This window comes from Electrophorus electricus, chromosome 12 (genome assembly GCF_041902795.1).
Source record: "Electrophorus electricus isolate QZ-2024a chromosome 12, ASM4190279v1, whole genome shotgun sequence".
Taxonomy (NCBI): Eukaryota; Metazoa; Chordata; class Actinopteri; order Gymnotiformes; family Gymnotidae; genus Electrophorus; species Electrophorus electricus.
In genome coordinates this window covers 27,420,001-27,477,500 of record NC_137508.1, presented here as the reverse complement: position 1 = coordinate 27,477,500, position 57,500 = coordinate 27,420,001, and the positions used below count along the sequence as shown (strand labels likewise).

The 57,500-nt window shown below is 47.9% G+C and overlaps 2 long non-coding RNA genes across 2 annotated transcripts; both read right to left on the bottom strand.

The window, feature by feature from the left end:
- Nucleotides 1-5,235: 5,235 nt before the first annotated feature.
- On the bottom strand, nt 5,236-10,473 carry LOC113580375 (uncharacterized). The gene is made up of 4 exons (XR_003410961.3): nt 10,337-10,473; nt 10,087-10,216; nt 5,863-5,976; nt 5,236-5,637 (listed from the first exon to the last, which is right to left on the bottom strand). It is a non-coding gene; the product is annotated as an uncharacterized LOC113580375 (long non-coding RNA).
- Nucleotides 10,474-21,487: 11,014 nt separating this feature from the next.
- LOC113580374 (uncharacterized) lies at nt 21,488-27,989 on the bottom strand. The gene is made up of 3 exons (XR_003410960.3): nt 27,627-27,989; nt 27,114-27,367; nt 21,488-22,259 (listed from the first exon to the last, which is right to left on the bottom strand). It is a non-coding gene; the product is annotated as an uncharacterized LOC113580374 (long non-coding RNA).
- Between the last annotated feature and the right edge of the window lie 29,511 nt (nt 27,990-57,500).

The window sequence follows — 57,500 nt, the reverse complement described above, 5'->3', positions numbered from 1 at the left end:
GACACTTCCCCGTGCACGCTACTCTCGTGTTCACACTCTTGTGAGTGCCATCCTGAGAGCCTGTCATGTTCCAGAGGCTCAGAGCTCGAGGAGCCTGTGCTCTAGAGAGGATCATGGGATACCTGGGAAACATGGCAGGAGTCCAGACAGCTTGCGGCCCACCGACACTTCACCAAGTCAGGGAGCCCAGGGGGGACCAGTCCAGCCCAGTCACACTCCAGCGGGGCGGATTCCACTAGCCTTCACTGGTATGCTGCTACTGCCACAGATTCAGAAAGCAAAGACTCGGGTTTGGGATTTGTTTGGGGTTTGTCTTCTGAGCATGACAAAAGGAATTGTCAAATGCAGAGAACAGGGGAACATGAATTACAACCTACTATCCCCACACTGAAGTTGCCCTGGGTAGTCACCTCCCACCTCCTGTGCCCCCAGAGAAGTTACCCATGCTCATCCCAGTATAACAGCACACTACAATGAACATCAATATACCGTTAACCGACAGCTTAATATGATTTGAAACACTGCCAGAAACATAACGTGCATGCAAACATACTGGACTGGTTTTCCAGACAGATTAAGGTTAGTCTTGGATTAAATTATATCCTTCAAAAGTGGACTAGGGCCAGACCTAATCTAGTTTGGTAAGATGGGTCATTAACAAATTTGGCACTGATGTGGAACAAAATACTGGGGCACGACGCATGTAAGCGTTAAAGGCCATAAGTCCTAATATGCACCTCGTCAGAGAACACGGTATCAAGCTCAGGTGCGGCAGGGTCTGGCAACCAATCTCTTTGTGACTCCTCTATTAAATATTTCATTTTATATGTATAGTAGAAAAAATTCCAAATCAGCCTCCAACAAAACAGCTCTAAAGTGCCTTCCAGGATCTCTCGAGAGTAGATCTGCAGTACCATCACGTCCAATTCCACAGCGGAGTCAGATAAAAAGAAGAGGCTACTCAGGCAAACTCGACAAAAACACAGATATCAAAACAGAAAACATGCGTTGGATGGCGATTTGGGTAGCCTGCAGGGCACTGGGGCGAGGCCCAGCACTGCCCTAAAGGGCCATTTTAATGAAAGCACATGAAGACAGACTTCATCCCTGACATTTAAGGTTAGTGTTCACCATCACAGAGAAGGTGTGGGGCAATCCAAACACTTAGTCCGGTGATACGGCAGACGGGCTCAACCCAAAGAGGCACTCTGCACACTCAGCACCTCTCTCAAGGACCTGCCAGGGGCTTGGATCCACACACACACACACACACACACACACACGCACCTACTCACATATGCACACACCCGCACTCCCACATACCCAACCTCTCCCAAGGGTCCCCCCCCCAAAGACCTAGTTCCACTGTGGGGAAACGCACACACACACACACACACACACACACACACACACACACACACACACACACACACACACACACACACACACAAACACACACACACATACACACAGATGTGTATGGTGACCGAAAGGCAGCATTGAATATTTCACTCTAATGCTTCACTAGCCTGCAGACACAGCAGATGCATTTGGGCTTCTCAGACAGCAGTGTGTGTCTGCATTATCTGGTCTTAGTGTGTGTGCGCCCAATGGGGAAGGAGTCAAAGCGTAGATCATGCGCAACGTAGCAGCCATATCTGATTCAAGACCAAACCACCTAAAATGTGTGTGTGTGTGTGTGTGTGTGTGATTTTAAAATACTAGCAACATTCTGCTTGGCAGTTAATAATTATCATTGGCATGCTCTGACAAATTACATCTAAATACAGCGGTTGTGACTCAGACATACCTAGCAGCAGCACAGTTTACCGACAGGGGCAAATGCACCACTTCACACACTTCAGACCCCCTAACTCTGTGATCCACCCGCCCTGGTGAACATCATCCTTGCATACGGCATGCCAGCCATGACAATAACTCGCTGAGTCGTTTGAGTATTTTCTTACATGTTCTGCAGCTGAATAAAAGTAAGTGTGTGTGTGTGTGTGTGTGGGGCCCAGGGGCAGGGGGCAGGATCGGGGGTCGTGTCATGTGAGGACCCTGTGCCCTGGACACAGCCTCTGCTTAGTGTCAAAATCAGAGCTCATTGAAAACATGATTAAATAAGTGTGACTGACCCCTGTGTGGGTCCCGCATGGGTCCCGCGTGGTGTCTGCCGTCACCTGTCAGGGGAGACGGGCCCAGGCTGGCCCGCGCTTGCAGCTGCATTTTATTAAAATATTTACCATCAGTCCTGCCTGTCGCACGCAGAAAATGAGAAACAGTTCAATCAATAAACAGCAAAGTCCAATTACGCCAAAGTGCAAATTATAGATTCAGCGAGATGCTGAGGACAGGGCTGATTCCAGCACTCCCTCTCTCCCTCTCTCCCTCCCTCGTTCGCCAGCGCTCTATCGTTCTTGCACTCTTCCTCCTTCCTTTCCCACCTCAAAAATATGAAATTCTAATGTTTTGAGCCACGAGCCATTTCAAATGTAGTGACTGTGTGTGTGTGTGTGTGTGTGTGTGTGTGTGTGAGAGAGAGAGAGAGAGAGAGAGAGAGGTGCCATTTGAATTTGCACATTTTTGGATATATTTTTTTTTGCGGGGGTTCATGAAAAATGTATCTATTATTTCATTATTTTAATCGAACCGGAATTACAAAATGTGCCCACGAGTACAGCAGGAGATCCCACCAGGAGATCCTTGGGTTCAATCTCCATAAATGAACTGAGGTCAGGTGCTTGAGTAACGGTCCTCCATGTACAAGCCCAATGTTAATACGTACAAATGCCACCATATGTCGGTAACCGTCATGTCACTACGCACCAGTTCATTACAACAACACCCAGTGTTTGTTCAGGGCTTGTTCATGTTCCTTTTATCAAACCACAGAGCTCCAATTTGCTTTGGAGCTACGCAGGCTACCATTCCAAGACTTTCCTTACTTGGGTCTTGGAAGGGCGAAGATTCCCACTCTAACCATATCTAATAAACAAAAGGGTGTTGAAGGAGTGCTGAAGGATTTGCCCTGGTGGGTGTTGCATAAAAATGTTAAATTAGAAACAAGCGCTGGCTGACAGACCCAGAAACACAAGGAATCGACAAGAAAAACCCACACTGGATGTCAGATGGTCACAGGATGAATTCATCAGGGCGAGGCATCACACATCCAACTAGCCCACAGGCTTGTGGAAGTCAGCTGATCAGGGACTGGGGTGAGGTGGTCCTCCCTTGGGAGAGCTAAGGGGGTGTTCAGAGAGGCTGCGCTCCACACACGGGACAACGAGGGTCCTGCAAGCTGTTTCCGTTTGCTACAGGCAACAATTCACTGGAGCAGGAGCTCACAGGCCTGGGGCCAGGCCGTGACACCCCCCCCACACACACACAAACACAGACACCCACACCATGGCAAAACATCACACAATATAACCCCTCCGCCATGGACGTCACTGCCAAAAGGCCTGGGATGAAGTGCGTTCAAATCCAGCGCGTAAACTTTGCCACTCCAACCCCGGACCGCTGTGTGCAAACAGCCGCTAGCCGTGGTGTGTGTGTGCACCTCGCTGGTGGGAGGAGTTCACAGCAGGAGGAGACGCAGCCGCCTGGGCCACCGACACCGGCAGACAAAGAACACACGTCCTGAACAGCCTTTAGCCTCACCTCAGATGAAAACACACACGCACGCATGGACACACACACACACACACACACACACACACACACACACACACACACACACACACACACACACACCCCATTTCTGCACAGTCCTCCAGGTCATGAGCAGAATATGCTTAGGAACACTGATGTAATCACTCACACACACACACACACACACACACACACACACACACACACACACAACTGTACACAGGGGAGACTCATCAGCTCTGATTTAAGCATGTGTCAATATGTTGCTGAAACTGAAGCTTCAGTGCTTAAGCTGACAAAAGTTAGGCCAAAGTGTGTGTGTGTGTGTGTGTGTGTTTCTACAATCCTTTCAAATGGTTAAAATCAACAGATCAAGCGTATTAGGTTGCCAGTTACGTGATTGAAATGTGCATATGCAGGAAACTTGAAATCTTCAAAAAAGAAATGTTCTAAACGCAGATATCTGAAGATTTTATGGAGTAACAGTAACATGATGTGGAGGTGGTGAAGTATAAAAGGTTTCCAGGGAAACCTTCACAGCTGATGAAGAACGTGTGTGTGTGTGTGTGTGCATTATGTTTTCATTATTTTCTTGCGTTGATCACAGTCCTCACAGTGCCCCCATATCTCTTACAGAAACGACTGCCTGGCTGATTGGGTCTTGGTGTCCAGTGTGTGTACAGGAGTGACACCTTTACCAGTAACTGAATGCAATGCTTTGTGTATGTGTGAGTCTGCAGCCATGATTGTGTGTGTGTGTGTGTGTGTGTGTGTGTGTGTGTGTGTGTCAGGGATGGGGGGGAATCGGTTCCCAGCTGCATTAGCCCAGCAGTGAGCCCAGGACACATCAACATCTTAATCAATACAGCAGAGTCAATTACAGAGGAAGCACACGCTTAAGCAGGACCTGATTATCGGCTCCACGTTCAGTCCAGCACATGGACCGATCAATGAGGGACCACGTGTGCCGTACATCTAACACACACACGAGAACAGAGACGCAAGGATGATGAAGGGGACAATCTCACACACACACACAAAAGCAAATGAAGGCTTGTGAAATACTGGCATGTCATAATTCACAAAAGTAAAGCCACAGTAAAATCTACTTTATGCAGTTTACAGTTGTCGGTATTTAACTGCAGTGGCTCGGTTTCTCCAGGCTCATGGTGAACTCCTGCCGTTTTCCTCCAGCGCAGTCAGCATGCAAGTCTGTAAAAATGAGACGCGAAAGGTAGCGGCAGCACAGAGGCACGAGATGGTCCAGTGTAGATGCAGGTTCTGAGACAGCATCTTACACTCACTATGATATTTCCTCCCATTCTGCTTGGTCTGTCAGTTAAGCTGCGGTGTCTGCAAGTGTGTGTGTGTGTGTGTGTATGTATGCACAGGATGCTCTGCCTTCTCCTGTGGATCTCTGTTACAGCCTGAGCTTCTTTCACTCAGATAATCTCATTTATTTCCTATTCTGACAAATTAAATCCAAGAAAGGAAGACAGACACAAGAAGAGAATAGTCAAGAAATTGTTTTAAGCAAGGGTTGTTTTGTTTTTTATTTTTAATCTCAAACTGCCAAACCACCAGTGAAAGCTTGCACAGGGCAGTGCCAGCCGGTGGGTGAATCGGAGAAATATTGATTTGATTATGTAAAGGCTCTGAGACAGACGAGGAACTCTTGTCTCACCTAAGTCTCATGGGCACTGAATGCTGGAGAAGGACGCGTAGGAGAAGAATAAAGATCTTTATACTATCCCACATAAAAGCGTCATTACTTTCTTCAAAGTCCAAATCATCTTTCCCTCTTCACGCCACACAGTTGCCTTTTCTTCTCGTCTCCTTTTCTTTCTCTGTCTCGCTTTCGTCTCACACCCCTCCCCCACCACCGCCTCTGGATTAACTGGGACGTAATTAGTGCCCGTGCGCTTTGGTGTTGAGGTTTAAACCCCTCGGGGAGAGGTCTGGTGGGGATATGGTGCACGCTACCTGTTAGCGGGTTAACCAGAGAGAGAGAGAGAGAGAGAGAGAGAGAGAGAGAGAGAGAGAGAGAGAGAGAGAGAGAGAGAGAACACTTGCATTCTGATCTGTGGCACCCTCTTCTGGACCCTGTTTCCAACTGTGCACCTCATCAAAGGACCAGTGGAGAGGATCTCTGTGGTTGCACGCGCACACACACACACACACACACACACAGGAATAACTCGCGCTCACCACTGTTCCCGTGAAGCGTCCGACCACAGGCCGAGACTTTACCACACCATCAAAGCAGAGCTTCCAGAGCTTGAAGAACGTATCTGCAGGCTGCTCGTCCTACTGTTTACACTGCTGATGGAAAACACAGCGAAATGCACATTTCAGAGACACATCAGGGGATATGGTCTGAAAAGCTGGGAAAGGTCACAGAAACACACACACACACAGACTAGTAGAGGACTGAGTGCAGAACGGCGGCCAAGCAGATGTAAATGGTGTAAACTGAAACCTTAAAAATGGTGAAAGGGAAGGGTTTGCACGGCATTCTGGGTAAGGCTGATCTCTGCAGAGGTGGCAGAGTGTTCCCCCTGGTGGGCTGAGGTCTAATTGGGCCACCTTTTTAAGAGCATTTACATCTGATATGCAGGAGACCAATTTACCATCTCATAATTACGATTCCACCTCTAGGAGCTCATCCAGGCAGCAATCATTATTGGTGGGCATGGCATCTTATGTAAAATTAAAGAAAACCTCCCCGATCATACAAAAATGCAGACAGCTGGATAGAATACGCCTTATTTCAACGCGTGATTAGGTGTAGAAAAACTGAGTTGGAATAACACAAGTCGTTAGGGCCTCTCCATCTCCACACCCCCACCCCCACCCACACCATGCATATTTGAGTCTGCCGAACCTCCCATGAATTTAAAGTGGCCTAAATGTTTGTTCATCCTGCAATGCAAAACAGATTTGAGTGAAGTGATAGTCGCACTATGTATCACAGAGCTGGAGGGAGAAAAAACACATCCCATCTCGCCAGTATGGGGTTTTAAAAATTATGATAGTAAGACAACCTCTAAAATATCTAGAAAATTTTATATGACTTAAAAATATGTCATCTTTAACAAATTACTTGGGCTATAGAATGGTGCTTTGTAAATAAAATGTTTTATTTTTATAAGTAATTAAAAAAAATAAAATTATTAAATTATTATTATTATTATTATTATTGTTATTATTATTGTTATTATAATTTAATTATTAGTATTAACACCCTACATTTCCATATTTATAAAGTCATTTACATTTTTATCCCTCGTTATAATTTTGCTTTAATCCAAACAAACAGTAAATGTGTTGGGAATTTATTTTTATGTAATTTAAATAAGAAACTCCACTGATGTAAAATTCCAAAAATGTAATTATTTGTTCTTTTAAACGACAAATGCAGCAACAACACATTTTTATTTCTATGTCAAAGATGACATACTAAATTGAAATTTAAGAAATTATTTATGTTGGAAAATTATATTGTTGTGTATTGAAAGACTAAACTGTACTAAATTGTACAATAACTTTAACTAAATCAACATTTTACAAACATTTAAAAAGCACACAGGAATGATATTAGTGTTGCCCAACGGATTAACATGGATTTAATCAGAGGGTTAAAATGAAGCAAAAATCAACAACTGAGCACATGTGGTGTATTTACACATAAAGGTGAAATGTGTAGCCGTTGACTGACAGAGGGGGACACACGCTGTCCTTACCGGAGACCAAGACCTCCTCTCTCCAAGATGAAGGAGAGCTGAAGCTCTTAATTAGCAGGTGTTTGCATTTCAAATCAGGCGTCTGTCTTGAATGAAGATAATACCACTTCATCTAAAACAGCCACGTTATTAGCATCACCCACAGTAATGGCACTTTTCAAAATCAATTTGCCATAGATTTTCTGACCTTTATTAATTTTAATAATGTGAACATAATAATTAGTAATTTTATTTCAATCTGCTCATTATAGAAATGCAAATAATGTAATTATGGCCTAAAATTGCCTTTCTAACCTGTAATTCTGGGTATCATTTTTTAATCATATTAATTGTGGTGTACAGTTATTTAAAACAGTGTGCGTCCCAAATTCAAAATACAAATTAGAGCCATTTTTCATTTCTGAGCTAAGCATTTCCAGGAATATAAACTAGTTCTTGACCAATTACAGTTAAACGTTCCTAATCTCTATTTTTGGAAGTGCTTTTGGGTTCCCCAACAAGGGCCACACTGACCTCCAACACATGTTTGCCAGAGTTTCCATGCAGATCTGAAGATATTTAATGACTGTGCAGTGCGTTTGATTAACTGTGAAAAGGGAATTTTCGGACAACTGTGGAAGGAGTTGTGGTAGTATGACTGTGGTTCTAGAACACTGAGGTACGTATGGCGTATAGTGTTAATGTTCTAGAATATGGAGGTACATATGGTGTATAGTACTAATGTTCTAGAACACTGAGGTACGTATGGCGTATAGTGTTAATGTTCTAGAATATGGAGGTACATATGGTGTATAGTACTAATGTTCTAGAACACTGAGGTACGTATGGCGTATAGTGTTAATGTTCTAGAATATGGAGGTACATATGGTGTATAGTACTAATGTTCTAGAACACTGAGGTACGTATGACGTATAGTGTTAATGTTCTAGAATATGGAGGTACATATGGTGTATAGTACTAATGTTCTAGAACACTGAGGTACGCATGGCGTATAGTGTTAATGCTGCAGAACACTGAGGTACGCATGGCGTATAGTGTTAATGCTGCAGAACACTGAGGTACGCATGGCGTATAGTGTTAATGTTCTAGAACACTGAGGTACGCATGGCGTATAGTGTTAATGTTCTAGAACACTGAGGTACATATGGCGTATAGTATTAATGTTCTAGAACACTGAGCTAAGTATTGTGTTGCAAACCCAGGACCTCTCAGACTTTGCCGCTTAAAGGGAAACTTTAACCACTAGACCAAAGGACAGAAATGTTGCACAAATGAATCATTCACCTTTCATCAGCAGAAGAAGGAATAGTGTTGGGGGCTTTTGCAAATGTCAACCTGTTGTTCATTCTTCATACAGCCCTAATCAAGAAGCCTTTGAAGTATCTGGGGTTTTTATAATTATTATTTACTTAGTTTGGGTGGGCAACAATAATAGAAAAAAAGAAAAACCCAAAACAGGATCCAAGTATGACCAATCGTTGTCTGACAAACACCAAAACAGGATCCAAGTATGACCGATCGTTGTCTGACAAACACCAAAACAGGATCCAAGTATGACCGATCGTTGTCTGACAAACACCAAAACAGGATCCAAGTATGACCGATCGTTGTCTGACAAACACCAAAACAGGATGCAAGTATGACCGATTGTTGTCTGACAAACACCAAAACCAGCACCATAATCATCAAATTGTTGCTGGGTTTTTTATTTTGTACCAGTGAAGAAAAGGAATCGATAGCAGTGGCTCAATGCCATGATGAAGCGTATTACGGAGCCGTGAAGGATGGGGTACGATGGACAGATCACAGGCAGGACACAGCCATGCCAGCAGCTTCTCAGCCCTGTCCGTTTATCATTAGCACGGAGAGAGTGATCGAGTGAGTGAGAGGAAAAACAGACGGGGGGGGTGAGGGGTGGGAGAGGTAGCGTTATTACCAACACATCAGTCATGTCATGTATTGTGATTTAACCGGAGGTGGTCACTCTCAGATCGCATGGCTCTCTCTCTCTCTCCCTCCTCTCAGTAACACTAATGTCATTTACAGCCCCTGTGGAACTACATTACCCACGGTTCCATCCATCTCCTCAAATCAGCACCTGGGTTTGACCCATGCAAGGCCTGAATCAGGGCTCGTTAAGTGACTTCAGCAGCGCAGTTAGCAGGTAATGAACTTAGGCAGGAGGGGAGGAGCCCGCACCCTGGAACATGAGACCAGGCACAGGACGTGTCCTGTGGGTGAGATGGGTCAGGCCGTTCACCGCCACCCAGCAGCGCTTAACGTGAGGGCAAGGGTCACATTATCTGCAGGGGTCTTGGGTTGCCAGTTCCGTATGACATCCACCAGCACGCAGAGTGTCTGAGATCGCAGAGACCCTGTGATTAACGAGATGCCTTCAGATCACACAGAGAAGGTGGATACTGTGTTGTTACTACAAGGTCCTCACCGAGCCCAGGCTATTCAAACATATCTGGTGAAAAAAAAAAAAAAAAAGTTCGATACACATGAAAAGCAGCAGCAGACATGATGAGCCTGAAGTCACGCTCTTACAGCACGTAAGAAAAATCCCAAATCGGGCCATACGCAGGATTTTAAGATCACGTCTTAGGTCTCTTCACGCTACTGTGGGAAGAGCAGCACTCGTAACGACGGTTTCATTTTTTTTTTAAGGATTTTAAAGCTGACATACTTTTGTCATAAGGTCTGCAGTTCCCCGGGGTCCGGCTCTAAAGGCCAGCCCCGCCGGCGTGTCCACCAAGCTCAGCGAGTCAGAGAAGGTACAACAAGCCCTCTCCTGTCCTCCTTCACCACACACGCACCTACGCAGAATTAAAAACCAAAAGGACAAACAAGCAATACTGCGTTTTTAAAGACCAGACCTGCTCATATGAAGGAAATAAAAGGCAATGCACGAATGGCAATAAACCTGGGATAATGACCTTGAGTTGCCAAAGCGATATTTTTTCTTCCCATTTAATTGCGGCTTGCGTGTCGTCCCCCCCTCACGTTTCATGTTGTTGGGCGCGTTTGAAAGCGCGCACAGCTGTGAGGGAGAAGGGACAGAATCCTCACGCACTCCCAGGGCCCAGTGAAAGGGAAGAGCGCGTCACTGTGCCAACGCCGAAGACTTGGACTCATTAGGTGCTTGAGCGGCGCAAACATTACCTTAAATGGCAAAGCCAGAGAGAGAGAGAGAGAGAGAGAGAGAGAGAGAGAGAGAGAGGGAATGAGAGAGCAGGAGAGAGAGAGAGAGAGAGGGAATGAGAGAGAGAGAAGGAATGAGAGAGAGAGAGAGAGAGAGAAAAAGAGAGAGAGAGACATTCTGGCACAGACCAGTGACGGCTTGTTTCAATTAAGAGGAATCAAACATTGCAGGTATGTACAGCAACCGGGGGGGGGGGGGGGGGGGGGGGGAGTTATGGACAGAAAGGGGGGATATCAAATCTCCTGTGGAAAAAATAAATAAAACGAAGCCATAGTAGGACAAAGAAAAGAGACATTTTGGCAAATGGCTGCATGTGGAGTAATGACGTCAATTTTGAGACGTTTTTCTTAAAGGCCTCCCTGACGTAAGCGTGCAGGACATGACTTTCTGCTGGGTTTCCATGACTCGTCAGTCATACAGATCGCAGGAACGAGTGTGCGGGATTAGTGGTGTGATCCTAGCAGAACATCGGGACAGAGACGAGACGTCCTGCATCTGAGGCTGTCCGGCCTGTCTGACCTAAACAAGCAGCTGGAGGACCAGCAACGGAGACGATTCATACTGGACGTAGCTGAAGATTCAGGAACGCATCCTTTACAGCGCGGTGGACTGTTGTGTGTATGCCCACACACACACACACACACACACACAAACACACACACACACCACACACCACACACCACACACACAGGCTGTTCTTACAATTCAGGGCACGGCGACGCGTCCCTACGCAAGATTCCCGCGTGTTAATTTTCCACTGCAGTGCTGCTCCGACACCACGTTCTAAAAGTCTGAGTGTCCTGTTAGCTCTTTAGTCTCTTTAGTCACATCACTTACACATGCCAACATCCAGAATCAATACAATATTTTTCTCCCAATAAATAATGTAGGGCTAAAAATGGTTCAAACGCAGGCATCGGCAGCAGGGGGCAATTAGGCCTGGCGGGGTAACAGATGACAGTCACCCCCCCCACATCAGCAGAAAATGAAGACGTGGAGGACCACTCTGTCACCAGCCGAGGGTGGACAGGGGACGGCTCCTAATGGAAAAGGCCAAGCACGTGCTGCTGCAGCAGTTTCTGAGAAACGCTGGACTAGGCTCACATGGGTGGACACACACACACACACACACACTCGGATGTGTGGTGGCAGGGTGCTACTAAAGGAGGGGGCTGATCAGTGCTCAACAGTGTATTGATCCTGCTTCTGTTTTGAAGAAGTGATGAAGGTGGTGATGTGATCACTAAATTGAATGACACAGGCAGGAAGCTAGCACAGGGCTTTTGGTCTGCTGCAGAGCACGCTGGGTAATCAGTCTGCTGCCTGACATCCAGACAGCACAAGACAAGGCACCTCAGCAAATCGGGGGACTTCTTTGCTCACAGGGTAACCGTTACCGAGACTACTAATGCAACAACAACAACAACAAGATTTCTGTCCCTGTACTAAAGGCGCATCAATGCTAAAGTAGCAGTCATTAACAAGTCACTATATTGCCGTAAACACATTTATGTCAGAGATTCACTTTACTGACTGCGTCAAATGTGTGTCTGTGGAAAGACGAGCGATATGCACACACGCTGCAAACCTGTGTGTGTGTGTGTGTGTGTGTGGTTTCCTTCTGCTGATTGGTTCATCAGTGCTGCCATTCCAGCCTGCTGCGTCTCTGGGGAGATCGTCCGATAGGATGACCCTTATTTTCTGAAAGCAAAGTGTGCAGTATTGATCAGCCAGAATGGGCGGCCCATGACACGGGTTAATTTACTGGGCTCCGGTTGGTTCATTATTTCCAGTCACTCCAGAACTCATCGCAGTGACCTTTCTGAGGCGAGCCACTCCCCCCACCTCACTGGTCTGCCAGCATGCCTGCCAGTAGTGCACTAACACAGTCAGTCTGCTCAGTTTCCTCTACCCACGCACGTGCAACAACCACGAACACATAGGCAGCACAAAGTGAGGCGGGGCCTAACGCAGTGAGGGGGGGCCTAACGCTGAGACTATACTCATGACTCGATCCAGCCTTACTTACAATGTGTGCTGGATGAGCGTGGGATTACAGAAAAATATTACTTTTAATTCTGAATTAAATAATAGACGTTGTGTTAAAATCATATATAGTTAACATCTAAAAACCTGAATTAGCTTTATATTATATTTTATATATATATATATTATATCCCCCCCCATTCTCTTTCTTAATTTGGCTCAAAGACTTGACTGACTACTAACACAACTCATTATTTCAATCCAGTTCACCTCAGTTAAATTCTGTTCAATTAACCATGTTCACAAGACACAAAAAGAAAAAAAGAAAAAAGAAAGAAAGAAAAAAAAAATCAATGCTACAAGAGAAACCCATGCTGAGGTCAGTGCAGATGACAAGGTCAAAGGTGATGATTGGCAGGTGAAAGGTCACCACAGCAACATGCAAAGGTCAAAACCATCATGGACAACAACACTTGTGAGGTTCAATTACTTGACCCATGGCGCCGTTCGGTTCTATGGCATCTGGAATGCAATAAAAGATTCCTGTAAACATCTATTTAAGATATGCATTCAGAAATAGGAAGCATATTGTTTACTTTTTTAACTAAGAAGCTTTCCAGTAGACATGCTGAACCAGACCTTGAAGTGGCCATTTCTAATGTTTCACTACCTGCATTGTAAAGGAGAAAATCATTATTAAAAACATACTGGCCATAAATTTGCTAAACACACACCTAGTAAAATGTGTTAAAGCTTCCAAAAACATCATAATGTAGGTAACATTTATAGAACCTGTTGGAGGAAAATGTGCGATTTCTTTTCTTTTTTCTTTCAGCAGTATTTTAGGACCATATCACTGTGTTATGATCAAATCTGGAGTCTGATGATCAGAGTGCTTTATTAACTCGAGCTGGGCAACTTCATGTCTGAAATACGAAATACTTCTCAGCTTTTTAAGTTGGCCGTTACATTTTTTTTTTTAATTAACAACAAAGTTTACCAAATTTTCAATAAAATCTGCAGACTGATTTTCACTGAACAGTGAGTGGGGTTATTAGCTGTTTTTAAATGCAAGTTTATTTGCGATGTGCTGACCCCACACAGGTGTTATAAAGGTTTAACTGGGACAGACTGTGCTGACCCCTCACAGGTGTTATAAATGTTTTAGGCAGTATTTCCCTAAAGGAACGGAATCCTCCCACCCCGAAAAGACTGCCACATCCTCAGTCTACCGCTCATTAATCTCCATCTCCCTTTTAGGTATCACAGTCACACCCTGTTCACCACAGAGCTTTTGTTTTAAACCTGAGGTCATTTCTGAAGCTACGTCCTTTACGACTACCTTCTCTCAGGCAGCCTAGCGCAGCTTCAGAGGATACGAACTCTGAGATCTCATTCCTACACCACACCCCCTGTCTAACCCCCCTCGCCGGGCACGTGCCCCCTCAGGTTGCCACTTCCGACTATCTTTGCCCTCCCCTCGCCAAAAGGCAGTAGACAGGAACAAACTGATTACTGCCAATCTTCAGGGGAAAGGCGACATTGAAATGGGGGATTTGATTAATATATTACAGCTTCCCTCTCGTGCACGGCGCTCTCACTATCAATTGCACATATTTCTTCTTTCATAAAGGGTGGGGGGCGTGGAATAATTCATCTTTGTACGAAGAGTAAATATATAAATAAAGTGGTGCTATTCCCATCTCTCCAAAGGTGCGGTAACTGTCATCGATGAAAGGTGAAGAGAAGACGGCGCCTTTGAAGTTTTTCAGCACAAAAACAGAAGAGGTTCGTCTCAGGTTCTCGCACGAGACAAGGAACCTTGGAGAGGGACGTGCGGCTTGTGGTCCGCGCGGCCACGCCTAACGACTCTCCCAGCAGAGCCGTCTCCAGCGCCTGGGGGGGGGGGGCTTTAATCTGCCTAAACTCCTTTTCCCATCTCTCCAGAAAAGAGTTCCGTCCAAGACAAAACAGGCAGCTAAACAAAAACAACAAAAAAAGTCATATTTCAAATCGATACATGAAAAACTTTAGAAGTTTTGGCCTGTGTTGGCAAGAGTTATTCGAGTCCGTCTCAGCCGCATGGAAAAAATATACTACTGGAATTTTCAAAATCAATTATAATAAGGCCTCTCCCTCTCCCTCTCTTTCTCTCTCACACACACACACACACACACACACACACACACACACACACACACACACACACACTCACTCACAAAGGGTCTCCCCAAACAGCATGTGTTCAGTACCCTCCCCATCAAACAATATCGACTGTGAAAAAGACAACTTTAGACTAGAAGGAAGATTTATAAAATTAAAGACCAGCACAATCAGCCTTTCAATTAGAAAAGACATGAGTCGGACACAACCTATTATATAAAAAAGAAAACAAACAAACAAACAAACAAACAAAAACAACCAGAAGTGCTCGAAATGCATTTTAAAATAAAGCAGAAGTCAGAAAATACAACACAGTTAATAGTTTATGATACAACTACAGTGTCTCCTCACAAACAGATCAATAAGATAAACTCAGCAGGGCAAGCTAACGTGCGGGAGGGGGACCATGAGGTTTGGGGTGGGGTAGGCCTCAGCAAGGCCTGTCTCGGTCGTTCAGACACGCCCTGACATTTGTGAAGGTTAGGGTTTGTAGCTGTCTGTCCGCGTCAATCACCTCCCACAAAGGTCACAGTCAGTCTATTGTTATATATTAATTAGACACTTCAGTGCGGACGCCTCGCGGCTGTGAAACGCTGTCGTCCTGAGGAAGCTGAGGGGTGACGCATGGCGCAGGATGCTCTGGCTCCAGCTTCGTGGTAGGTCGGCACCCTGCCATGGCCACAGTTTAACCTGGGGTCACGGCACCATTGCGAGGGCTTTCCTGTTTTGTGGTGCTCTTCCGCAGAGAAGAGCAGTGAACACCACAAACATCACACACACATTCAACACCACACAGATTCAACAAACACCAGACCCATTCAAGACCAAACACGTTCAATAAACACCAAACACATTTAACAAACACCACACACATTCATTTCCTGTTGTCACTTTGCTCTGCACCTTGTCAAAACTCCACCCCCCCCCTTACATTTTATTGTTTTCTTGTTTTTTCCATTAAGACGCTGCATGACCTCCGACCTTTTGCCACACAGAGAGAGCTTATGAGCGCGTGTGAAAGGACATGAGCGTGTTCGCTGTTGGAAGTGCACACGGGCTCTCTGCGGATCGGACATGCGCTGCTCCTGCTCTCCTGTCCGCTTTGGTCCCGCTCCGAGCAGGTCTGTCTGCTGGCCAAAACCACCTGGCGCTGACGTGAACGCCAGACTCCTTCACCGGCCATTAAAGAGTAATAACCCTGCACTCTCCCACTGTCACCAGTACAGAGATTCCTGCGCCGCTCCGAGCCTTTAATGGGAGCCCCACACAATAGACTGGGCATAAAAGGGGTCCGCCATTAAATTTTCATCAGCAAATTTGTCTTTCTGTGTGTGCGTGACTATGTGCGAGTCACTCTGTGTGTGTGTGTGTGTGTGTGTGTGTGTGTGTCTGTCTGTGTGTGTGTGTGTTAAACGACTACAGGGACAGGTACTCCCGTCCCTTTTTTGTTACACAAAACGTCCCTCTTTCCTTCCCGTATATCCCAGGTGTGACGTTCCCAATGCAGCCATCCGCCTCTGTAGACCAAAGGGCACTCAGACTGGATTAGCGCCAAAGGACCAGAGCCATGTGCACTTAACCAACACACATGCACTTAAGGGATGCCACAGGCAGGGTTAGGCAGGGCAGAGGGGCTGGGCCGGAGACCGCAGGACGGGGTAGGATGTCATGTACCGGAAGAGCCATCAGTCCGTCTCGAAGTACTGGAAGAGGCGTGAACGTCCAGGCCCAGTGGTGCCTTTTAAAAGTGTCGTGAAGAGCTTTAGTCTTTCCTGTGTGGCGGCTCGTCCAGCGCGTCCACGGCAGACAGGCAAGCTTTCGACAGGAAAGCTTTTACGCGGTTACTGCCGCCACTTTACGGCGGGAGAGAGCAGGCAATCTGAGGAGATCCAGCCATCACAGACCTCAGCACGACCAAAACCAGGACGCTGACCCAACTCTGTTCCCACACTGTCGAGCAAGTGTGAACTACATACCTTTGGTTCTGTGTGAATACAATTTTCATTCAACCCAATTGTATTATATTTCTAAAGCTCTTATAACCACAGGCACATTCTGAAGGCCACTTTACAGGAACAAGTGTCTTGCCACTAATGAGGAAGACGAGGGCTCAAATGCCAGAAACCCCCCAGGAGGAGTTCGACACAAAAGGCAACCCATCCTTCTGCAATAGCAGGGTTGATAATTACATGAATCATAATATACATTAACAGAGATATAGTAACATCTGCATTAAGTAGCTTATAATATTAACACACCAGCAGCGAGTCCTGTTAGGTGTGTGTTGGCATTGGTTTGCAAATGGATATTGTTCATGACAGTGAAACGTGTTAGAGGTAAATGAACATTAAATAGATGTCATGTCCAGAAGGAACCAGATCAGTCAGACAGACAGGTGCAGAATGAGGGGAACCAGATCAGTCAGACAGACAGGTGCAGAAGGAACCATGGCAGTCAGACAGACGGGTCCAGAATCATGCACTGACATCAGGCAGGTCTACAGTCTTTCATATCTTGTTGAGTCCAAAAAGCCCTTCGTGAGAGGGGGGGTTGAGAACCATGGAGGGACCCCACACCACAGCAGCACGAGCCAAGCAGCTCAGACCAAAGGAAAGGGTTCATATCGCCATGAAAGGGTTAATATCGGCATGAACATCAGAAATTGAGTTACAGTAGTAGCACTCGACCTCAATAAACCCTCAATAAACTTCAGTATTACGCAGCTGAGACCCAAATGCAGAACTCATTACTCTCAGAGTGTGTGTGTGTGTGTGTGTGTGTTTATGCAGTCATCTACATCCACAGACATGCACGCACACATGTGGGTGTGTGCGCGTGCACGCATGAGAGTCGACACACTTGTGCTCACACAGATAGCTAATAATTCTTTTTTAAAAAAAATTTAATCCGTTATTAAAATGCTCCTTTCACCCTGAAGATAAAGATGAAAATAATAACACAAAACAGTGGACACTGGAGGGCAAAAGTTTACCACAACACTCAGAAGCATTTGAACTTGGAGAGTGTACGGACCCCCCCCCCCCCCATGCGGACCCCCCTGCGCTCGGCCTATTGCATTAATGAGGTTAAATTTACATAAACGCACGGCCTGTGTGCCGGTGCTTCACGCTCTGCCTGGGCCGTCCCACACGCCTCACGTTTTACGGGACTTTTACTGGCCTCTTACTCAGGATTTCTCAGGATATTAAAACTGCCAATAAACACAACCATATTGTTCTCGTCTGGCGATGTTTCACCAGGACATCCTGATACGTGGAGCAGACTGCCAATAGAAACGCACAGCTTGTGTGTTCTGTGGAAGCTGTTTTATTGCTGATGGTTTACACAACGTCGTCGTCTTTTTTCTGGCCACGTGCTTTGATCGGGTGACTGGTCCACAGCGTTACGCTGCTTACTGTTACTATGACGAATATTTACTGCCATTACTGCCGTCAGCCAACATTACTCACAGAGGAACTGACAGAGATAAATATAAGCGGCGAGGCAGGCCATCACGTATATACGCGGCGAGGCAGGCCATCACGTATATACACAGCGAGGCAGATCAATAGGACGATCAAAATGAAAAAAAAAGAATGCTGCTCAGTTGCAGGAGAGGCCCTGCGTCAGACAGAGGTGCGAGACAGGAGGCGTAGGTGCCCATCAGTCCTCAGAGGTCCCGCGTCAGACAGAGGTGCGAGACAGGAGGCGTAGGTGCCCATCAGTCCTCAGAGGTCCCGCGTCAGACAGAGGTGCGAGACAGGAGGCGTAGGTGCCCATCAGTCCTCAGAGGTCCCGCGTCAGACAGAGGTGCGAGACAGGAGGCGTAGGTGCCCATCAGTCCTCAGAGGTCCCGCGTCAGACAGAGGTGCGAGACAGGAGGCGTAGGTGCCCATCAGTCCTCAGAGGTCAGACAGAGGGGGAGGGGACCCTTCTGGGAATGTGATCCCTTGTCCACATCCGCACATGACCAGTCGGGGTTAACGCGTGCTGTTCCGTAGGAACGGCTTAATGGAAATGAGGGTTAAACACATCCTCTGATGACCCATCTGCGCCATCCCAACATGTGTAACCAGACAGGGAGGTCACCCCCGCCCTAATCAGGGCCATGCCACGACATGCTGTAGGTTACCCCCCCTCCGTGTTAAATATTTATGTCCGCTCCGCCATGACGCGCTGATGTGTGTCAGGCCGTTTGACACCTCAGTCTCATTCACATTTCATTTGTGTCCGAAATAACCCCGGACATTAAAATTCATCTGGGGCTCCGTCAGAAGCAGCCAGCTTCGTACGCGAGCTCGAGACTGCGATCGCCGATTCCAGACAGGAAAAGGCAGCGGAGGCAGACAGAAGCTTTGGAAGTCAAAGTCATCGCGGAGAACTTTTCATGCTGGGTTTAACGTTACGGTCATGACAGGAACAGAACGGTAACAGCTGCCTACACAATACGGAAGAGGTTACGGCTTTGTTAACCTACGTTCTACGTTAGGTTAGACATTTCTCCATGCCAGCATCAACAGGGTCAGGTCCGCCTGTAACCAGGGTAACAGAGGCTACCACTACAAAACTATATTACAAACATACAGATAAACTATACAGCATACAGATAAACCTTCCAGTACCCTAAGCACCTACAACACATTTGATGCGTTTTAAACTGTAGTATTTAAATCTTTATTAATCAGGACTGCAGTATTTTATCAAAATTTAAATACTACGATCATTTTAAAAATATTTTTTAAACCTCTAACAAGTTTCTTCAAATAACTGTCCACATTAATTTACGCCATGATCAGTATAACGTACTTTCATTGAAGCCTGATCACGTAGGGGTAAGCCCCTTCACTCCGGGCACACCCCAGCCCCGGCGCGCGATCACCATGACCGCCGGAGCGTCAGGTGTCAAGATATTCTAATGAAGGAGGTGAAGGTGTCTCGTGGGCCAGGAGGCAGTGGAGTGGGGCGGCCGTCCACGGTGGCCCGCCCCACTCACAGGACCCTGCCTCCAGACCCACAGGGTTAAGGAGACTAATCAGTGTCAGGTTGTGCTCTTTTGAAGGCAGTACAGTACAGCGAGTCCAGCAATGCCCTACAGAACACCAGTTCGCCCAGTGACGGTGGAGCCGGATTCACTCCGGACGTGCCTGTCAAGCTGGTTGCCGGAGCCTGCCTTTCCAAGACCTACTGTTCCAATCCTCCCTGCCTGACCTATTATTTGATATTTGACCACTGGGTTGCAAGGCACTTGCTCTTTGGAGCTGAAATGTCACTGGGGCATCTTGTCAACTCTCAGACACCTCGGCCTGACAAGCGGTTTTACTTTGGTGTGCTACAAGGCAGAAAACACAGCAAGCAGCAGCCATGGTGGAGCAGGTCTAGGGCACCGCAGGGGCGTGGTCTTGCCGTCCGGCCACAGGGGCGGGGTCTGACTGCCTGGCCGCTAGTGACCAAAACAAGCATCACCAACACTCAACACTGAGCAAACAGTTAAGGATTAGTGATGCATGCTCAACACTGCCATTAAAAGTGCGAGACTGCTTCACAGTCTGCCTTGTTATTAATCACATTAGGTTTTGATTTCAAGCAGAGCAGCACATCAAGATTCAGGAGGCTGATGTCAGAATGAAGGGAACACAGAGTATGTCTGAGACCAGTCAAACCAGACACAACCTCGAATAGTCTGCAGCCCAGGATGGAGTCCAGCAGAATCACCGTCGATTGATCTTGGATTTTGATCGCAGGCGACATCACATCTCACAGGAGTTCAGCTGGAGGGGGTTGGGTGGGGTCGTGGGGGGGTGTGGGTGGAGTGTTTTAAGGCCCATCATTTCTGCTTTGTGCAACCTGCTCAAAGTTTGCAACTAAACGCCTCCTCTTTTAAACGCTCGTCTTCTGTGAAGCTGACAAGCGGAGACGCGGGCGTTCAGTGAACCGTGGCCCGACTGCCACGAAATGACAGGACTCATTGGCATACATTTCAAACAGCCAGCGCGAACCCATTAAAGTGTCACTTCCCTTACCTTAACACACACGAGAAGGAATCCACTTTGATAGATAGAGACTAAAATGGCTTATTGATTTTCCCCCCCCACTTTGTCCTTCTCTCTTTGTTAAGAACTTTTGGGAAAATTACAACCAAAAAAAATAAATAAAAAAAACTTGGGTTGGATTTTAGACAATTACTGCAGCTAAGCAAGGTGTGAAGCTTCAGACGGAACTTCCTTTACGCCATCAAGTACTGAGAGTTTACGGGACTTTAGGAGTACATCTGACCTGCTCTATCGGCAGTTAACTGCTTTTTGAACTGATGCAGACATGCAGTGATTATATGGCATGTTTAACGCTGCATAATGATATGAACACGCTTGATTATAGCCTGTAGATATAATTGTAAATTAGACGCAGGTCAAAGTGTGTAAGCTGGATATTGACAATATGCCTGCTTAACAATCTCAACCTGCAAACCTCTCAAAATAAACATTAGTAAAAGGGTCAGAGAGACAACTCTGCAGGCAAGATAAATAAAGTTAGATAGTTTTCCACAGAAAGTATCCTCATTACCTACTCAAACAGGAAAAAGCGCTCGGTGTGTCTCCTTCTGGATGACTGTAATGGACGCGTAAGCTGGTTAGGGGCATGTGAGCACTCAGGACTAGGAGTGTTAAAGGGCAGCGCGAGGACGCATTTAGTCCACGGGAGGAGCTAGGAGGAAATGATACGCTTTATTTCTGCTGATTGTGTTAAGGAGAAGGAGTAGACATCAAAGAGAGGAATTACCAACCGAGAAGACACCGAAACTCTTGCACGGGAGCACAAGAACCCATACTTGGGGAGGGAATACCCTTCTCCCTTAGACGGTTAAAAAATAGCAAAAAAAACAACAACAAAAAAAAAACAACACACAGTGCAAGACTCATTAGTAGCAAGTGACCAGAGTAGCACTGAAACGCTGGACAAATGGCATCCCTGTGTTTACGATTCCCACAACACCCCCCTTTAACCCGTGCCTGTAGCTTCAGGGCGATAATTCTGTCATTTCCTCATCCACATGCACGGCTCTCCCAAGACCTCCTCCTGCACATCTTGAAAATTACCACCCCACCGACAACAGAGCAATCAAAGATATGAACCAACACGAAGGTGATAAGAGCTTAATGACCTTGTCAAGACACTTCAGGACATGGTGAAAACGTCCGTGAATGAGGAGGCCATCTTCCACGGACCATCGGGTCCATAAGACCTCCAATACGTGACGTTAGAGGCCCCATCAACCCAGGGTCCATGTCCCAGACACGGCACATGTCCCACGGATATGCTGTTAACGCCCTGCGTTCCTGGTCTGGTGGCTCGGCGCGCATCTATCACTCAATCCGCCGTAATTAGGCCGCGTCCGTCGTGTGGAGTCGGCTGAACATCGCACCTCTCACAGTGGATGCTGGGAAAGCAATCGGCTCGTTTCCATCTGACACTGATGAAAATTGAATGTGAAGTAGGAAGATGAATGGACACTGGGAAAAAAAAAAACCACACACACACAATCTTTAAAAGCACAAATGTACATCTCCCTAGGGCGTTACACATATATCCCCATGTGTTTAAATTACCCAATTTCTTTAACATGTTACAGCACATAACTTATTCTAAAATCTTATGTAATCTTATGACGTACAGTATGTTAAGACACAAATAATAAAGACTGATCCATTTGAATTTTCTTTTCAGATGAATTTTTAAATAATTTATATATATATTATTTATTTATTTTTTTTAGATAATTTTTCCTATTGTGAGATATTTAAGTATGAGTGTATGATAGGTATTTGCAGCAGTGCATATAACTGCAGAAATATTCATGTTTTACCTTAAAATCGTTTATAAGTGGATAAAAGCACACGCTAAACACGTATGAACAGCGGTTTCAGTTTGCTACCGGGAAAGTAAAACATGGAAACGAATCACACTACTTTTGAACCACAAAACTTTGGAGAAAACGATTTCATTAATGCAAGTTCCCTGTCATTAACAACTGCATATACACAATGATGTTGACAACAATGTTGACAGTCCTTAGCAGTATATTTTTCAAAATTCCCAATAAATATTTCAACATATTATTCACATGACAACTTTAGCTGGCACACCCTTAACCAGAGACATATGGCTGGACAGAAGGTGTTTTACTGTTTTGTTTTCAGTTTTGTTGTTCACGGAGATGCACTGCACAGGGCTAATATGTTATTGGTCTCTTGCGCACGCGTACTCTCTCACTCACTCACTCTCTCTCTCTCTCCCCCCTCTGAAGCCCACTCGGACCCAGTGACAGGGTTCTGTCTCTCAGCCACACTTCACTGGGTCCTGCTGACACTCACCTGTCAGGCGTACGGCCCTCAAACCGTGGCCCCAACGTGCTTTGCAGCTTCACCCAATTAACTCGCCTTCACTCGACACTCTGCAGCAAAGGGCTCCATAATAGCTGGCCAAGGTGCGGAGCGCCTGCCTCGGCTACCGCACGGCTCACGTGCAGGGAGAGCTAGCCACTTTAAAATGCCTGCCCCACTCACTCACTCACACACACTCTCTCTCTCTCTCTCTCTCTCTCTCTCTCGTTACAGCGACAGGGAACGACTGCCATAAAACCCAGTCGCTGCCTCACACAACCCATATGATCTATAGAAGGATTTTAATTTCATACACAATATGGATCAAGTGTGTGCATGCACGTCTCACGTGCGCGCGTGCATGTCCTTGTATGACTATTTTATTGTGCGAGTTTCAGACTGAACCTGTAAGTGTACAAATAAAATCCACAGAGACGTACTGTGTGTGTGTGTGCGTGTGCGTGTGTGTTGGCTCCAGTGTGCGCGGCGCTCTCCTTCTCTATTAGGGATTCAGTTTGAGACGCACACTGGCGGGGAGCGGGAGGTTTGACCCCCGACAGCGCGGCGAGGGAGGAGTGTCTTGATGCGTGTCGGAGCATTTCAGAGCCTCTGCTTCCTCGGCCTGTGTCCTTCCTATTTTTTCCCCAGTGTCCGCCCAAACTTTGAAAGCATCCAGTGTAATAGGACTCCTTCCATAGGAGCTGCTCCTTCAGCAATCAAACTGTGATCCGACACATCAACCTTGGCGGCTGACAGGAGAAAGCTCGCAACAGGATTTCAGCGCGAGGCTGTGTCCGGCCTCCACTACCCCACCACTCTCCCCCCCCTCAGAAGCTACGGCTCCGACAAACTGCATCTCTCTCTCTCCCTCTCCTAACGCTAAATTTGAGCGGACATCATTTCCCTAACAACCACTGCCTCGTGGATAGCTCTGGCTTTTGCTGGAGTCTAAATGCAGTCAAAAGGAAGGAGGAAAATCACTGATCACCCAGATCAGTTAAAGAGCAAAAGGTTGCGACCTGCGTGGTTTTAGTAGCACCCCGGAACCTGGAGCAGGGCAGGCAGCCGGGGTGGTACCCCAAAATTCGTCCCGCCTTTGGGGGTCCATACCCCCGCACCCCGTCTACACGCTAAAACCGAAACGTTGCACGGAGCATCTTCCAGTTCCACCACAGTCTCGCTCTCATCTCCCAAGCAAAGCAATATCATTCACACCTGTCAGGCCCTACAGCGTCCGAGACGTGAACGGTATCGATCGCGGGTTATTGACCCAGCACCAGACGCGGCCCAGGCGCACAGGTGCCGAGGTTCATAAACGATATTGTGGTAGTAGAGGAATTGCGGAAGCCCTGGTGAGACACCTTGTCCGTCTGGATGTTCATAACATCGCTGGCGTTATGCACTGGCGAAGAGTGGGTAGAGATGGGGGCTTCCTTACCTCGGTACTTAGCTAGTCTAAGAACTGCCACCTCTGTAAGTGTCATACGTTCTGTTTGTTGGAACGCTACAATAAAATGAACCTACACGTGACGACATCGTGAGTTGCATCAGGAACTAGTATTCAAGCCCTGCGAATGAATCTCACGAGCGGGAGGCCAAAGTTTCTACTTTATATATTTTTAAAAAGCAAAAAGTTGCCATAACTGCAATCAGAAACAGAGTACTGCACGATGGGCAAAACACCGTTCTGGTATCTCTGCTCCATCTCCCGTCGGACGGAAAACATAGAGCGAGGAGCGGAGAGATGGATCCTTCATGGAGACACCTGCCTCGCAGGCTCCGTCTTGGTGCTGAGTGTTGTTCTCAAGCTTGTACCGCCGTTCAAGGTTTTAAGTATTAATGCGGGAGTCGGGCAGGATTAAAAGGTCTCTAAAATCCCAGGTTCTCCCACAGTTATCCAGCAGAGCTGCGACGATGTCAGACAGATTTGAAGCAAAGATGCTCGTCTACGGACAGGCAGGGATTCTCCAGCAGCAGGCTCTCGTCTCGGAGGACAAGGGAATCTCCGCAGGCACAGGGACGGCGTGCATGTGTGTGTGTGTGTGTGTGTGTACGTGTTTTCTTGCCGCACAGCACAGAAATGGCAGTTTTGCTGTGCTTTCGTTCTCCCTCGCTCCCCTTCTCTCCCGAGAGAGGAGCCTGTTGTTGAGGAAGAGAAGGCCTCACAAGGAGGTTTGTCATTTAAATTGTATGAAACTGTTAGAGACTACCAGGAGGGTTGAAGACGGCTCATTCCACATTCCCTACCCTGGAGCTACACGCAGAGAACTCCAACACCAGCTGAGGACCTCACTCTCCTTCACCTCCACATTAACGGTCCTACCATACCCTCCAACCATTATTGAGTCAACAATATGGAACAGGGGCCAAACAGCGCTTGAGATCTCCATGGAGACAGCTACTCAGAGCCAAAACCACACCCCCCAATATCCACCCCCGCCGCAACACCCGCAGGCCAACTGCATGGTTCGTCGGCTGTTCCCTTCACCCAAAAGCTCTGCTGCGGATTCATAAACTTGCACTCAATGATTACATCCCCTCACAGACAAAAACATTGTCGAAGTCCTACCGTAACACCTCATAATTCTCTTTTTACCAAAAGACTCCCGCCCGCCCGCTCCTCTGCTGAAGTAGAAAGGGCAAAGAGCGTTGTGAATCACGTTCTCCGCTGTATGTCAGCGCCGTCATTAGACACACGGAGGAACGGACCCCGGCAGAGAATCACGAACAGCCATTTTCAGGACATAATGTCACCATCATCGCTGACTAGTGTAAAGCATCACAAATTGATGTCCCCCCCCCCCCCCAAGCTTTTGCATGCGGTTCAGGTTTGCGAACTCTCTAGAGTTTTACGGTGTTCTCTGGGAGGACTGGCAAGGGATTTTTTTTTTTTTCCCCAGGGTCTTTTCCTGAACACGGCAATCTCTCAGTGTGTCCGGACGCTGCCAGCGTTTCAACTTAACGTCTTTTCTTTGGCTACTTTGTGATAATATTTCAGTTCGATGTCGCCGTCATGCTAAAACAGGGCCTCTAGCTAGCAGCACTGTCCAACCTTCGCAGCGAGGAAGGATTTAGCTAAACGCACTAAACGCACTTCCTCCTGTAATTCCACACCATGCACAGGACTTCAGGGAAAGGGGCTTGTTGGACGTCCAAGTTTGTGGCTGAAAATACAGAGAGACCGACGCAGTTCCAAGCAGCGCATGTGTGTGGTCCAAAAAAATAATAAAATGGAAATCTGTGTTCATGGGTATCTGTTCTGCAAATACTGACGTACGGCTTCCAAATAGGGGGGGGGGCTGCTCTGATTGCAAAAATATTCTTTTACAAGCATCAAGGCCTAAACAAAATATGATAAATTAAACAACCCCCTAAAAAACTCGTGTCATCCAATATTTGGAAGTACGCAGGCTCTACATCAAGAACATGAGTGAGGGAACGGGCCAATAAAGAAAAGGATCGCTCCAACAAATCAGCTATTTAATGCCGGTTGTCACCATCTAATGTCCTTAGCAGGACAAAACTGCCGACCTCGGGAAAGTGGAGAAGACTTCCAGAAAATCCCCTGCTGTCCTGACATATTCCTGGGCCATTCCAAATGAAACAGGAATAAATCTGCCCTGTCCACATGTAGGTCCCAGCGCTGCAGCACTCCGAAACCAGACCAGCACCTCACACAGTCTGGAGGCACACACACACACACACACACACACACACACACACACACACACACACACACACACACACACACTAAACAAGGCAGCCCTGGTCGCTCATTAAGCAATGTTACACGTGAGCTCTGCCTGTTTTTGTCGCGTAGCGTTCGTACTCCACGACTCCGATTAATCGTGCTCCCTGCGTGACACCAAGGTTTAAAAAGCACCGCAGCTATAGAGAAACAGTTGGGCTTAAAACCACTGATCTGGAGTCAGACTTCCGTGGTTGCTATATCTATCGCGACCTCAGGCACGTCCACCCACTCACTCCTTCCCCGCTGGGTCCTCAGTAGAAGCGCGGGACCAGGCGGTCTGCTTGGCCACCCGATCGCAGCCCACACAGACCTCTGGAAGATTCTTCTCCGAGCCGGGAGCCATTGGCCAGGAGCTGGAGGAGACTGGCTGGCAGGATTCCCACAGATCCGTGGAAGGCATTCCAGAATTGGAAGGCATTCCAGACTGGTGGTGCTCTCAAGTGAGACTTGAGTACAGTGGTTGGCACTGACTGAATCTGGGAGAAATCTGGCCACACAGAAAAAAGCAAGGAGCAAAGAATGTGTGTTAAGAGGCCTGGCCTTATACCCTTTCAAAGTTGCGCGGTGGTAAAAAAGACTGCTCTCACTACACCGCCACTGTCTAGAGTTGGCTCCTGGATCTGACATCTGTAAAGCTGCTTTGTGACAAAGTCCATTGTGAGATCTTCTATACAGATAAAATTAAACCGAGTTGGAGTGACACTGGTTTTTATTCGTAAAGCATTACGTCTAATTTGTCTAATTACCTTGTCATCCTGAGGCAACGTGTGGCACTTTGTTAACCCGAGAGAGTGTCTGGATTTCTGCGCAATTCTTTCTGACGCGGTGCAGGGATTTGGGTTCACACTCTGAGCGCAGGGATTTAAAAACATCCCATTCCCATGTAGCACGTCCCCCATCTTGCAATCTGCCGTTTGTTTACAGTCCTCTGGCTCAGCTTACGACCCGCTCACCATCCGTCATCATCCGCTATCCCCGAGCCACCGCACCATTTGTTTATTTGTTTGTTTACAGAGTAAACAAACAAACAAAATCATGCACCGACAGCCTAGGCCTCAGCGTGCACAGTTCGGGGAGATGTCGGCACGACGACGAGGCTTCGTCGTGGAGGCAGGGTGGGCCAAAAGCATGAGGAAGGAAGCCACTTTTCCCGCTCACAGCTGGTGGGGGTAGTACTGCAACACTGGCCCTGAACAGCACAGCAGGGAGAGGCAACAGAACAGGAAATACCCCACCCCACCCCCCCGTGTCAAAGCACAGGCTGTTTGGGACTACTTCCACCGCTACCTAGGGGACACATCAACATCCTGCGTTCTCCTGGACACCACTCCTTAAAACTGAGAAGGAGTCTTCTCTCTCTCTCTCTCCCTCGCTCACGCGTGCACAGAGAGACAGACAGACACACACACACACACACACACACGCACACACACCCCCTCTTTGTTGTCTGGCCTCCTGGGTCGCTATGGTTGCTGGGTCAGTGTTGTCGCCATATTGCTTGCTGGGTTTGGTCTCACGCCCAGTTTTGATTAAATCAAGATGCCTGTTTTTCTAAAGGGAGAGTGGGAGGCAAAGATGCACTTTAACACACACACACACACACACACACACACGTTGCCAAATGTACAGTAAAGCAGTGACACATTGTTCCAGTCACACATGCATGCTTGCTCTCTCTCTCTCTCTCTCTCTCTCGCTCACTCTCTCCCACTCTCCCTCTCTCTCTCTCCCACTCTCTCTCTCTCTGTGTATAGAAAGGAGAGAAACTTAATCTTAGGCCCAGCAAGACTTGGAGAAAACACATAAATCTAAATTAGGCTAGAGGACGTGGAGAGAGACCCAGCGCCTTGTTAACACATTCATGGTCACCTCGCACTCAAACTCCAAATGGTTTAGGGCGTTTGAAACTGTATCCAATTACCTCCGGAAATCAGGGACAGCTTCGCAAAGTATCAGCAGAGCTCCTCCTCAATACGTCTGACATTATCAAAAACATGTATATTAAATACTGTATACCCTATTTTATAGGTTAGGGGCTATTTTAATCACCAGTTGAGTCTATTATGGATGAATTTAAAGTGTTTCAAAATCAATATATTACTCCGTAGGTGTTAAGCATTAATCTGGTGGTTTTGGTTTTGTTTAAGCAGTGGTTCACATGCGTGTGAGTCCTGTGTGGGTGGTTCACATGCATGTGTCCTGTGTGGCAGTTGAATGTCCCATGATAATGACATCATAGTGTGTAGGAGGCAAAACCAAGAGCAAATAGCAGTAAATCAACCATCCTGATCCATTACAAAACCACACCGACTCGCACACCTACAGTCAGGAGTATTCTGGAATACACACACACACACACACACACACACACAGTCACTAATTTTATACATCCATGGGCTAAATTCATAAAGACACTAGGAGTAAATCACAAACGAAATATTTCCGCAGAGCTAGTGTGTGCGTGCGCGCTCACACACACGCACACTCGCTCAGTCGATCAGATGCATGCGTTCATTCACCCAGAGAGCAGCTGAGAGGATAACAGCCCCATTGTCTGACAGTCTGTCCTTCACTCCAGAGGCCTTAAACCAATTTACACACCGACTCCTTCCCACCTCCTCGCAACCATGATGTTTAAATTAAAGAGAGAGAGGGAACAAGAGAGAGAGAAAAAAAAGGGGGAGGAAAGTTTTCCTGAACATAGTAGAAAATTATTTTCCCTGGACAGTTTTAAGAGTCTACATCCTGTGCTGGAGTTCTCTAATCATCGCCAGTGCAATTTACAATCAGAACACACAGAGAGCCAGAGGAGGAGGTCCAGAGGAGGAGGAGGAGGTCGTCCAGAGGAGGAGGAGGTGCAGAGGAGGTCCACTCATCTGTTGCCTTTGGCTGCTTCTCTGCTCTCACTGTGTGCAGCTGCCATTTTACAGGGACTCGGCCGATACGGGAGGGGACACGCCACATATATGCACACGCACGAACAAGCCAACACGTACATACGGACACACACATAAGCAGACTTATGAAAGTGTACTTTATATAATTATAACTTCTATACGTTTAGGTCATAAATACTCAGAGAAGTCTTACAAAACACTCTCTAACTGCAACACAGTGTACACATACACACGTCAATACACAGGCCTGTTTCATCTCAGACTCGGTGGTCCCTCAGCATGGTCCCTGGGTTCATAGATTCAGTCAGCGGTCTGTGTGCACGCGCGTGCGTGCGTGCGTGTGTGTTAGGACACACTCCCACCCACAGCTCCCTCCCGGCTGTACACTGAACAGGGCTCGCTGTGTGTGCTTCCACAGCTTGGGCTGTCCCATCCCAGCCCAATATGCTTCTGATTAGGTGGCTTAATTACAGCTGTAAAAACAATGTTGGCGTAAGCCTCCAAATTGCACTGTGTGTCAGATACTATTAGCTGGACTTGGATGCCAGCCATTGTTCTACAATGGCTCCTCCCCTCTCCTCCCGCCTCACTCCAAACCCCGCCCCCTGCCCCACCCCCTCCCCCATGGCCATGTTTGAATCTTCCTGAAGTCTCCACAGAGTTCAGTTTTCCCTGTGCCACACCCAAGGTCAGGCAGAAACCGGAATGCCCACAGAAAGTGGGCCCAGACGAGGAACCCTCCGCTGTGGCATCCGCGTCGGCTGAACGAGAGGGTCCGGCGTGTGCCGCAATTAATCCGGCGGCTCAGAATGGGAGCAGGTGCGAGTTCCTGCCCCTCCGTGCTAACGGGCTCCTCCGCCTTTCAGGAGTTCAATCAACTTTGTCCCGAGAGAAAGCGGGGAGGGCGGAGAGGAGGGGAGAGAGGAGGAGAGAGAGGAGGGGAGAGAGGAGCGGAGGCGCTGCAGGGGGGCATGAAATAAGTCACTGGTGTACAAGGCCATAAATTAGCTGGCTGGCCTCTCCACGGGCAGAATCGTCACGATGGAAACAGTGAAAAGATCGGGGTTTGACACAGGCCTCTCGGACCCCCCCAACTATACTTCAGCGTGTGGTCCGTGGGAGGGGCGAGGGACAGGCATTCATTAAGCAGTCTCGTGTCTCATAGTGCAGAGGGAGACGCGCGGGGTCGGCGTTCCGGCTGGGAACAGGCGAGGGAGAGACGCTGGCACGTCTGCGGCTCCAGCCTAAATGGTCCCTAATAGCTCAGCACACACCTTTACTCAGTCCTCTCCAAACATCCCACGTCCTTCCCAGAAAGGAGCACATTTACGCCCACACGGCCCGTGTGCTCTGGTGCTGATGGGGGGGCAGAATGTATCGATTCTGGAGCTCAACACCCTCACACACACACACACACACACACACACACACGTGCACACGCACACGCACACTTCTTTCCATTGCTTAGCATGTGTGTGTCACTAGATGAATGTAACCAAAAGCTCTCAATAATTCATGCCTGTGTTGAAAAGCAAACAGGTCCTCACAAGACAACGACCTCTTTTTGTCGTTGTGCTCTTAAGGCTGTGGATAAAAGCCCTTAATGTAGCGAGGACCACCGCTATTCACAGCTGCCGAGTCTCCCTCAGGCTCCAGCAGACAAAGAAAGTGGCGCTGTGGGGGAGGAAATAAGAGAGGGCGGGACGGGGGACGAGGCGAGGGCGTCCGGAAGGGACGGGGGACGAGGCGAGGGCGTCCGGAAGGGACGGGGGACGAGGCGAGGGCGTCCGGAAGGGACGGGGGACGAGGCGAGGGCGTCCAGAAGGGACGGGGGACGAGGCGAGGGCGTCCGCGGGGGACGGGGCGAGGGCGTCCGGAAGGGACGGGAGACGAGGCGAGGACGTCCGCTGGGGACGGAGGACGAGGGCGTCCAGAAGGGACGGGAGACGAGGCGAGGGCGTCCGTGGGGGACGGGGGATGAGGTGAGGACGTCCGCGGGGGACGGGGGACGAGGCGAGGACGTCCGCGGGGGACGGGGCGAGGGCGTCCGGAAGGGACGGGAGACGGGGCGAGGGCGTCCGCGGGGGACGGGCCGAGGGCGTCCGGAAGGGACGGGAGACGAGGCGATGGTGTCTGGAAGGGACGGGGGACGAGGCAAGGACATCCGGAAGGGACGGGGGACGAGGCGAGGACGTCCGGAAGGGACGGGGGACGAGGCGAGGGCGTCCGGAAGGGACGGGGGACGAGGCAAGGACGTCCGCGGGGGACGGGGCGAGGGCGTCCGGAAGGGACGGGAGACGAGGCGAGGACGTCCGCTGGGGACGGAGGACGAGGGCGTCCGGAAGGGACGGGAGACGAGGCGAGGGCGTCCGTGGGGGACGGGGGATGAGGTGAGGACGTCCGCGGGGGACGGGGGACGAGGCGAGGACGTCCGCGGGGGACGGGGCGAGGGCGTCCGGAAGGGACGGGAGACGGGGCGAGGGCGTCCGCGGGGGACGGGCCGAGGGCGTCCGGAAGGGACGGGAGACGAGGCGATGGTGTCTGGAAGGGACGGGGGATGAGGCGAGGACATCCGGAAGGGACGGGGGACGAGGCGAGGACGTCCGGAAGGGACGGGGGACGAGGCGAGGACGTCCGGAAGGAACGGGGGACGAGGCAAGGACGTCCGCGGGGGATGGGAGACGAGGCGAAGACGTCCGCGGGGGACGAGGCGAGGGCGTCCGGAAGGGACGGGAGACGAGGCGAGGGCGTCCGGAAGGGACGGGGGACGAGGCGAGGACGTCCGGAAGGGACGGGGGACGAGGCGAGGACGTCCGGAAGGGACGGGGGACGAGGCGAGGACGTCCGCGGGGGACGGGGCGAGGGCGTCCGGAAGGGACGGGGGACGAGGCGAGGACGTCCGCGGGGGACGGGGGACGAGGCGAAGACGTCCGCGGGGGATGGGGCGAGGGCGTCCGCGGGGGACGGGGGACGAGGCGAGGATGTCCGGAAGGGACGGGGGACGAGGTGAGGGCGTCTGCGGGGGACGGGAGACGAGGCGAGGGCGTCTGCGGGGGACGGGAGACGAGGCGAGGGCGTCTGCGGGGGACGGGAGACGAGGCGAGGGCGTCTGCGGGGGACGGGGCGAGGGCGCCTGCATGGGACGGAGGACGAGGCAAAGGTGTCTGGAGGGGACGGGCGAGGGTAAAAGAGCAGGACGTGACTATGAAAAGAACGATGAACACGTCACAGAAACGAGTGAAACCCAGACAGATAGACAGACAGCAGAAGAGAGAAAATGCAGAGACAAACAAACACACAGACCGAGAGGATTTAAAGAAAAGAGAAAAAAAACCCCAGCAAGAGTGGGAGGGAAAGTGAGAGAGGGGGAAATTTCTGGAACGTGAGAGCGTTTATCCAAACAGGAAGAGAGTTAATGGCGTCGCCACCCTTTCCCGCTTATACAGTGGCAGCACAACCAGGACAGAGTCAATATGAACCTTATTCTCAATGTATAAACCATAACAGGAATTCATTAGCAAGAGTCTGTGGCGGGACACGGTGGTCTATTACCACGTCCTGCTCACGTCCTGCTCACGTCCTGTCCATGTAGTGGAGACAGGACTGTCTTATCTGGGGGATACTAAAATGCCATTAGTGTGAGCCTGCCACCTCTGCTCTGTGTGGCAGGCCTCAGCCCTTGGGTTTGGCTTTCTGAAAGGCTAAACGTGGCCAGCCTGTTTGCGCACTTCCCCAGCTGGGAGCAAAGGAGCCTCTCCTGGGAGAATGGAGTGCCGGGGGAATCCCCCCGAAGCCAGACCAAGCCTCTCGGAGCGCCACGGGTCAGCGTGTCACGGCCTGCTCGACCCATTCGGACTGAAGCACTTAGCTCGGTGCTTTTGAAACCGTTAGGACGGGAGCAGAGGCCATGGCGTGAGCTGGGGGTTAAGCACTAAAGGGGGGCTTCATTATTTGATGGTGTGTCACACTCATTTCTGCTCAGCACAGCCTGCAGATGACATAAGCTCAGGCATCACTGCGCAGGAAAGCCCATAGTTGTAATTGAATTCAATTCAGAGTCCGTTGCGCACGTAGAACTGTGTACTGAAATGCTTGTTGAAATGTGTGGGCTAATTTAAATATCAAAGGCACACGTTCAGTTAATTTGCATCACACTTGGCAGGGAGAGAGAGAGAGAGAGAGAGAGAGAGCAGTTCTGAAAAAGAAAAGACTTACTGATTTATACCAACACATTATTCTTTGCTCTTCAAATATTAACACTGTCATTGACTGCTTTTCATTTTAAAGATCTTTCCTGATACAAATTCACACAAGTAAACAGTGCAGGACTGTGAAGAATCTTGAAATTCTCAAACTATGAAGAAAAACTCCCCTAATGCCCACCTTTCTGTTCCTGAAACCCCGAAACGCAGGAACAGCGAACCTAAAAACCGACTCTTGGCTCAAACGTGAGAATGTTAATGGTCTCAAAAATACGGCTCACAGATGACAAAACTGCTTATTTCCACAATCCTCCTCTCATTTTGTGGTGAACACAGCCCTAAATATTCAGGGACACACTATCTATGAGGGCTTGTCTCTCTCTCTCTCTCTCTCTCACACACACACAGCATCAGTGGAGCCAACAGCACTCAATTCAGAGGTCAACTTCATGACCTCTTTGCTACACACAAGGTGTGTGTGTGTTAAATTTTACCAGCTTGACACTACAAGTGCAAATATACAAACACAAACACAGAGAGTCCACCCTCTTCACATTCACTGGGACAAATAGCTCACCGTCCTGCCTCCTGGCCATCGACCTCCCACTTGCGCTCCACCGAGTTGTGGATGTAAACATACTATAGACTAAAAACCCAGCAGACAGGTCAGAAGCTTCACATGTTCACGCATCATATGTTCAGCGCAAGTCAGTTTCCTTTTATATTACATCACTCCACTTCCAATAACAACACAGTGTGCTTGGGGGCCCGTGAAAAAGGACACACTGGTTAGGAACGCACCGGCACAGACATGTTTGGTGGCCCCTCTGCCTGGACAACACACAATGTCCCCACAGAGCCTTTCCTCCCGCTACACAGCATTTTAAGTGTAACCACTGCAAGAGACCTTTGATACGCAATACATATTCCTCACAGTGCACCAATACAATTGATCTCAGTCGGTGTTTAACCTGCACAGGGGGAATAACCCTCGCTCACCTCGAGGCAGCCGCACGCGTCCCCGCGTAGCGCTGGCGTGAAGCGGGAGGCCGAGGCACCTGTTTGATCACGTATTCCTGTACGATGAGCCGAACAGTCAGTGCTCTACACATCACAACAAGGCAAAGTTGAAAGCGTGAGGCCTAACAAGTGAATGTTTTATTAACGCAGGCTAAGAATGTGGCTTTTATGACCACCGGCCTGGTTCCGTCTCCAGCTCAAAGTTTGACTAGAAGGGGAAAAGAGAAGGATCTCGGCATTTCAAGCTTTTTGTAGCACAGAAATATGACTTGCATAATAAAATATAATAAATAAAATATAATGAGAATTTTTTTTTTTTTAAATCCTGTCAAATTCCCTTTTGATTAACATTCTGGTTCGTGGGACGACCTTACACACAAGTAGGAGGTCCCTGTCAAAGTGTCGTTTAGAAAAACATCAGCACAAAAAGCTTCAGGCAATCCATTGCCGAATTACATCATCCTTTTTAAATTACATAACGCCTGCTCCATCCCAAAACAACTCCTAAACGTCAATTCACATATTAAAAACTAACAAAATAATTAATTGGTTATTCTCCAAAAGCTATGGACCATGTGCATGTCAAGAAAACATGCTCTGGTGGGGTTTTGTTTGTTTGATTGTTTTCTTATCACCTAACACAATGTATTCCCTAAATATGAAATAGTTTTCATCCCATCATTAAGTGGTATAAAAGCACACACATTTAATGTTGTAAAAAGCCGGCCAGTGCACTGGTATAGTAATGTAGTAGTTGGTTGAGGTTAAATCACCCCCCCGCAGGTCTCAGTATTTACACGGAAATGGTTATCATTTATTTTCCACAGCAGATCAAGATGTCAGGATCCTGTGAGAATCTTAGCTCTGCTATCAGGGGCTAAAGTGCATTTTCAGAGCCTCAGGATCTGAGAAAGAAAATTTATTTGCAAATGCCTAAATATCTTTAATTGACCTGGATATATAGCCTGAACGCAGAAACTGTGCAAGATCAATAGTGAAGATGTTTATGAATTTGAGAGAAAAATAATGCACTAATAAACCAGTGCCTCCAACATCACATCACAGAGATATCAGTACACAGCAGTTACAAGAGATACCAGTACACACCAATTACAAGAGATATCAGTACGAGCAATTACAAGAGATACGAGTACACACCAATTACAAGCACAACACAAACACAGTCGTTAGAGCAGAAAGCGTTTTTACAGCTCAGTGGTTATTAGTGATGCAAATAGCTCGTCATTCCCACGGTATGCTGTAAATCTCTCACTATCTTACTCCGCTGAGAAATAATTAATTATGTCACGGCGTGTGGACATTTGAAGAAAAGGCAACTAGCTTAGACGCTCAAATATCAATACCATAGACGCTGGTAAATAGAATAGGATGAAGCGTGACCAACGTCCGTGGCTTTTTGCAGCACTGTGTTTTCGCACACGTTGTGTGGTGTCTCTATAGCTGTGCGGTACCAGAGATGATTTTAGAGGTGTATTTAAAAAAAAAAAAAAACCCACACACAACAACTAACCTGACAAGTTTATGCCTCTGGCCATCTCTACAGTCCCCCGCACGTCCAAGTGCCTTGTGGGTAACGTCGAGGCGAGGCGAGGTGAGCCCCTCCCCGGTGACGGCGGGTCATGACAGGTCGCTGTACTCTTTCACATAGAGGAAGAGAAAACAACACCAATGGTAATTCCCCTTCAGATACATTAAGTGGGATGAGACAGATCCCAGGAGCTGCACTGAGTGGACCTGCATTGATTGCAAGGCCCTGAAATCCATGAATAAATTTAACACTAATTGATTTTTTTTTTCCACAGCAAATAAATCTCTAATTCTGAGTAGAGGCAATGAATGTCGGGGACGGAAACCGCTTTCCTTTATCAGAAATTAAGAGCAAATACTACTGAAAAAAAACCAACAACTTAAAAACATAATAATAATAATAATATTAATCTCTCACGCTCTTCTGGACCCCCTGTCCGAGTGCCTTGCGCACTACTGTTTTTCATAGATACCAGGGATCAGAGTTTCATCATATAGAAACCTGACAACAGTCAATAGAAAGTCCATCTTAAGCCCAACCGCAAAGCAAACAAAGAGAATTCATTGTGCACTGTGCGCACCAGCCCTAGAAATTAACCCATTAGATCCTAAGGATTTCAGATACCTTTTAATTGCTTTCGGTGGGTGCCGGGGGGGGGGGGGGGGGGGTAGGCTGAGGGGCCTGTTGTCCTGTCTGTATTAGAAGAGCCTCCTTCAGCTCTGCGCTCCAGCTGGGGGACCGAGACTGTCGATAAACCGAGAAAGAAAAGAGACGCAGGTTACGCACTTTTACGATTTCTGATTTACTGGCAAACACAATTCTGGGAAGTAAAAGGAATGCCGTTTAAACATAAACAAGTTTACAGGCGATGGCAAACGTTTACGAAGGGGGTTGTGCAGTTTTTAGATTTGCAATGTTGCAATGTTACATTTAGGTTCTGTTTTGATTTTTAAATATTACACTTTATTTTAAAAAGTCCCAAGTACATTATATTCAAATCCACTACATTAAAACTGGTTAGTAATCTTAAATAAATGGAGGTCCTAAAAAATAAAAGGATAAAGAGTCCTCGGGAAGTTTCTGGAATGTATTACTATCTTTAACGAGCTAATTTGTAATGAGATATTTGAATTCTATTGGCCAAAGAAATTATATACATTAATACTTCTATATGATTTCTAAGCAACATCAGATATTATTGCAAGATGCCTCCAAGTATAACGTATAGACACAAGAAATGAAATTGCTTCTTCCAAAATGAAAAATAAAATTTAAAAAAAAAAAACCTCTGTAAAAATGTGTCTCATGATCATCACAAAGCGAACCTTCAGGATTTGATGGAAGTTTAATATAGATAGAGTCTTAGCAGAAAGCGTTCTCCCTGAAACACAGCGCAGGATGTTGGTATCACACTGCCACCTATTGGTCACGGGGTCATACAACAGCCGCTATGAGCAATTCCGGAATGACCAGATATGACAAATGCAAGTTTCACAAAAAAAAGAAAACAACGCGGTGCCAAAGAATATGTTCTGTTTAGCGTTGCAAAACAGTTATGTTTAATCCTGAATGTTAATCTGCTGTTTCACTATGTACGAAAATACGTTATGGTTGTAGTTAACTGCAGGTTTCCTCTGTATATTTGTAAAATTAGACTAGTTTGGTTCAAGGATAGTCGTGGGTGATTTCGCCTACTTTAAACCAATTAGCTGGAGATGTGCACGTCTGTACAGAAGTGTGAAGTTAAAGGAAACTGTGGGTTATTTACCTCCCTAATGAGGCCTCCTCGAATTCTTCAGTGGAAACACTAAGTAGACTAGCTGGTTAATTCGCTGAAGATTGTATAAAACAAGGTATAATTTAATCCACTAATGAGGGAGATGTCAGGAATAGACCTGCTCGTGGGCTAATTCTCGGTTTAACGGGAGGTTTGTTTTATTCCAAAAGGTTGTCATATCTCAAAGATAAACCTTGTATGCCGTGGCGAATGAACCCTTATTAGGTTTCAGCTGCGTCCTGGCGTCGTCTGGCGCACTACTGCGCCACCATCGTGCGTAATGTAACGCACTAGATGCGTTTTTATCATGTTGTGATGTGTGATATTTTGTGCGGATTCTCTCCGTAACTTGCCTGTGACCGTGCTGAGGTTCGAGCTTTGGCTATAAGCCACGGCTATTCTGCGTTGTAGTTCATTCAGTAGCGCAGCTAGTATGAACACAATGTTGCCACAATACGGCAGTAACACAAAACCAACCCGCCCCACCCATAACAACTTATCTGCGGATATTGGGGAAACGAAAAAAGTACATTTGTGTCGTATTTGTATTGTATACACAATTGTATTTATTTCCTGTTATCCTTAATGCGTGTTTTCACCATCATTTATCACCCCAAATAGATCATCCGTTGTAAATCCCACGACCAGAATAAACAGATTAAGTTCAGGTTTCCATGTTAACACAGGAAGATATTCCAAGCCTTTGGTAAGTGCTCGCGAGTTGGGGCGCATTAACACGCTGTTCCCAAGCCAGGAGGAAAACTTCACTCTTGTAGAGTTGCCGTGATGGAGGCCTCGGGGCATCTGGTGCTCCCTCCCGGTTGCAAATGTGGGAAGAAGCGGATGTCACTCCTCTGAATTAGCAACCACAGAAGAAGAGAAGGAGAAACGGCGGAACCGTCAGAAATGCGTTTGCGTGGCAAAGCTGTTGATGAAGACCATCTTGTGTCGGGGGGTGGGGAGAGTAAAAACAAAGGGAAAAAGACCGGGAAAGATAGAAAGAATGATGGGGGAGGAGAGGAGTGCGCACGCAGACAGATGTGCCTTAGTGTCACTCTGTATCCCAGATCAAATGAATCACCGAACAGATGTTTAACGTCAAGGCTGGGCTAACGCGGCAGCCAAGCAAGCCAGCACACGCACACGCACGCACAGTAATTTATTACCACTCAACAGGAAGGAGAGATGGGTTTCATGAGAGGTCAGGACTAAGTGTGAACTTCACCTCGACGCAACTCCGACGTGAAAACGTAGCACCTCGTAGAGACAAGGCGGGCAACCCTGAGATAGTGGTGAGACATGGCTGAGACAGTGGTGAGATAGTGGTGCGTTTTGTAAGGCAGGGCGGGTTCAGCCTCCGAGGCCACTCTTGCAAAGTTTATGAAAGGTTCCTTTCGCGGCTGCAACATGAATTTAATCAGAAGGAGAGGCGAGCCTCGTCCTTTCTGCCGCGCTCGATTCTGCTTTCCTAGCAGTCAAAAAAAGTCAGTATGAAAACAGGAGCTTTGAAAACACGGCAGTCCGTGTAATCCTGTGGCTTTGCTCTCCTATGTTTTGTTTTCTTTTGTCAGTGAGCCTCCTCTTATGTGTGCATAATAACGTGTTGTCAATATCTCCACTGTGGTCAGCTGAGTCCTTCTACATGGCCTCTTTGTGTGATGTAATTTTTATCATCTCACTGGTGGTGGGGTGGCGAGGGGGCGTTGCATCAGTGCTTGGCCAGCGCTTCACAATTAGAAAAGTACGCTCCTCCGAATATGACTTCAGAATGTGCAGTGGAGGTGTGTGCTATTAAAGAGAAGTGCTCTGTGTCTGAGAATACTTCAGGCGCTTTCCTCTCTTTCGGAGAAACCCAGGCAGATAAAAGGAAACACTCGGGTGGATTAAAGTGTTCAGAATGGATCAACATCAAACCACTAGAGTTTTCACCCTCTACATTTTTCAACCACAGTCAATAGATCTAAATATTTTACTGTGCCTGGGCCAATTTATTGTTTGATGTTTAAAAACTTGTGTGGAATGAAAGAAAATTCATTAAAGCGGAGGCCCCTGAACGAGACGCGATCGGCTTTGAAAGTTGAGTTTAGCCAGTATATTGATCAGCCTCTTTCTTCTGTGACAACGGCCACCAGGGACGCCGTCGGTGCCGGAGTAGACAGGCACGTTGCCGATAACGGCAGACAACAACGTGCACATCACACAGGTGAACTGGGAGCGGGGGTGGGGGGGGGGGGTTGTTGTGCGATCCCACCGCTGACACCAGTGCAGCCCATCAGCCCGCCACTACAGCCCAAAAAAACCCTCCACCTGGGGAGAAGGGAAAACGCAGAGCCCCTCCCTCTCTGTCTTTGTTCTGGAGCAGAGCGAAGGACTGTTTAATGTGTTGGCCCGACTCAATTAAAGACCCCCGGGGGACAGAGTTTGGGTAGACATCGTCAGAGTTTATTGATCATCCGGCTCTGAGTTGAATGCTTGGCTAGATCATGGTTTCTCTGCACAAATGTTATCTGTTTGAATATTATTCCTACATTTTGTTCACTATTCCATCATCCCATCCTGTTATTGATATGATATTATTCTAAATATTCTTAAAAATCTCGTCAGGTGCTCATTGTTAGGTTCCCGATGCTCCTTTTTTTATTCGGGCATTTTTATAAGCGCACGCTGGTATTTTGTATTTCTGATATTTTACTGTGTAATGGACGAGAGCACACTTCAAAACCTGGTGGGTCTATAACAGAACCAACATCTATTCCATCAGCAGGGTGGCGGCATTTTTGGAAGGGAAATGTAACCCATAAAAGTAGACTGTGAATACAACCGTGTTTTAAGGAGCTGGCCGTGAATCAGGAGTTTTAAAAAGGCTCAGAAATATGTTCCATGAGATGATGACTTTAGTTCAGTGTTTGAAAACTCGTTATCAAGGGATCACACCAATCATTAAACATCAAGCGTTACACGACGGACCGTTAAGAGGACGTGCTAAACGAGCCACAGGCAGGTGCTGGGTGCCACTGGATCAGACCTCTTCATTACGCCAGCTGCATTCTGGGAGTCACCCATCAGAGCGTCTCTGGGCTAATTTACCCACTCGCTGTGGCACAGTGGAACAGACAGGACATGACTCCGCGCACAGCTGGTTAGTATCGGTGCTTCAAGGTGTGGAGGCTGAGAATAGAGTTATACTTTCACAGCTAACGTGGTTAAAATATTTAAAACATTGAAAGACGAGGCACTGGCCTCAGAGAGTTGGCTGACCTGGCACCAAGACTCCTTCATCAGACTCTCAGGGAACAGGAATTTAAAATAAACTACATTCAAAAGAAGAAATACAAAAGATTTTTGTTTATACCTTATTTGATTATTGTATTTCCACAATGGACACATTGGACCAAACAAGAATGCAAATCTAAACCTTTGTGGAATACCTACAGTTATTTGCGTTCTTGTTTGGGACATATTCCAGACAGGACACTGTCCAGCGGAAGCCTTCGTGCATGGCACACTCGTCTCTCGGTAATTGCAGTAAATCCTTCCATCAGACCAGTGCTCTCAGTGTGATGTTTATACACACCACTGATGTAGCAAACTGCTTCTTTTATGAGCCTCCATTCTGTTTTAATACATTTGTGAGACAACAAAGGAACAGCTAATATAATAGATAGATAGATAGATAGATAGATAGATAGATAGATAGATAGATAGATAGATAGATAGATAGATAGATAGATAGATAGATAGATAGATAGATAGATAGATAGATAGATAGATAGATAGATAGATAGAATTGCTGCACCATCAAAGAACTTGGAATAACATAAATAAATAGAAAGAGAAATACATTAAAAACATAAAAAGACCAGTAATGGAGAGAGATTTCACCGTAATTATGTGGACATCATTCTGTGTCAGCATCTGTGTGACCATGCAGGAGCCAGACCTGGCAATGAGCCAACACTGGCTTTTCATCACAACAGAAGAGCGTCGTCATCCCCCCCACAACTTCATGTCCTTCTAGTCCCTGTTAATTTTTGTCAGAGGTGAAAGATGTGTCCGTGGAACCTGACCCCTCACCTTTAATCAGGCCCCACTCCCATACTGGCGCAGCGGAGCACAGGGTCAGCAGACAGCTGACCTCTACTCCTCCTCCTCCTCCTCCTCGGCCCGTACGAGGAAGGTCGAGCAGGAATGTGGGCGTACGCTCAGGGCCGCGTCAACCGCAAGGGACGTTGCTCACGCTGCTCAGAGACTCAGAAAAAAACCCACAAAAAAACCACTGCATTTGTAAACTGTGTGTCAAGGCACGATGCATAACCTCTGGCGTGATAGTGCAAACGTCTGAATCACGGAATGGGTTCAAACACATGTGCGACAGGATATGGAATAGTGTTCTTGGCGGCGTGCAAAGGACCAGCAGTGATCTGAGGATTATGATCGATGCTGGGCTTGTTAGCGAACATGTGAGAGTGGTTAGTTCTCCCTGCGCCGCCATCCTGTCCTCCTGCCCTGGTCGTTCACGCGTGAAGGCAGTGTTACTGTAAGCCCTCCACCGCAACGCGAAAGCCTTTGGAAATCACACACTGTCTAATCTGGGTGGCAGTGAGAACACGACCCAGTATCTCGCGAGGAATCTCTGGCAAATGAGTATGGAGGTAATCGCTAGCAGATGACATCGATGGCTTCTTGGCGGATTGCGCGGCACGGCGGAGCATTGTTCAAATAAAGTTGTGGCTTTGGGCTGTGTGGTTGTCGACTTTGACAACAACGCAGACAGGACATAGAGTTAGTGCAGGGTGTGTTTACCCACTGACTGGCAGGGATGATAAGAACCTGGTCTGGCTTCCAGCAGCGTGTGTCTTTTTGTGTGTGTGTGTGTGTGTGTGTGTGTGTGTGTGCGCGCGTCTCCACATCCTTAATATATATTCAATTCATGGCTCTTGTCAAGGTCTCTCACAGCGGCACTCTGGCAGGGGTCACCATGGGGTTGTAGATGACACAGACGTGACAGCACAGCTGGTCGCCTAACGACAGACACAGCAACACCTGCCTGGGACCGGCAACGTGACCTCGTCGGTGAGACCCACGGAGACGCGGACTCTGTGCGGACTCCTCCATCCCTGCCTCTCTCTCTTTATTGAACATCGTGTCACAGGTCAGGCGAGCAACCTGCCAATAACGTACCGGTTCCGGCACAAAGTCTCAGAGACCTGCTGATCAAAAGCCGTCTTTTCTGAGCTCTTACATGGTCGGGTCTGCGTGCTCTCCCGCTGGAGTGTGTCTGGACACGTCAGGCAGGCAGACACGCCCGGTCAGAACATCGGAATGACGGAATGAGCAGGGAATAACGGAACGAGGGAAGGTAATGATTTGTAACATCCACAACGACATTTTGCAAACTCTCGCCGCGTCTTCAGAGGCACGGCGGTGACCTGCTGCGCAGGTCACAAACTGTCCTGGTCCGAACATCTCCTCACTTCTGATCTGGGTTAGGACTAACGAGAGCCAGAACCGGGCCTGTCTCCGCTCATCACCCTCTCCAAAGCCCCGCAGGACGGACCAGGTCCCAGTCCAGCATGAGGCAGCAGGCGGGCTGGAAGACATAAACGCACCTCATGATCTACTGCAAATGCGAATGTGTGGGATGAAAGGCCTCCTGACAGCAGGAGCCCCTGACAGGATGACCCCTTCACCAGCAGGTCATCTTTCATTTGCAATAGGATCACCGTAAAAAATAAATAAATAAATAAATAAAAACCAGAAAACTTTTTTTCCATTTTCTAACAGAATGCGTGACGTGCTTTGGTTCAGATTTATGTTCTGTTTCATGGTAATTTTGTTATTTGGAGCTAATCATGATGAAAAGTTGGGTTTTTTTTCTGGATTTTGATTTGAGAAAAAGCGATGCGTAGGTGAACGTAAAAGCAGAAATGATGGGATCATTGAAGCCCTCAGAACTGCAGGCAGCTTGAGTCAATGCACACAGGAAGGAACAGAACGCGGCGTAAGGCAGGTTGTTATCATTACCACTTGTGCCTGTGGTGGAAACCAAAAACAGGTCCCGCTCAAGTGGTGTGTTTTCAGTTCAGAGCTGTGGTCTTGGCAAAAAACAAAGCAAGCCACAATCAGGATCCAAACCACACGTCCTTGGCCTAGATTACTGTCACAAATTGTGTTATGGTTCTGTAAGTAGGTATGCGCTTCCTCTCGCGCTTGGGCCGTGCGCACACTGTTTACACAGCGCTGTGACTCGGCCCTGCACAAAGCACAAAGGCCAAGCTCAGAACGTCTAAATACGTCGCAGGTTTTGCCTGCCGACAACACCACAGCACGAAGTTACTTATCAGTTTCCTGATTGTTTCTGTTGTGTATCTTAAAGAAGCGTCTCGTGTCTGGTGCTAATAAGATAAAGGCTGGAAGTAAAGTTTAATATATCAAAAAAGTGTTTGTGCAGCATTAGTTTATATACAGTATTGTGACAGTGTGTGTGCGTACCAGACTGAACATTTCAAAGACCAGGCAGCTCTGGGGCCTGATGCTTGTTATGAGGATCTGGGAGAGAGATAGAGAGAATTGATCTTGTGTCTGCAAGAGGTGTGTTCCCCAGGGCCAGTCCATTCTCTCTCTATCTCTCCCTCTCTCTCTCTCTCTATCTCTCTCTCTCTATCTCTCCCTCTCTCTCTCTCTCTCCCTCCTCAGCCTTTTCTTCCAGCTCACTCTTCTCTATCATTCACTCTTTCTCCATGATATTCTAGATTCACTCACTTTTCAGTCAGTTTCTTGCTGCTTCTCTAAGATGCCTCCACCTCTCCCTTACCCAAGCAAATCTTTCTATCCTCCACCTCTCCCGTGCTGACACTAAGAATCTCTCTCTCTCTCTCTCTCTCTCTCTCTCTCTCTCTCTCTCTCTCTCTCTCTCTCTCTCTCTCTCTCTCTCTCTCTCTCTCTCTCTCTCTCTCTCTCTCTCTCTCTCTCTCTCTCTCTCTCTCTCTCTCTCTGAAGAGAGGGAAGAGGAACTCTTATGACTTTTGCTCCCAGCTAAGAGTGTCTTCCAAGCATCAAACACACAAGAGCGTTAGCAACAGTGGAGTTGAGTCACTCTCAGATTGGGGAGAGAGAGAGAGGGAGGGAGAGTGGAGATAAAGGGAGTCTGAGCTGTTGGGGACACTGTGCAGATCACTGGAACGAAGCATCGCCCTGCCTGTGTCGAGACTCACACAGTCTCAATCTTTGGCAGCCGTACCTGACGAGCGAGAAGGATGCGCATGCTTTCGTGTTGTTCGTTGAGAAAAACTGACCTTGCCACTCAGTCAAAATTAGCTTTAAATGTAAGACAAATTTAGAAAATGGCGGAAATAAAACCCTGAGACTGCTGCATTTAAGAGAGAAAGAAAAAGGAAGAGAAACAGTGCAGAATTTCATTTTTATCTATTGATTTTGGGGAAAGGAAAAAACCCCAAACATTCCCATCTCTCAGTGTGAGACTTCACCTTTGTTAACTCCTGAATCAATAGCCAGAGTAAATAGTATTCTTCCACTAACTTCACTTCTCTGGAATCAAAATCCTCTTCAATGATAAAACCAATGAAGCTTGTGCAGACAAGGAGGCAAACGAAGAGGAATGAATGGGAAAGCAGAAGCCGAGTTTGAGGCTCAGCGGAGCGGCGGGCCGGTCTCCTGTCCGCTTCGTTTGGATTTCTGGGAATCTGGTTGGTGTTAGTGTTATTTTCTGCTCTTTGATTTCAAACTGTGTCTGTGTTTTTACCCATAATTAATGACATGCATCAGGAACCACTAACCTAATCCTGACATGTAGAATTACCTCAGTTTGGGTTCACCCTGTCGTACTTCCTGTCAAAACTTTGCTAACATCAAAAGATCTCTGTGATAGATTACAATTCGGGCCAACATGTGGTCAGGAATTATACGTTACCACCCTGAAAGCATATCAGGCCAGTTAAGTGTAACACAGAAATTACATGCAGTAAATTAAAACGTCGTGTAAATTCACTGCATGTGTAGCATCATGTGGGAGTCTGACGTCATCACGGGCATTAGGCTGCCTTGTATGGTAGTTTATTTTCCTTTACCATTAAACTGCATTAAACATCTGGAGAAATTAGTGAAATAATTTAAAATCATTAGTGAGGCCATAGTTTTACACAGAAACAAACCCTGTTTTTTTTCGTTTGTTTGTTTATTTATTTATTGTTCATTTGTTTGCCTGCTGGGACACCTTACACGTGGAGCTGCATCATGCGTGTCATTAACATGGTTGGGTCACCTAGTCCTCCACCAGAGCTTCTGTTTACTCTAGTGCTGGGGATCTGGACGTTGCACCTATTATAAACATGATTGTTTTTGTAAAGCTGCTTGGTGACGATGTCTGTGGTTGAAAACACCATATAAGTTAAGTCGGATTGATTCGAATTTTTTTCTACAAGAAACCGTTCAGAATATCACTATAATCACCAGCTGCAAATAAACTCCTTAAACGCATGTAGTTAATTATAAATATATGGAATATTTAAATGAGAGGAGGATCTGAGATTTGGGAAATTGACGAGCACAAGCGGTTCTCGGCGCTCGTTTGCTCCTGTACGCTTCCCTCCTCTCTGTCATGAAGCCCGTTATTGCAACGCGCCACTGGAACGTGACCAGAGACGTGCGCAGACAGTGGCAGCCGTCCGGAGCCTGGTCCAATTCACCACGCGCAGTGGCCCAAACCACTTGGCGCCCGTCCGGGGGGGGCGGGCTGAATCAGGTTTAATAACACAGGCAGCTGATTGTTCATTCCCACCTCCTCCCCTCCTCATCCTCTGCCCTGAACTCTAATTACTCTGAGACTGCTTCACGCTGTCACCCGATATTAAGTTGTTGGGGTGATGGCTTGGGCTAATCAATAGATTCTGGATGGTGTGAAGGTGGGAGGGTGTGTGGAGGAGAATTGGAGCAGTTCTCAGCACTGAGGTGCAGTCGGTTCTGCACCAGAGACACTGTGGATCGGTGGGAACCAAAAACATCCCCCCCCCCCCCATCTCTTCCTAGCCTCCTGCGTGTACAGCAATGAGCCACAGAACAGGCCGTTCTCCCCCCCCACCCCACCCCGACACACACACACACACACACACGCACGCACGCTTCGTCCAGGCCCCCCTGAGGCACCAACGCACTGCAACATCTGAGAGAGAGAGAGAGGTGAACACGGTCACCCTAATTACGGGACCCCTCTCTCCCACACATCAGGCACCGGTACAGACAGGCCAATTAGGGCGAGAGGGAGATAAGGGGAGGTTTATTTGTATACTAATTAAACCCCTGATGAAATTCAAACGCTGAGCACTGGAGGAGGGAGGCTAGGTAATTGTGTGCCTGAGAAAAGGTCGCCTTAGGTGCGGTTATCGGAGAAACGCAGCCTTGAGATAGTTGCCCTTAATCCAGAACAGAGCCCCAACACTGCTCCTCCAGGTCTCTCATAATTTGATCAGGCCTTATGAAACTCCAGCTCCTGACAGTGGGAACGCTGACTGTTTTTATTGTCCGTTTGGGGGTTGGTAGCGAGAGAAGAACGGGCCAGGTTCTCTGTGCACGCGGCAGGAGCTACAGCGCCGTGCAAAGTTGTGCAAAGACACCGCGCAAGAGCAGAAAGCGGGACCTAGGGACCCTCTTCTTAGGCTCAAACGCGGTGGTACTTATTGTTTGATAGAAGAGTATAATCCAATAACAAACTGTGAAAGAGAAATTATTTATGCTTACCGTGCATATTTCACTGGACTCGAAACGTTTAAATGCCTGTACAGGTTGAACACTGGAACAGAGAAGACTTAACCTGCAGATATACACTAATAATAGTCAAGTCCACCTGTTTAGCATCAAAGAGCGTTCGAACTGCTTCCGAACAGAGCGAAGACACAGAGGCGCCTGGATCAGAGGAGGGGTGAAAATTACAAATCATCTCTGCTTTACCCCTTCCCCGTCGCCCGTGCGCTGTCTTAAAAGTGTTTTTTAAAAGCGCGTTTCATCCGTGATTAGAGATTAGCTACCCAGAGACCCCCTGCGAGGCTGTCGCCGTAAGCCGTGCTGGCGGCGGATCAAAGAGAACGCCCTCCCGAGCGCCGGTAAAGCTTCACGCCCGCATACGCGGGATCTTCAGAAAAAGACGCTTAATCTGGCCGCTTTGACAGCTCGGGGCGGGGTGCTGGCTTCTCCAACTCCAGGACGGGGCGAATGCGAACACGCCCCCCCTCTCAAAATTGAATTAGCCGGCAAGGCGAAAAATACTAATTGTGGAATAATTGCCCGGCGTGAGCGACGGGAAGCGGCCGTGCTGCTCAGGTGTGATGGCACGTTGTCGTGAACGGCAGATGCCGAAGATTACGTCCATTTCGGGGAGTCTTTGACTTGCGATGTCGTCCTCGAGACGCGGGGTGAGCGTCAAGAGGGCGACTAGGGCGGCGCGCGGGCCCACACGAGCCCTTTGTAATGGTAACAAACGAGCAGCATATTCTCCCCCTAGCACACGGAGAGAAGTGGCCGGCCTTAACTGGTGGTTTAATGAAGCTCGACTGCCCACTCCAGTACAGTCTGGGTCCTGAATTCACTGTGACTAACACTGCTTTCCATTGTTACACACTGTTTGCACCAATTCACTGAACTGCTGAAATGCATTCAGCAGGAACCAGTTTTCCAGAAGCATCAGAGCAGGAAGATTGCCCCAACAATGAGAAAGTGTTCGCGCCTTCCTCCAGTGCTTTATTTCATTAATGACAGTGAAGGCACTTTTAACTGATCTAATTACTGCTAATATGGTTAAACACCTAATCACAGTGTAGTGATCAGATGCTAATTAAAGAGAGGCTACAACACAGAATATCAAAGATTAGACACGTGGAGTCGTTCCAAGCCAAAGCCAGTAATAATCAAAAGCTCTGACAGAGAAGGAAAAGCAGGCTTAGCACAGGTTCTGAATCATTCATCAGATTTTAAGATCATTAGAAATATCATGTCCGACATTTTTTTGATGTTACAGAAATGATATAATCAGAGGCTGTTTCAAGCTGGTTTTTGCTACCCATTCTCCATGCAGATCCCCAGAGCGAGACGTGAGCTGGACATAAATACAGCCACAGTTCCCTCATCTGAAACCACAGCTGCATGGTTCTTTTCAACAGAGCGCAAGGAAAATGAGCCATTCCTGACTATCTTTAAGAAAAATTGATTTATTTACAGTATAAAACTGTAACATGAGTCGAAGTGTTTGCTACAGTAAAACAGATGCATGCATTAACCTACAGTTTAGTTGGTGTACATGTTGTGTTTTCTTTCTGAGATAATAAATAAAAATAAAGTTCCCTACCGATATTAAAGAATGATGCAAGCGATTGCAACGGAAGATGTCAACACGTGGGCTGTATAATCTTAGTCAATTCAAAATCCTCCAAGCATCAACTCTGCATTCCGCTGTGAGTGCTGCAAAAACAGAGGACATGTCAGTGTTTGATTGCAGAATAACACTACACAGCAAGTGTCATGGTTGCAGACATCCGCCAGGTCCTGTGCATCCATCGGCCCGAGAAGCTATCAAAGTGCTCTGAAACGCCGGTGGTCATTTCACACAACCAAAAGCAAGCTTGTCAGAAACCGCAGGCGGTCCGGGCGCGGGGGCGGGCGAGGGGGTGGAGGGTTTGCCTTGGTATGCCGGAGTCTGGTCCCGGAGGCGGAGCTCCGTCCTGAGGCTCATCTGCAGGCCTGCTGGTGCAGGCGGGTCTGGATGCGCCGCTCCGTCAGTGGCCCCACCGGTCTCGTTCAGCTGCTCACAGACATTGATCACAGTCCGGGCAGGGCAGTAATAACTACATCAATAAATAAGCGGGGTTTTTTTTTTTTTTTGCTTGCCGAACGTGACCACAGAGCTCTTTGTTTAATGCTAATCTGGCCAGGTTTCCAGTGAGGAGCTAACAGCGGGAGATAAAGAGGAGAAAGGCAACCTTTACGACCTCCAAAGTGACTCCTTCACTTGTTATTAGTCGTGGACCTCAGGGGGACGAGAGACAGAAAGAGAAGGAGGGAGGGAGAGAGAGAGAGAGAGAGAGAGAGACAGAGAGAGCCGAGATGCTGGAGAACAGCCCACACCAGTGACATCAAGCTCATAGAAAGTGCCTGAACAGCACAATAAAGGCCTAATTAGCACTGAGACCACCCAGTCCCCGTGTCGTGCGTGCACGTACACATACACACACACACACACACACACACACACACACGTACACACACACACACACACACGCGCGCACACTCACACACACATATTCACACAGACCTCCCACCTGCTATCTTCTGAAATATGAGAAGTGTTTCAAGGCTGCATACCTTTGTGCAATAGCAGATAATGGCCAGTTTGCCTCCTGCACGACGCGTTGCTTGAGCTGGTGTATTTCATTATATACAGTGGGGGACCAGAGGCTGTAGGGGTGAATTAGTAGATGGGGGGAGGGAAAGCGTTATCCTCTCACACCAGGCCTGGCGGCTTCGCTCCTGCGTCCGGCAACAAGGCGCTGTAATTTAGGATACATTTCAGAGCAATTAAAATTTTACAGGCCACAATTACTTATTTTCTCAATGGGACCTGCCACAATCCCACCCCCACCCCCCCTCCAAAAGGAAAGGTTTACGACCGTGAAGAGGCTAGCGGCCCATCCCTCACGCCCACCCCAACATCCACCACAAGGCTGGCGTTATTAATTATGGCCGAAGTTGATAAATAAAATCGTCTGTGCTCTTAACGCTAATTAGCACTTGAGATGGAATTTACGATTTCATAAGCGCATATTTCTCCGTGGTATTCGGCGGCCTGCCTCTCTTCCCCAGTGGTCATAAGTTGTCTGCTGTGTGATCTGTCTGTGGAGGGAGCCCTCGCTAGAGCTGGAAAATACTGAGAACATTTACTGGCTACTGGAGACCGGCTGTGCGTTTCCAAGTGATTTACACATGCACTTGCTTATACACACATAGCTAAATGCACACTAGAGTGCATACACACACACACACACACACACACACACACCCTGTAAAGTACAAGAACTTCAGGGATTGTTAGATTGAATTTAGCTTTAGCACACGCAGCAACCCCCACTCTGTTTGTGCAAACTACGAGGCCCAAGCTTGTGCCAGCAGATCTTCTCGCACTAAAGCAGGTGACACGCTTCTGTGCTTTGGTCCAGCTTTTCTCTTTTCCGTGTTGTGTTGAATTCTTTAGCTCCCTCCATGGCACAGAAAACCTGGACAGGGCAAGATTCACTCTGCTCCCACATTGCAAAGTATCAGCACGCACGCACACACACACGCACGCACACACACAGAAACATAAACATTTTTAGGATCACAATTCGCCACTGTAGCCACTGGCTCTGTCCATCACGCTATTGATCCACGTATCCACATCAAGGCAGCTGCAGGGCAGGTGCAGTGCATTGTGGGACTCTCCTAAAGAAGGCCAGTGCCTTGAGCCGCAGGCGAGTGAAGGCTGTTGAAACCACTTCAATACCCGCCCTGCCCCCATGGACCTTAACACACACTGCTTCAAAGCCAAGTGGCCTCTGGCAGTCTTCTCCCCTCTCCTCTCCTCTCCTCTCTCCTCTCCTCTCCTCTCCTCTCATCCCTCCTCTCCTCTCCTCTTTTCTCTCCTCTCCTCCCTCCTCTCCTCTCCTCTCCTCCTCTCTCCTCCTCCTCTCCTCTCTCCTCTCCTCTCATCTTTCCTCTCCTCTTTTCTCTCCTCTCACCCCTCCTCTCTCTCTCTCTCCTCTCCTCTTTTCTCTCCTCTCCTCCCTCCTCTCCTCTCCTCTCCTCTCCCCTCTCCTCTCCTCCTCTCTCCTCTCCTCTCATCTTTCCTCTCCTCTTTTCTCTCCTCTCACCCCTCCTCTCTCTCTCTCTCCTCTCTCTCCTCTCACCCCTCCTCTCCTCTCCTCTCCTCTCCTCTCACCCCTCCTCTCCTCTCACCCCTCCTCTCCTCTCCTCTCCTCTCCTCTCCTCTCATCTTTCCTCTCTTCTCCTCTCCTCCCCTCTCCTCTCCTCTTTTCTCTCCTCTCACCCCTCCTCTCCTCTCCTCTCTTCTCCTCTCCTCCTCTTTTCTCTCCTCTATACCCTCCTCTCCTCTCCTCTCCTCCTCTTTTCTCTCCTCAAACCCCTCCTCTCCTCTCCTCTCCTCTCCTCTCCTCCTCTTTTCTCTCCTCTCACCCCTCCTCTCCTCTCTTCTCCTCTCCTCCCCTCTCCTCTCTTTTCTCTCCTCTCACCCCTCCTCTCCTCTCCTCTCCTCTCCTCTCCCCTCCTTTTATCCTCTATTCTCTTCATCTCTCTCCTCTTCACTGCTCCCCTCTCCCTTCAAATCAAATGCATAGTCAATACTAACCATCATCTAGGCAATAGTGCAACCAATCAAAAATGCTGCTAACACGCTAATGAATTAGTAACAATTGTACAACACGTGTTGGTGAAATCCATGTAAAATTAAATACTGGAGGATCAATGCAGTACAAGTATATTTAGACTGTAAACTCTTATGTGCTTGGAAGTTCTTTAAGATTAATCTTTCAAAAAGAAAGAAAAATAAAGATTTATTATACCACAGACTCCCATCTCTGCGACTGGGGAGCAAAGGAGCAAAGGAGCTCTGTCTGTCTCGCGTGTGATGTCTGGCACATAAGACCACGTCACAGTAGGGAGATTAAGATTTAAGGAACACATCTGAGAAATATGGATTGCTGTTGCACTATTTATGCACCTGAATACTGCAACATGAAAACTGATGTTAGAGGGTTCTGGGTTATATAAGAGGGTTCTAGATACTGTAAGAGGATCATGGGTAATGTAAGAGGGTTCTAGATATTGCAAGAGGATTCTAGGTAATGTAAGAGGTTTCCAAAAACTAAGAGGATTCTGGGTAATGTAAGAGGGTTCTGGGTAACCTAAGACACTTCTGGGTAATGTAAGAGGGTTCTAGATACTGTAAGAGGATTCTGGGTAATATAACAGGGTTCTAGATATTGTAAGAGGATTCTGGGTAATGTAAGAGGGTTCTAAAAACTAAGAGGATTTGGGATAATGTAAGAGGGTTCTAGATAATGTAAGAGGTTTCTAAATAATGCAAGGATTTCTGGCTGTCCTTTGACTTTCTGTACTCCTGACCAATCGGAGCATCCCAGAAACCACAGAGCAGTGTGATTAGAGTTACTGTACCACCTCTCAAATAAAGGAATATAGACAGCATACATGCCACACACTTCAGAATGTAAAAGGCAAATGATCCCAGATCAATGTTCGGTGAGTGTTTGCATTCCGAGGAGGTATTGTGTACTGAACTTATAGTACAAAGCCGCAATCCTTACAACATACAGAAGCAAAGATCAGTCAATAAAATACATATAAATTAATAAATGATAGGAGCTATGTTATATATTACCAATAAGTAATACATATGAAATAGGCATCTTACAGACACAATCAAAAACAAACCAGTGATTCAAAACCACTTGTACAATTGGAGAAGTGTAGAGCAAGGAAAACAGAGAAGGAGAGAGGAGGAGGAGGAGGAGGAGGAGGAGAGAAGCGGGAGCGTAGGGTTCGGGCCCACTAGGAAGCCCTACTACTGCCCCACGGGCACTGAGGTTTTCATTTTGCTCTTCCTGCACCGTTACCCCTGTGGCTTCACTTGCTCTGATTGAGTTTCTCATATTGGGGTTTCCTATCAGGAAACCTGGATTGTTTATCAGCTAAAGATGATAACAACAAGAGAAACAGGACGAAGGAGAGCCAGCCAGAATTCGACAGGAGCTACCCTCATAGTCTCTGTTTCTTAAACTCTCGCGCACACACACACAATTGGCTATGAGTTGGAAAAGGCAACAGTATTGACATCTCAGACCACCACGCCAGCCCGTTTCCCCAGAGCGGGGGGGAGCAGGCGGTGTGCTAACCTGCCTGTTGACGGAGTGCTACTGAAGCTAACGGCATTAGCATCTGCTGTGACACCGCTGGCCTCCAGTAAGCAAGCTTGTTGCTTTCAATTAAGCACAGGCCAAAGTTGCTGCCCTAGTCCACAATGGAACCTGGCCCTGAATGCAGGATTAACCCTTGCCTTTGAACCCCTATCCATTTTTAATAAGAGCGCTGGACTTTTTAATCAATAAAAACACACATGAATTATGTGTTCCTCCAGAACCCCACCCCGGGGTCCCTGGACAGTGCAGTAGGAGGGGCGGTTTGGCAAAAATGGGCACTCCATGTGTATGTCTAAGTTTGCTTCACAACTGCACAGAAGAAAATCAAAACAACACTGTTAGCTTTACCTCACTGGCAAGCTGCAAACTTCTCTCAAAGACAAACTGTCAAGGACTGGGTGTAGTCTAGTGAGGCAAGAATGAGAAACAGGAGGAAATGGGAAGAGACAGAATCTCTGGCAAAAAGAAGAAGAAGGGAGTGGGAAAATGAGGAGGGAAGTGAGGAGGCGAGTGGGAAATTGAGGAGGAGAGTGGGAAAGTGAGGAGGGGAGTGGGAAAGTGAGGGGGGGTGGGAAAGTGAGGAGGGGAGTGAGCAGGGGAGTGGGAAAGTGAGGAGGAGAGTGGGAAAGTGACAAGGGGAGTGGGAAAGTGAGGGGGGAGTGAGGAGGGGAGTGGGAAAGTGAGGAGGGGAGTGGGAAAGTGAGGGGGGTGGGAAAGTGAGGGGGGGTGGGAAAGTGAGGAGGGGAGTGAGGAGGGGAGTGGGAAAGTGAGGAGGAGAGTGGGAAAGTGACAAGGGGAGTGGGAAAGTGAGGGGGGAGTGAGGAGGGGAGTGGGAAAGTGAGGGGGGAGTGAGGAGGAGAGTGGGAAAGTGACAAGGGGAGTGGGAAAGTGAGGAGGGGAGTGGGAAAGTGAGGGGGGTGGGAAAGTGAGGAGGGGAGTGGGAAAGTGGGGGGGGTGGGAAAGTGAGGGGGGGGAATGAGGAGGGGAGTGGGAAAGTGAGGCTCTGTGCTGTTGGGCCTTGACTGTGTGAGGGGCTCAATTATTGATGGGGAGGTGCACATGTCAGGAGCCCATAGACAGGCACTGCAGAGCTGCTGCACTGTTATCAAAAGACCGCGATACCCACAATCCACCTGCCAGCAGCACTCCACCCCCTGTTGTCTGGCTCTATACTGAGAGGAAGAAGAAGACCTCAGAGCCAGAAAGCTCTCTAGAAAAGGCCAAAGCAGAACTCTGCCACATACGTACAGCCATTGGACGCTTCAGTAATTCCCATTTCCAGCCAATCACCTCAGTTTGATTTTGCTCGGGAGGCGGTTCCTCTCGAGGCTGTCTGGGGCTGCTCTCCTGCACGCGGACAACGACCACTGCAAAGAAGTGGACAAATCAAAGTGACCGGCATTCCGAGAACTGCCCGCTCCAATAACCACAGGTTGAAGCAAAAGTGAACAGCACGACAATGTGATTCTTGCACAGCACTGAATTAACACCTACAGGGTTTACATGAGGCCAGAAAAAAAGACCTGTAAGAGATCAATGAACACTGATAAAGACCTGTAAGAGACCAATCAACACTCACAAAGACCTGTAAGAGATTAATCAACACTCACAAAGATCTGTAAGAGATCAATCAACACTCACAAAGACCTGTAAGAGATTAATTAACACTCACAAAGATCTGTAAGAGATCAATCAACACTCACAAAGACCTGTAAGAGGTCAAGCAACACTGATAAAGACCTGTAAGAGATCAATCAGCACTGAAGGTGATAAATGAACACTACAGTTTTTATTAATTTATTTTATGGTCTTTAAAAGATGCTGGAACATTTGTCCGTGTTTGCGTTTAGCAGCAGTGCTTTGTTTAAATGAGCTGTTGCATATCTCGACTTTCTGCATATGGCATCTTTAACTGCTGTCTACCGCCCATGCAAACGCCCAGACCATGTCCTCTCACTGATCACCGGGTTCATGCTCCACTCTCAGCAGGGGCCTGGCTGGGTCAGTGTAGACCTGCCCTCCGTGCCGAGGTTTCTGGGAAAAACGCCCGGCTTCGGGATGAATGGGACCTGGCAGCTTCAGTGCAAACAGCTCCTGCATCTGACTCGGTCTGTCCTCCGTGCCACCCAGGAGCCTGGCATGACTAGTTCACTGGCAACACCCTCGCCACACTGTACCTGAGACACACTGCCTCTCGATAGAAAGAGGCAGACCCAGAGGAGTCGCTGGTGGGCAGTAACATGGGGGCAGGAGGGCGAGGACTCCTGACCTCTCTCCCTGAGTCAGCCCTCTCCAGCAGTCATCCTTAGTAAACGTAACATTCCGCATTGCTGTGTTGCTATTGGCCTTTGCAACAGATGTCCCAGAATCCTGTTGTATGCAAATCACCCCTCGAGCCTGGGTCACTGGAGCTGGGAGGCGTCTGTACTGTTAGAGGGAATCGAGTACAGTCTTGTGCCAGCCATGTGACATTACTGCAGTACCGCTAGACTTTACAGCACAGCACATACTCAGTTCATACAGCCTTACTCCCACAACAAAACAACAGCAGTTTTACACAATAGTGAAAGCTTGTAAGCTTTACACAATCTTTATTCTTGTAAAGGATTTTGTTTAAAAAATTCTACACAAAGTTACAGAAAAGGCTAAGAGTGTATTTACTATAAATTTACAGTTCTCTCTCAAATATTTCCAGTGCACTTATTAGGGCGTGGAGACCACTAGTGGCTGGGTGCTGTAAGTGCAACGGCAAACCGCTCGAACCGCTCTAACAGCGGGAGAAGTGGTGCAGGACGAGGGGGGCGTGGCTTCACACACACCTCGGCCGTCCGTGAGCCTTGCGGCCCTCCCTGTTCAGTAGACCAGGCTCCTTGCTTGCTAATGAGCACGAACTCGACACTGCTCGAGCCTGAAGTTAATTACAGGCCCGGCGCAGTGGCGTCGGCCATGTGTACAAAACCCAGAGAACTGTCAGAGACACAAAACACGCACGCGCACACAGCGCTAGCTAACAGACTGAAAGCTGGCCTGGTGTGTGGCCCCTGGTGCACTGTGGTTTGCCCTGTGTTGGCACTGGTGACTGCATCATCAGTGAGGCTGTAATTTGGGCCGTGTTAATGAGGTCCCTGAGGCCCAGGGGCTGTGAGGAAGGACCCGGACTGGCGCTGGACGGCCCCAGGTGCCCAG